Source organism: Musca autumnalis, unplaced genomic scaffold (genome assembly GCF_047663935.1).
Source record: "Musca autumnalis isolate F117 unplaced genomic scaffold, ASM4766393v1 scaffold_2, whole genome shotgun sequence".
Lineage (NCBI taxonomy): Eukaryota > Metazoa > Arthropoda > Insecta > Diptera > Muscidae > Musca > Musca autumnalis.
The window spans coordinates 35534059-35597983 of NW_027411755.1; the positions used below are offsets into that span (position 1 = coordinate 35534059).

Consider the following 63925-nt stretch of genomic DNA (forward strand, 5'->3'; position numbering starts at 1 on the left):
ACGCAACACGGGTGTTGTATGGCTCCGGGCCATCGCTAACATCGCTATCAGGATCATAACGCCAATTGCCTTGAGATGATAATCTACCGGGGAGAGAAAACCTTAGTTGGGAGTGCAGAATATTGGATTAAGACATGGTTACCCCCTTATCAAGGCAGATTGTTTGGATTTCATTGTAGTGTGCTGTGAAGAGTTAGAGATTATATTCCTTTTTCGCCCAATTAGCCCAAATATGCGAACGAATAGAGGACCCGTGATCGCCAGCAGGTCCCCTCTTATGCCGCCTAACAGTGAGTTGTAACATGAAGATGTTGACCTATGCCGACAAATTTCAAATGGACAGTTCCCCCATCGAAGACTAAATACCAAATTTCAGCCTTTTCGGGGCGATAGTAAGGTCACATGGGTGACGTAGGGGATGGAAGATACCAAGCAACGGTCCTGACCGGTTTTAACATGGCAAAGCCCAGGATTTATCTTGGTCCCTCTTTCATCTCAAGTGGACACTGACCTCCCCGTGGTGTCTCCTGGGGAACTGCCTTTAACACCCGTTAAAGGTAGTGAGCTAACATGTGCCGCGCGTTCTCCCATAAGAACGTTAAAAACTTGGGTTTGGGTGTCGGGTTAGTAACCCTCCCCTAGAAAAAACAGCCTTCTATGAAAAAAACGAAAGAAAAGAAAAACAAACCCCTCTAAAGTTGACGAACCGCGCAAACGTTTTAAGGACCATGATCTGCGAATCTGCACCTGGAATATTCGCACTCCTTATAGAGAAGGTGCAGTCTTCGCATTGGCAGACGTACATGAAAAGTACAAGGCCGATATTACTGCCATACAGGAAATACGATGGATTGGGAAAGGCGTCACAACAACACCTAAAGGTGACGCACTGTATTATAGCTGCCATGACGTAAAGCATGAGTTTGGTTGCGGATTTGTAGTTAGTCGGAGACTAAATCATCTGGTATCCAGCTTCACTCCAGTGAATGAAAGACTTGCTGCAATTCGAATAAAAGCTAAATTCTTCAACATCAGCTTTATTTGCGCTCATGCTCCCACTGAAGAAAAGGACGAACAGACCAAAGATATATTTTATGAGCGCTTAGAAGAAACATATGACAGTTGCCCTGCCCATGACATTAAAATTATTCTAGGCGATTTTAATGCCAAAATTGGAAAGGAGAATATCTTTGGCCCAACAGTCGGGAAATTCAGCCTCCACAGTGAAACATCTGACAATGGTATGAGGCTGATAGACTTTGCAGCTGCAAAAAACATGGTAGTTACCAGTACCAGATTTAATCATCTCGATATTCATAAGGGCACCTGGCTGTCTCCAGATCAGAAAACAAGAAATCAAATTGATCATGTTGTGATAGATGGAAGGCATTAATCGAGCGTGTTGGATGTACGATCGTTCCGAGGCGCAAACATTGATTCGGACCACTACCTTGTTGCAGCAAAGGTACACACCCGCTTAAACGTAGCAAACAAAGTACGAACAGACACAACACGAAAGTTAGACATCGATAAGCTGCAATCACAACAGATAGCCACAGCATATTCCATTCAACTAGCCCAATTGCTTAATCAAAGCACTCCTCATCCCGATAACATATCAGCGCAATGGCAAAGCATTGCCCACTCCATGGAAACAGCCGCAAAATCCATACTTGGATACCAGAGGCCTCCACCAAGGAATCCATGGTATGATCAGGAGTGTCGTGCTGCCACCGAAGAGAAAAATGCGGCATATAGGGCTTCTTTACAATCCGTAGCAACGCGTAGCGCACGAGAGAAATACAGGGAGAAAAGGAGAGAAGAGAAACGTCTTTTCCGCAGGAAAAAGAGAGAGATGGAAAAGCGGTGTGAAAAATCGAGATGTACAGGAGCCAGAATGAAGTCCGAAAATTCTACCAAAGAGTCAAGCATCAAACTGATGGCTTTGGTACAGGCACATCCTCCTGTAGAGACCAGCAAGGTAATATGGTAACTGATACAGATAGTGTACTCAGGATATGGAAAGAAATTTTTTCAAAACTGTTGGTATCCAATAGCAGCGAAGACGACGAAGATACCACAGTCCCAATCCCAGAGGATGGCATTGAATGTATACCGCCCAGCCAAGATGAGGTAAAGACAGCAATAAATCGGCTGAAGAATAATAAGGCAGCAGGAGCCGATGGCTTACCAGCCGAGCTGTTCAAAACCGGAGGCGACACGCTGATAAGGTGTATTCATCAGCTAGTTAGTACCATATGGCAGGAAGAACGAGTACCTGACGATTGGAACCTGAGTATCCTGTGCCCCGTTCACAAGAAGGGAGATAGTATGCTCTAACTATAGGGGCATAAGTATACTCCCTATTGCCTACAAGATGGTGTCAGGGATATTGTGCGAACGACTAAAGCCTATGGTCAACGAGATAATTGGACCATACCAATGCGGCTTTAGACCTGGCAAGTCCACCATTGACCAGATATTTAACCTTCGGCAAATCCTGGAGAAGACCCAAGAGATGCAGATCGACACCTACCACCTTTTTGTCGATTATAAAGCAGCCTTCGACAGCCCGCTGCGTTCAAAGGTATTCCAAGCCATGTCTGAATTTGGTAGCCCCGCAAAGCTCATTCGGCTTTGCAAAATGACCTTAACTGACACGAGGTCCTCAGTTAAAATAGGAAAGAACCTCTCCGAAGAGTTTGGTACCAAAAGAGGTTTCGGACAAGGAGACAGCCTTTCGTGTGATCTCTTTAACATCCTGATGGAAAAGGTTATACGGGAGGGAAACGTCAAAAGAAGTGGCAAAATCTACACCAATAGTCACATGTTACTGGCTTATGCTGATGATATAGACATCAAAGGCCGATCAGTAAAAGAAGTAACTGATACCTTTATGAAGGTCGAAGGAGAATCTGCTAAAGTGGGTTTGGCGGTAAACGGTGAGAAGACCAAGTTGATGGTGTCGACGCGCAATGCGTCCATTGAGCTCAGACCGACTGTGGAAGTTGGTTCCTATAATATTGAGGTAGTAAAAGACTTCGTCTACCTCGGCACCTCCGTTAACACAACCAACGACATCAGTTGTGAAATAAAAAGAAGAATTGTATTGGCCAACAGATGCTACTTTGGTTTAAGTAAGCAGTTTAAAAACAAAGCCACATCTCGTCGAACAAAAATAACGCTCTACAAAACACTGATACTACCCGTGCAGATGTATGGCTCCGAAGCCTGGGTACTTGCGCAAGCAGACATGGCAGTGCTTGGTGTGTTTGAGAGAAAAATTCTTCGAAAGATCTACGGACCAATCTGCGTTGACGGTGTACAACGACATCAATATTGTTAAACGTATCGAGATGCAGCGATTGCGTTGGCTAGGCCATATCATAAGATGAGCGATGATGACCCCGCTAAAAAGGTGTATAAACACGGACCGCTTGGCGGTGCACGCAGAATTGGCAGGCCAAGGAATAGATGGCACAAACAAGTGGATGATGAGATGAAAAGGCGCGGTATTCCAGAAAGCGAAGCAACAAATAGAGAGAATTGGAGATCTTTTCATAGTTCGGCCTATAAAACAAATGTTCTGTAATGGGCCAGCTATGTAAGTAAGTAAGTAGGATCACCACCTTAAAAATACCGAAAATCGGGAGCTACTGTTCTATGTGGGCTATATGAAGACGTGAACCTCTACCGATAAATTTCAGGTGGAAAGTTTTATACCGCCATCGAACACTAAAAACCAAATGTCAGCCATTTCGCTGCTATAGTAAGGTTACAATCTTAAAAATACCGAAAATCGGGAGGTACCGTTTTATGGTGGCTATATGAATACGTGAACCTATACCAACAAATTTTATGTGGGACATTTTATACCCCTAATGAAGACTAAATGATAAATTTCAGACATTTCGGTGGGATAATGAGACCACAACCTTCGAAATACCGAAAATCGGGAGTTACCGTTTTATGGGACCGTGGACCTATATAAATACATTTCTGGTGGAAAGTTCTATATCCCCAACGAAGACTAAATACCAATTTCAGTCATTTCGGCGGAGTAATGAGGCCACAACTTTCATAATACCGAAAATCTAGAGGTACCGTCCTATTTGGGCTATATGAAGACGTGGATCTATACTGGCAAGTTTTGAGTGGAAAGTTTTATAACCTCAATGAAGTTTAAGTACCAAATTTCAGCCATTTCGATGGGACAAACCTTTAAAATACCGGAAATCGAGAGGTACCGTCATTTCGGTGCGAAAGTGTGGTTCTATGGGGGCTATATGAAGGCGTTGATCGTTGATTTCAATAACAAACATCCTAGAAGTAATAGAAAGTTCTGTACCAAATTATAGAGCTCTATCTCAAAAACTGCGAACTGTATTTAGATTTCAACAGACGGACGGATATGGTTAAATCGATTTAGAAATGTATGCTGATTAAGAATATATGTACTTTATAGGGTCTCCGACAAATATTTCGATGTGTTACAAACGGAAGGACAAATTTAATTATACCCTCCATATTATGGTGGAGGATATAAAAATGCCTGCCTTGGTCTTTACATCCACTACTACTACCTGATAAGCTTTATCATCCATTCTGAACACATCATTTTACCCAAAGATGTTTTGGGAACGGTAATGACCCATCAACATTTAGTACTGAGGCGAATTGCTCAGCTAAAAGTTATTAATAGTTTTCCGAAAGCCTCCACATCTTACAAAACAAAGATAAATTGATTTTAGAAAGTGATTTTCAAACTATTATCACCCCATCCAAGAGGATGGAAACAAAAGAAAATCTATTTTTATTTAATCAAATAAATGTCGATAGCAATGTCAATTGTGATTTTCTTCTATTTCGCATCTGTAGTCCGCTCCAATATCAATCTTGATTCGCACAATTTCCTCTTTGAACGGTCAGTAATTTGTTTTAATTTAACAAAAAAATTGCAAAGGAAACTTCAATTCGCCGTTGTTTCGTTGGAAGGAAACCAGGGCAAGTAAAAACCAAGAAAACTGCCACTAAATGTCAATGTCTTTTCGTTTGGAGAGTTTGTGGGTAGTTAGGAATAAAGAAAAAGAGGAGCAAAAAAATAGCGCAGCAACCAGAAAATGATGCGTCATTTTCATCTGGCATTCGGGTTGTGATCGGCGGCTTGGCTCGATGTTTCTTTAGTTGTTACGACTAACCAGTCAGTCATTGCTCTTGGCCCACGAGAAAACGTAGTTAGGAATATGGCCAGCAGAAAATCGCCAACGCATTTCATGTCAATTTATTGCCATACCATGCAATTCCAGTTTAGGATGCATTGTTCGGAATGGATGTGTGAGTTAAAAAACTAAGGAAAATAAAACGTATTTTAAAACAATTCGATTCTCCTTTATTGGAAGTTGATTTAAATTCAATTTTTTAAAGGTTGGCATGTAGGCCTTTTTTCGAGATCAATAAACCGCATGAATAGCCACACTCCCCTCAAAAGTTATACCACCCCTTGAAAGTTTATATTTTAAAGACAATTTGAAATTCAATTTCTTACATCATTTCCTCCCATATAACAACCATTTAAGAATCTTTATGGACCACAATTGAAATGTTAACCCCCCTTCGCCTTGCCCCCAAATGACTTCATAATATTTTCAAACTCCCAAAAAGGCAGCTAAATGATTAATGTTTTTTGTTGTTGTTACGTTTGAATGAACAACAAAATTTATGAAAACATATACTGACTACTTTGGGAAGAGAAGGGGGAGTAATCATAGTAGACAGAAGCCCTATTCACTACTGCTGAATTATTAAAAATACAAAATCAGCACTCCACCACTTAAGAAATACACTAAAAAAACTGCAACACCACCACCGGCTTATACCCTTGGGAATATTTCCAGTGTAAAACTGAGTCATGACCTTGTTTCCTTAGGATATGTTTTTGTAAAAATATCAATCTTTATATGGGATTTCTTTGTTCGGCGTTGTTTGTAATAAACAACCCTCCCCCATATTTGGGAGGGATGTTTGTTCGTTCGTACATCAGTAAAATGTGTAATAATTTGTTATTATTGATTTAAATTTACATTATGTCGGAATAATTGTATTACAATCTTACTTAAGGGAATACCGAATAGGGTTCAGTTTGGTGGATTGTTGGCATTGGAATTATAAACCAAAAATATTGGAGAATATTCTTGAAGAAGAAGATATGTTTCAAGAATACATATCTTTAAACTATGACGCGGTTACAAAATTGCCAAAAAAATTAGGAAAAAGAAGAAATTATTTTTTTTTTCCAAATTATGTTGTTTCCTCAAACGGATTTCTTGGTCCACTCCTGCAATAGTTCAGGGGTTAAGCACCATCACCAATTAATAGACTACGTCTATTAGATTCCATAAGTTTAAATAAAGCAGCATACAGTTTAGAGCTCGATGTTGGCCTTCTCGCAGAAGTCCACCAATACTTTAAGACCGCCAAACCCATATCTTACCACAAAGTCCTCGACAGTGAGAACTTCATATAATTCTGGAAAAGACCTCCTCGCATCATTGTATTTTGCACAATTAAAAATTATGTGAGAAGCTGTATCCTCAATTGAGCAGACATCGCAAAGATTAGATGGTACTACGTTCATTCTAGCTAATGTTGCATTACAAAAGCAGTGTCCGCTTAGAATTCTATTCAGGGTTTTATAATGTGTTGGACTCATAGAATATTTACTAAACCATGACGTTCTGGATGCTTTCGGAAAAATTTTGTAAAAAATGGAGTTGCCATTCTGTGCCAAAGTAGTGTATTGCTGTGACCATTCAGACCAAAGTGACTCAGGAATCTTATTAATAGCATCATGCAGAGGGTATTTGATGTCCAGAAAGGTGCCAGTCAAGGAAGCTGTTTTTGCTGCATTGTCTGCGATATCGTTAAATTTTATGTCTGTATGACCCGGAATGAAGTGAATTTCCACCAGTGACGCAAAACTGTTTACCTTACGTATGAAGCTATCAATAAAATAGTTTTTATGTTTTTTGTTTAAAGTGGCTTGTAGCCCACTTAAACTGTCCGTGAGAATAGCTATTTTAGAAATGTCATTTTCTTGTGCGTAACATGCCACCTGATAGAAAGCCAACAATTCTGCTGACATTGAAGATAATTTCTTGTGTGTAAAGAAGGATTTAGTGCAATTTGTATTTACATGATGTAGAGCAGCGCCAGAAAACTCCTCGGTTACTGAGCCGTCTGTAAAGAAAATATCAAAGCCTTCTTGCTGTAATTTATCTATTTTTTCCGCTAAAATTTGGAAGATAACGTCGTGGCTAGCTTCTTTTTTACTCTTTGCGATACCATTGAAGAAATCCCCATATGTCTTGATTATCTGTGTAGACTCGCTGATTGTATTGGTTGGCCCAATATCGCTTAATATGTTTTTGAATTTTTCCCAGACGTTTGCATAGCTGGTGTTGATTTGAACGTTTTGTTTCATGAGGCATGCCCCCGGCAGATCGAAGGCCACACATTTCGCCAATTCTTTGGCGGTAGCCAGCTCGAATCTGAACCGGGATGGCAGTTCAGCCGCTAAGTGATAAATAATTGGAACTGGGGTGGACCTAATAAGACCTAAAGCTCTTCTTAGACAACTTTGCACACACACTTTAAGCTTCTGCTCAGATGTTTTTGTAAGGTTAGAAATTGTTGAGGCACCATATTCGATTTTTGGTCTCGCAAAGGCTTTATAGAAATGTAGGGCCTTTTCTGGTTTGACTCCAAATTTACAGCCACTTAATATTTTAAGGAAGGAACAGTTTTTACTGATTGAAGAAGTTGTTTCATCTATATGGATTTTGGCAGAACCACTTGAGGCTAGATGTACGCCTAAATATTTTATCGATTTTTCTTGAACTAAATTGATATTGTTGATAACAATGTCAAGGACCTGTGGCCTACGACTGAAATGGATAACACTTATTTTGTCCATATTGAAACTTAATTTAATCTGTTCGCATCTCTATTGCAATTCCTGAATTTTATTCGTTCAGATCTCTTTGGCTTTATTAAAATCCCTGTCATAGCAAAGCAGCAGAAAATCGTCCGCAAATTGAAATAACTCACAATTCTCGGAAGCGACCTCATGCAAACTTGCCGTGTACACGTTAAATAGGATAGGGCTGAGCCCGCTGCCTTGCGGCAATCCGTTATAGATGGTGACTTTTTTAGTGCCTAGAATTAACTCTCTACGTTTCATACCGTCATTTAACCATTTCACTATATGTGCATTGAGACCCATTTGAAAAAGCTGCAAAGTAAGCTCGCCTAAATCTGTATTGTCGAAAGCTTTCTCAACGTCTATAACGGCTGCAACTACTTTCTTGCCTTTTTTTAAGTATTTCTGTAGTGTTAATAATGTCATTAATACATAATGCTGTTGATTTGCCTTGCATGAAAGCATAGGACCTTCTTGGGATGCTGTTGTTTTCCTCTAAGAAATGTTGAATTATTGGCCAAGGCACTCTCTAAAATTTTATGACCAGTGCACATTAACGCTACAGGTCTATAATTTCTAACACTCCAAAGATCCTTTTTTCTTTTTGGCACTGGGGCCACCTTAATACTTCTCCACTGCTCTGGGAAGTCACCTTTTAGCCATACATCCGAAAGGGCTTGGAAATACTTAGATTTGCCAGCCGCGCTGAGACTGTCAATCATTTTATAAGAAACGGCATCTGCACCTGCTGCCGATATCGGGTTTCTAGTGTTTAGGAACTTTTCCATATCGTTTATATCTAAATTTGGTTTCTAGTCAGTAATGGTACCCATGACTGTTGAAATTGGTGGGCTGCCTATGGACGAGGAACCAACAATGAAATCTAAAAATTCTCCCTTCTGTTCTTCGCTCCAAGAATTATTGGGCGTCTTCTCTTTCTGGTATTTTTTAACATTTCTCAGCGCAGTCCACATTTCTTTTGAATTCCTCGTTTCCGAGAGTTCCTTAGTAAAATTGTTGAAATTCTTTTTTTTTCTTTTTTGCAATTAATTTATACAACTTTCTTTCTATCTCATCCACCTTCAGAGCGTCCTCCCAATACCTAGTGGTTTCGTAAATCCTTCTTAGTCTAGTTCTCTCATCATAAATTTCTTTAATGGTCTCGTCCCACCATGGTTTTGGAACATATTTGTTCCGGCTGTCTATTTTAATGGTATTTTTTTTAATACACCTTTGGAAATTATTGTGAATATCGTCTAAATTGTTACCCAGATCTGAATTGTTCAGTTCTTGATACAGTCTACTTTTGCAGATAATTGTTATGTTTTGTGGTGGTGCCGTGTTATGGAGCTCTATTAAAATGGGTCTATGATTGCTGTTGGTAATTTAAGAAATTATTTCAAAAATTTGCTAATGATGCAAATGTTAAGCGGGGTACACACGATCAGTTTTGACTGTCGATTTTTCCGAATTATCGATAACTGTCAAACAGTCCAGCAACCACAAAATATTTTGTGGTTGCCTGATGACTGACAAAAGTGAACGGCCACACTGGCAAGCAACCGATTATTAGAGCAAAACTGACAGTCAAAACTGATCGTGTGTACCCCACTTTATATTTGTTGGAACACAAATTGGCGCTTAAGGCAGCAATTTCCTTCGTCCGATATTATAGAACACTTCGAATTGTAATGATCTTATTTAACGATAAATCAATCAATGTGAACTACCTTAATATTGATCTTCTGATAGCAGTTTATGAAGTCCAGCTGATTAATAGCTTGTGTATTTTTAGGATTGTCATTGTTATGACTAAAGCTCTGTTCTTTTACGTTCAAGAATGTTCAAGTTTTGCCACTTTTTACCTTCAGACATATGGGAGCAGTTTACAACATTTGCTATTTTTGCCGGTTTTACCATTTTCAGTAGATTTGGGCAATCTAGTTACTGGTTACTAGTTATCGTATCGGGATGCAACGATTGCGTTGGCTAGGCCATATCATGAGAATGAGCGATGATGAACCCGCTAAAAAGGCGTATGAATACATGCCACAAGGCGGTGCACGCAGAATCGGCAGGCCTAAGCTTCGATGGAGCATACAAGTGGATGAAGAAATGAAAAGGCGCGGTATTCCAAAAAGTCAAGCGAAAAACAGAGAGGAATGGATATCTTTTCTTAGTTCGGTCTATAGAACAAATGTTCTGTAATGGGCCAACTAAGTAAGTAAGTTACTGGAGCGGATCGCTTATTCTAGTTCCTTTTCCCAAAAGGAACTAGTTCCTTAATATAGTTCCGAGAGCGATATAGTTCAATGAATCTTTCTCTTTCATCTTTCTCTCTATTTCCTTCGTTCCAAATAGTTCCGAGAGTGAAATATTTTTTTGTTTTCATCTCTGGTGGATGTGATTGACGTTTATTAAAGAATGTGGTCGCATCTGAATGATGAAGGAACCGAACGTGAAAGATTGAAGTAAGTGTGGAATTAAATTAAGAAAATAAATTATACAAATGAAATGAGTTATATGCACGGTTGGAACTATATGAACTAAAGGAACTATATAAATGCACGAGCCGGATATAGTTCCAATAGTTCCTTGTCCGGAATAGTTCCTTGGAACTAGTTCGTTCCGGAACTACACAACTCTAATTTTCAGAAGTAAAGGAACATACCATACGAATAAATTAAGTAAACAAATATAGGATTAAGTACCGTTATGTTTAATATATAAGACCATGATTATGAAAATAAAGTCAGAAGTTATACAGAGTCTAATGCCAAGTTTATACTTGCGCTCCAAAATCTACTGGATTTCACGAAATCCTGAAATACACCCCGGTGTTTACACTTATTTTTTTATTGATTTCGAACATATCACAATAATCAAGGTAGATGCATATGCGCAGCTGATCGAACATGAATTTTCAAAACAAGTTGTTGTAAATTGAATTAGTCATCAAAAATATACGACAATATAGAACTTTGCAACTTTATTTCGAAAATTATTGTACAATTATCTTTATATCGTATAAATTGTGTATAGTACTAACAAATGGAAAAATACAAAATGATTTTAACGTTGAGACATAATAATAAATTGTGATAGGTAAAATTTGTGTTCAGAACTTGCAAAATATTAATACTTGCAGCAGTTTTCCCGTTTAGTGCTAAAAATGTGTTCCCGTATTCCGAAATCTAGCATTTCTCTTTGCACTTCTCTTTGAACAATAATAGCGCCGAATAACACCCTATTCTCCTGTTTTTGGCAATACAATTTTGGCCTAGTATAAACTAGCAGCATGTTAATTGGTATCTAGATACGATAGCTGATACGTTGATGTTGACATTTCTGCAGCAGTTTTTGCAATTTCCGTCATTTTTTCGTTCCCGTATTTTTTAAGTAATTTGTATAGGGAAGCAATTTTTGACAATTCTCTTTTTTCTAGCACTACCATTAAAAAAGTACGATAACACAATGAAAAATAGCATTGTAACAAAGTAATTTAATATTTCTTTCACATTGTTTACAAATTTTGATACAATTTTTTTTTGTTGCAGGAATTGACCATCTACCTTGTTTATTGTGATACGCGAAAAGTGTTGCAACTTTTGGTACTTTTGTAGGCAAAAACAGGGTTGTATATCATGTGTACTGTGATTTCGATGTTGATTTCGCTGAAATCACGAAATGAGATGATTTCATTTTTGTATGCGAAATCATGATAAATTTTGCATGATTCCGCGCGAAATCACGAAACGCCTTCGAAATCACGAAAAGACGCCGAATGTAAACCAAACATAAACCAGCCTTAACACTTCTAGAAAAATCAAACAAAGCTTTTTAATTTTGAGCTGAGCAAAATTTGCATTGGCATGTGGCGTCTGCCCACATAGGTAGGTCCATTGATTTTGCATTTACATTTATGCCTACCCAACAACAATAGTTTGTTGGTAAACCCTACAGAATGAAGGAATTCGGAATCTTGAATAAAGTGTGACCGAACAAAAAGTTACCCAAGCAGTCGTGGGATTCTCTAACGCATTTTTTGTTTACCGACAAAAATCGGTAAAATTAAAATCCAAATTATGAATGAAAAGTAGGTATCAGTAAGCCTCATAGGAACCGATCTTAATTAACACTCAATTACACAAGAAGTTCCACAGTATTGGCGGACCGAATACAGAGGCATCGCTTATTCACACAGTCAAAGAACCCTCTTCATTAACGTAAAAAGAGTGGGGAAACTGATACTGCAGAACTTAAAGTAGTTAATAAGTTCGAGGTGGAACTTTTGTGTCAATGACTTTTTAGGTCAGGTCGAAGACGGAGGCATCACTCATACACACAGTTTGTAAGGCCTACCATGTGTTGGATGAATCCACGTCAAGGCCAACTCACAGCGAAGTCTGTAAGGTGTCCAGGGATTGTAGCGCAGCAGATAGAACTGTCAATATTTCAGCTAACAACTCGGTTGAACCCAAAACAGAGGAGACTGAGAGTATTCGACAACAGTAGGCAAGAGAGGGGGAATTGTTCAATTACCCAAAAAGTTCCACAGTATTGATGGATTCTCTCTCTCGATGTCTTATTTGGGCGAGAGATCGAAGACTGTTAAGACAAGTTTCCTTCAGTTGCTGGGATAGACTCGCGAACCGGGGGTCGTCACAGAAAATGTATGTATATTTGTAATAAATGACAGGGAAAAGATAGAGTGTTAGATACGAATTCTATCTCAACTTCTTTATTGGTGACATCTACACGTTTTCATAATATGTATTTCAAAATTACACTGATGCCTCGATTTGCGTTGTTTCGATTTGCGTTAACAAAAAAATAATAAATTTTGTTTCGATTTGCGTTGCAGATTCGATTGGCTTTGAATATCGTGAAGAGGACATGGGTCCTTAACATCACACAATAAAACAATCAGAAAAAATTGTATTTTACATTGCCTCGGAACATGCATTAATTAGAGGGACAATCACCATCGTCTTCGGGGATGTTGTGGGAACATATGTATGTATCAGAAGCATAGCAACTGATATCCAAAGCAATTGAAAGATTGTGGCCAAGGATTCAGAAAATAGCAGCGGAAATCCAAAATAGGCTAGGCTAAAACAGTTTTTTTCAGAGAAATAAAAGCTATAAATCATTGGCATAATGTGACGGGTTTTTATTATATTTTAGTTAGTTTTTTAGTAAAAAGACTGATTTTGATATTCTTGGCTTGACGATGTTCCGGTCAGGTGCTGCCGCCACAGTGTACATATGATTGTATTTGCATCGATTTTCTGTGTTGGGAGCAGAATATATCGGAATGCCTGCTTTGGATACATTGGGTCCGTGCCGGAACGGAGGAAAACCCAGGACCAATATGGATGTGCTCGGTTTGTCGCATACGCATCCACCACACTTAAACTTCTGTGAGATGCAATTGATGTCGGGAGTGAGTGCTTCAAAGGGGTCGTTCTGAAATTGTCCATGCGAGGGGTACGTCAGCGACTTTGTTGCTGCATGCTGTGTGAACACAGCCCCGAGTAAGTCATCGGAATACGAGAGTTGTGGCATTAGTGCTGGTTGAGCACATTGATCGCTTTACGTTTTGCCAGACATAACCATTGTGTCACCTGGTCCCATAAATGACGTTACCTGGCAAGCCGTCATATCTCTTGGATCAGACCACCACCCCATAACTAACTCCATTAGTAGATCGTACGATTTCATCACCTCTGAACTCCGCACTTTCATCAATTGTGGGAAAGCTAATTGTCCGAGTTTCAGATAGTTCATTAATCACCGCTTCAGAGATCTATCCATCACTTCTGATGTTATGGTGGCAGATAGGATGTTCCGAGACAGCATCAATGCTGCAGCCGCTCGCAATAGATGTACCTGCTAGTCGAATACCCGAAGTAAGACCAACTTTCCAAGCAGTGGCAACGGGATTAGCAAATGAGCGTGATAAGCTTCGTCAAGCCAACCGCAGTGGTCCCCAGAGTCAGGGAGGTTACACTGAAAGATAACAATGCAACAACATTGGAGCCCGAATAAGATTATTGTGGGCAAAGGTTAAGTCACTCTCGAACCCTGGGAAAAAATGCAGATAGGACCTCAGTCAAGTTTAACGCCGTTAAGCTGACTGATCCGAAGAAGGGCGCAAGTTATTTTAATAGACAGTTTGTCGAGCACCCCGAGAGTGACATGGCGAAGAGAAGAGTACTACGTCGTATGATGGATGATCTTGCGAACGTCACCAGGAACGCTAATTCATCCAAAGCGTTGGGCCCTGATGGAATCTCCATGGTAATGCTGAATGAGCCGGGGGAATCGAGTAGCTCACCAAAGCTCTCAACCTGTCGCTAGCCACCCTCACTGTTCTCGAAGTCTTGAAAATGGGAATGGCAGCAAAGACCTTTGAGTTCCTTGGAGTTCCTCAAGATGAGGGGATATCTCCGCAACTGTTTAAAATCTCCTGTATTCTGCCCCCATCCAGACGACTTTGAGATCGTAACCTATGCGGATGATTGAACAGTCTTGGCGTCAGATACCTTTCCAGATGTCATTGTGAAAGGCTGAACTAATTCGAAGAGAAGAATGTGCAATTATCCGCCACCAAATCTACGGCCACTCTGTTAACCACATGAACTGCAGAGTTGAGAATTGTCTTGAATATCATGGTCGATGGTAGGATGGAGTGACATCGAGGAGACCATAGCCCACCCGCTAAAAACATTTAAGCCCGTTAAATCTCACGGAAAATATGGCATTCAAAATCCTTCAGAAGTACTGATACTACGTCTGGAGCGTATTTTCAGAGGTTTTTTGGAGAGAAGTGACAGTGAAATTCATCCCCAAAGCGGGTAATGCTTGGTTTACATTTACTTAATCCACTCGATTTCAACTGTCAAATCCATAGGTTAAACGTCAAATGAAATCCAATGGATTTCAGATGAGGTTTCATTTGACGTTTGAGCTATGGAATTGAAATGTAAACTTAGCATAAGCCCAGTCACTCACTTCCAAAAGACTGTAGACAGATTAGCACGGAATGTTTAAATCAACTTCGTGCAAACAACTGTTCACATCCACCTTTAGAGGGTATAGAGATATATACCGATAGCTCTAATATGGGAAATGGAACGACTCTCATATAACGAACGAAAATTGTAGTGTCTTCCAATCCGAAATCGTTGTAATCAAAAAGTCTGAATAACTGATAAAATATAGGAAAAGGGACATCAATGGACCGGTATTTTATATAATCATAACTTTGGGTTTCGGGTTATTGGCACAATGCACCCAGTTGCAGGGTTTCCAAGGTAATTGATACAGCAGGTTTTCTGATACAGTGAAGATAAGGAGGAAACAGAAACAATCAAACAAATCAAACTATACCGCTGTCCACTGCTATCGAACAAAATACCAGGTGAGCTGGCTTCAAGTTTGTACCCATCTTTTTCACATTCTTCTTCTTCTTCACATAAAAAGCCCTTAGTAATGTTCAAGAAGTTGGAAGCAGTAGGCGAGTTGCAGTTCATCTGCCTCACATCCATGGAACTTGAGAGAATTGTCTCCAAGTCCATACCATGCGAAGCCCTTGGTCAATACGTCATATCCATTGTAATGTTCAAGAAGTTTGGGAGCAGTAGGTTTGAGCTACTTGAACAAAAGTCTTGGAATATAAATTTTCAATTGGTAATTATGGACATTCGGAAGGTAGATCTCATAACTGACATTCTAAAGCCAGACCCCATAACCAATGGAGAATCGTATCGCCCGAACTCCCTTCTTTCATCTGTAGCAAAGGTCTTAGAATCCGTGTTGCTTCCATCTCTGAAACAGCATTTCCACCTTGATCCTCATCAACATGATTACAGGGTAACTCATAAAAAGGTTGATTCTAAAATCCTTGGCTAACTCTCAATTTTAAGAGGTAGCGCTACTCTCCTTGATAAACCGTTAAGCTACCTAGCATTCAACTATACGCAACCAGAAGTCGTATCCGGCAATGCAATTTACACCGAAGGTCATTATTCTCAAGCTTTTCAATTATACTTGGCTTCTTCTTATGCGTCCATTACTCATCACAGCCGCAAACGAGACTCCCTATCAAGGAACAAAGACGAGACAAGACACAAAATCAAGAACAAAAATCAAAAACCAGAAGCGATTCTTAAAACAAAAACATTGCAGTGATCATACAGAAAACGGGCAATAGCCAGTGAACATACATAAATATGTAGGAGTATGTATGTTTGTCTGTTCATCTTGAGTCGGTGAACCAGTCAACCGCCAGACGAAAAAAAAACAAGAACGCGGCAGCAAACACCAAATATGGAGCAACAAGTCAGCAGAAACAATGAACTTTGTTTTGCTTGTAGCTGTCGAACAATTTATTCCGAAAACCCCCATCATATTTGCCAATCGTCGTCGTTGTCTTCTTGTTGTTTGTCGTTGATCTCTGTATCGCGCGTTTTATTGTGTTCGCATCTCGGCTTTTTATTTGGTATTGAACATTTCGATGACATTTTGACACGACATAAAAATCTTGAAGTCACTTTAAGAAATGATTTAAACTATGCAGCGATTTAAAGATGCAGCTATGGGGAATTTGTTATGGCTACTACATGGGGGTGAAGAGGATGAACTCTTCAGAGAACCAACAACCAGCTGGGAAAAAAATCAACGCTTTCATAGCCGGTCAACCCTGCTTCAGTGGTTAACAAAAGCAGTTCGAAGAATAGCGCCGGTGGAAGTAAAGCCTAACCAGTTGCTGTCTCTTCGACAAAAACCTTGTGAGCCAGTGGTGATCAATGGCAGTGTGAAGAACAACACTGGGAAGAATAAAACCTTCCCATTTATGTCCCTTCACAAAAAACTTGGGAGCCAGCGAAGAAGTGTAAGAGTAGTGAGAGGGCCTTGCCTGCAGAAACGGTAGTCTCCCCAGCAAGCAAGTCCTCTGCTAAAGCTTGCTCGTCTAAGCGGAAGCAAGATGAACGTGCTTCGCGACGGACAGTTCCGAATGACCAGAGAGTGGCCATCATTGACAAGGCCGACCCGCTGGGAGGATCAGTCTGAGTCACTGGTTACAAATCGAGGTCATCTTAGAGATGTCTTCATCTCAGATGAGGAGGATTCTATAGAATAGAAGACCTCCGTTGGAGGATTCTATAGAATAGAACACCTCCGTAGGATTCTTCTATAGAATAGGAGACCTCCGTAGGATGCTTCTATAGAATAGAAGACGTCCGTAGGAGGTTTATATAGAATAGAAGACCTCCGTAGGAGGTTCATATAGAATTGAAGACCTCTGTGGGAGGTTTCTATAGAATAGAAGACCTCCGTGGGAGGTTTCTATAGAATAGAAGACCTCCGTAGGAGGCTCCTATAGAATAGAAGACCTCCGTAGGATTCTTCTATATAATAGAAGACCTCCGTAGGATTCTTCTATAGAATAGGAGACCTCCGTAGGAGGCTTCTATAGAATAGAAGACCTCCGTAGGAGGTTTATATAGAAAAGAAGACCTCCGTAGGAGGTTCATATAGAATAGAAGACCTCTGTGGGAGGTTTCTATAGAAGACCTCCGTAGGAGGCTTCTATAGAATGGAAGACCACCGTAGGAGGCTTCTATAGAATAGACTCTTCCGTAGCAGACTTCTATAGAATAGAAGACCTCCGTAGAATTCTTCTATAGAATGGAAGACCTCCGTAGGAGTTTTCTATAGAATAGAAGACCTATGTGGTAGGATTCTATAGAATAGAAGACCTCTCTGGGAGGTTCATATAGAATAGAAGACCTCTGTGGGAGGTTTCTATAGAATAGAAGACCTCCGTTGAAGGCTTCTATAGAATAGAAGACCTCCGTAGTAGGCTTCTATAGAATAGAAGACCTCCGTAGGAGGCTTGTATAGAATAGAAGACCTCCGTAGGAGGCCTCTGTGGGAGGTTTCTACAGAATAGAAGACCTCCGTAGGAGGCTTCTATAGAATAGAAGACCTCCGTAGGAGGCTTCTATAGAATAGAAGACGTCAGTAAGAGGCTTTTATAGAATAGAAGACGTCCGTAAGAGGCTTCTATAGAATAGAAGACGTCCGTAGGAGGCTTCTATAGAATAGAAGACGTCCGTAGGAGGCTTCTATAGAATAGAAGACGTCCGTAGGAGGCTTCTGTAGAATAGAAGACGTCCGTAGGAGGCTTCTGTAGAATAGAAGACGTCCGTAAGAGGCTTTTATAGAATAGAAGACGTCCGTAAGAGGCTTCTATAGAATAGAAGACGTCCGTAGGAGGCTTCTATAGAATAGAAGACGTCCGTAGGAGGCTTCTATAGAATAGAAGACGTCCGTAGGAGGCTTCTATAGAATAGAAGACGTCCGTAGGAGGCTTCTATAGAATAGAAGACGTCCGTAGGAGGCTTCTATAGAATAGAAGACCTCCGTAGGAGGCTTCTATAATATAGAAGACCTCCGTAGGAGGTTTCTATGGAATAGAAGACCTCCGTAGGAGGTTTCTATGGAATAGAACACCTCCGTAGGAGGCTTCTATAGAATAGAAGACGTCCGTAGGAGGCTTCTATAGAATAGAAGACGTCCGTAGGAGGCTTCTATAGAATAGAAGACGTCCGTAGGAGGCTTCTATAGAATAGAAGACGTCCGTAGGAGGCTTCTATAGAATAGAAGACGTCCGTGGGAGGCTTCTATAGAATAGAAGACGTCCGTAGGAGGCTTCTATAGAATAGAAGACGTCCGTAGGAGGCTTCTATAGAATAGAAGACGTCCGTAGGAGGCTTCTATAGAATAGAAGACGTCCGTAGGAGGCTTCTATAGAATAGAAGACGTCCGTAGGAGGCTTCTATAGAATACAAGACGTCCGTAGGAGGCTTCTATAGAATAGAAAACGTCCGTAGGAGGCTTCTATAGAATAGAAGACGTCCGTAAGAGGCTTTTATAGAATAGAAGACGTCCGTAAGAGGCTTCTATAGAATAGAAGACGTCCGTAGGAGGCTTCTATAGAATAGAAGACGTCCGTAGGAGTTTTCTATAGAATAGAAGACCTATGTGGGAGGATTCTATAGAATAGAAGACCTCTCTGGGAGGTTCATATAGAATAGAAGACCTCTGTGGGAGGTTCATATAGAATAGAAGACCTCTGTGACCTCTATAGAATAGAAGACCTCCGTAGGAGGCTTCTATAGAATAGAAGACCTCCGTTGGAGGATTCTATAGAATAGAAGACCTCCGTAGGAGGCTTCTATAGAATAGAAGACCTCCGTTGGAGGATTCTATAGAATAGAAGACCTCCGTAGGATTCTTCTATAGAATAGAAGACCCCCGTAGGATTCTTCGATAGAATAGGAGACCTCCGTAGGATGCTTCTATAGAATAGAAGACGTCCGTAGGAGGTTTATATAGAATAGAAGACCTCCGTAGGAGGTTCATATAGAATTGAAGACCTCTGTGGGAGGTTTCTATAGAATAGAAGACCTCCGTAGGAGGCTTCTATAGAATAGAAGACGTCCGTAGGAGTTTTCTATAGAATAGAAGACCTATGTGGGAGGATTCTATAGAATAGAAGACCTCTCTGGGAGGTTCATATAGAATAGAAGACCTCTGTGGGAGGTTCATATAGAATAGAAGACCTCTGTGACCTCTATAGAATAGAAGACCTCCGTAGGAGGCTTCTATAGAATAGAAGACCTCCGTTGGAGGATTCTATAGAATAGAAGACCTCCGTAGGAGGCTTCTATAGAATAGAAGACCTCCGTTGGAGGATTCTATAGAATAGAAGACCTCCGTAGGATTCTTCTATAGAATAGAAGACCCCCGTAGGATTCTTCGATAGAATAGGAGACCTCCGTAGGTTGCTTCTATAGAATAGAAGACGTCCGTAGGAGGTTTATATAGAATAGAAGACCTCCGTAGGAGGTTCATATAGAATTGAAGACCTCTGTGGGAGGTTTCTATAGAATAGAAGAGCTCCGTAGGAGGCTTCTATAGAATGGAAGACCACCGTAGGAGGCTTCTATAGAATAGACTCTTCCGTAGCAGGCTTCTATAGAATAGAAGACCTCCGTGGGAGGCTTCTATAGAATTGAAGATCTCCGTAGGAAGCCTCTATAGAATAGAAGATCTCCGTAGGAGGCTTCTATAGAATAGAAGACCTCCCTAGGAGGCTTCTATAGAATAGAAGACCTCCGTAGGAGGCTTCTATAGAATAGAAGACCTCCGTTGGAGGCTTCTATAGAATAGAAGACCCCCGTTGGAGGATTCTATAGAATAGAAGACCTCCGTAGGAGGCTTCTATAGAATAGAAGACCTCCGTTGGAGGATTCTATAGAATAGAAGACCTCCGTTGGAGGATTCTATAGAATAGAAGACCTCCGTAGGATTCTTCTATAGAATAGAAGACCTCCGTAGGATTCTTCTATAGAATAGGAGACCTCCGTAGGATGCTTCTATAGAATAGAAGACCTCCGTTGGAGGATTCTATAGAATAGAAAACCTCCGTAGGAGGCTTCTATAGAATAGAAGACCTCCGTTGGAGGATTCTATAGAATAGAAGACCTCCGTTGGAGGATTCTATAGAATAGAAGACCTCCGTAGGAGGCTGCTATAGAATAGAAGACCTCCGTTGGAGGATTCTATAGAATAGAAGACCTCCGTAGGATTCTTCTATAGAATAGAAGACCTCCGTAGGATTCTTCTATAGAATAGGAGACCTCCGTAGGATGCTTCTATAGAATAGAAGACGTCCGTAGGAGGTTTATATAGAATAGAAGACCTCCGTAGTAGGTTCATATAGAATTGAAGACCTCTGTGGGAGGTTTCTATAGAATAGGAGACCTCCGTAGGAGGCTTCTATAGAATAGAAGACCTCCGTAGGAGGTTTATATAGAAAAGAAGACCTCCGTAGGAGGTTCATATAGAATAGAAGACCTCTGTGGGAGGTTTCTATAGAAGACCTCCGTAGGATTCTTCTATAGAATAGAAGACCTCCGTAGGATTTTTCTATAGAATAAAAGACCTCCGTAGGATTCTTCTATAGAATGGAAGACCTCCGTAGGAGTTTTCTATAGAATAGAAGACCTATGTGGGAGGATTCTATAGAATAGAAGACCTCTCTGGGAGGTTCATATAGAATAGAAGACCTCTGTGGGAGGTTCATATAGAATAGAAGACCTCTCTGGGAGGTTCATATAGAATAGAAGACCTCCGTAGGAGGCTTCTATAGCATAAAAGACTTCCGTAGGAGGCTTCTATAGAATAGAAGACCTTCGTAGGAGGATTCTATAGCATAAAAGACTTCCGTAGGAGGCTTCTATAGAATAGAGGACCTCCGTAGGATTCTTCTATAGAATAGAAGACCTCCGTAGGATTCTTCTATAGAATAGGAAACCTCCGTAGGAGGCTTCTATAGAATAGAAGACCTCCGTAGGAGGTTTATATAGAATAGAAGACCTCCGTAGGAGGTTTATATAGAATAGAAGACCTCCGTAGGAGGTTCATATAGAATAGAAGACCTCTGTGGGAGGTTTCTATAGAATAGAAGACCTCCGTAGGAGGCTTCTATAGAATGGAAGACCACCGTAGGAGGCTTCTATAGAATAGACTCTTCCGTAGCAGGCTTCTATAGAATAGAAGACCTCCGTAGGATTCTTCTATAGAATAGAAGACCTCCGTAGGAATCTTCTATAGAATGAAAGACCTCCGTAGGAGTTTTCTATAGAATAGAAGACCTATGTGGGAGGATTCTATAGAATAGAAGACCTCTCTGGGAGGTTCATATAGAATAGAAGACCTCTGTGGGAGGTTTCTATAGAATAGAAGACCTCCGTAGGAGGCTACTACAGGATAGAAGACCTCCGTAGGAGGCTTCTATAGAATAGAAGACCTCCGTAGGAAGCTACTATAGGATAGAAGACCTCCGTAGGATTCTTCTATAGAATAGAAGACCCCCGTAGGATTCTTCGATAGAATAGGAGACCTCCGTAGGTTGCTTCTATAGAATAGAAGACGTCCGTAGGAGGTTTATATAGAATAGAAGACCTCCGTAGGAGGTTCATATAGAATTGAAGACCTCTGTGGGAGGTTTCTATAGAATAGAAGAGCTCCGTAGGAGGCTTCTATAGAATGGAAGACCTATGTGGGAGGATTCTATAGAATAGAAGACCTCTCTGGGAGGTTCATATAGAATAGAAGACCTCTGTGGGAGGTTTCTACAGAATAGAAGACCTCCGTAGGAGGCTTCTATAGAATAGAAGACCTCCGTAGGAGGCTTCTATAGAATAGAAGACCTCCGTAGGAGGCTTCTATAGAATAGAAGACGTCAGTAAGAGGCTTTTATAGAATAGAAGACGTCCGTAAGAGGCTTCTATAGAATAGAAGACGTCCGTAGGAGGCTTCTATAGAATAGAAGACGTCCGTAGGAGGCTTCTATAGAATAGAAGACGTCCGTAGGAGGCTTCTGTAGAATAGAAGACGTCCGTAGGAGGCTTCTGTAGAATAGAAGACGTCCGTAAGAGGCTTTTATAGAATAGAAGACGTCCGTAAGAGGCTTCTATAGAATAGAAGACGTCCGTAGGAGGCTTCTATAGAATAGAAGACGTCCGTAGGAGGCTTCTATAGAATAGAAGACGTCCGTAGGAGGCTTCTATAGAATAGAAGACGTCCGTAGGAGGCTTCTATAGAATAGAAGACGTCCGTAGGAGGCTTCTATAGAATAGAAGACGTCCGTAGGAGGCTTCTATAGAATAGAAGACGTCCGTAGGAGGCTTCTATAGAATAGAAGACGTCCGTAGGAGGCTTCTATAGAATAGAAGACGTCCGTATAAGGCTTCTATAGAATAGAAGACGTCCGTAGGAGGCTTCTATAGAATAGAAGACGTCCGTATAAGGCTTCTATAGAATAGAAGACGTCCGTAGGAGGCTTCTATAGAATACAAGACGTCCGTAGGAGGCTTCTATAGAATAGAAAACGTCCGTAGGAGGCTTCTATAGAATAGAAGACGTCCGTAAGAGGCTTTTATAGAATAGAAGACGTCCGTAAGAGGCTTCTATAGAATAGAAGACGTCCGTAGGAGGCTTCTATAGAATAGAAGACGTCCGTAGGAGTTTTCTATAGAATAGAAGACCTATGTGGGAGGATTCTATAGAATAGAAGACCTCTCTGAGAGGTTCATATAGAATAGAAGACCTCTGTGGGAGGTTCATATAGAATAGAAGACCTCTGTGACCTCTATAGAATAGAAGACCTCCGTAGGAGGCTTCTATAGAATAGAAGACCTCCGTTGGAGGATTCTATAGAATAGAAGACCTCCGTAGGAGGCTTCTATAGAATAGAATTCCTCCGTTGGAGGATTCTATAGAATAGAAGACCTCCGTAGGATTCTTCTATAGAATAGAAGACCCCCGTAGGATTCTTCGATAGAATAGGAGACCTCCGTAGGATGCTTCTATAGAATAGAAGACGTCCGTAGGAGGTTTATATAGAATAGAAGACCTCCGTAGGAGGTTCATATAGAATTGAAGACCTCTGTGGGAGGTTTCTATAGAATAGAAGACCTCTGTAGGAGGCTTCTATAGAATAGAAGACGTCCGTAGGAGTTTTCTATAGAATAGAAGACCTATGTGGGAGGATTCTATAGAATAGAAGACCTCTCTGGGAGGTTCATATAGAATAGAAGACCTCTGTGGGAGGTTCATATAGAATAGAAGACCTCTGTGACCTCTATAGAATAGAAGACCTCCGTAGGAGGCTTCTATAGAATAGAAGACCTCCGTTGGAGGATTCTATAGAATAGAAGACCTCCGTAGGAGGCTTCTATAGAATAGAAGACCTCCGTTGGAGGATTCTATAGAATAGAAGACCTCCGTAGGATTCTTCTATAGAATAGAAGACCCCCGTAGGATTCTTCGATAGAATAGGAGACCTCCGTAGGTTGCTTCTATAGAATAGAAGACGTCCGTAGGAGGTTTATATAGAATAGAAGACCTCCGTAGGAGGTTCATATAGAATTGAAGACCTCTGTGGGAGGTTTCTATAGAATAGAAGAGCTCCGTAGGAGGCTTCTATAGAATGGAAGACCACCGTAGGAGGCTTCTATAGAATAGACTCTTCCGTAGCAGGCTTCTATAGAATAGAAGACCTCCGTGGGAGGCTTCTATAGAATTGAAGATCTCCGTAGGAAGCCTCTATGGAATAGAAGATCTCCGTAGGAGGCTTCTATAGAATAGAAGACCTCCCTAGGAGGCTTCTTTAGAATAGAAGACCTCCGTAGGAGGCTTCTATAGAATAGAAGACCTCCGTTGGAGGCTTCTATAGAATAGAAGACCCCCGTTGGAGGATTCTATAGAATAGAAGACCTCCGTAGGAGGCTTCTATAGAATAGAAGACCTCCGTTGGAGGATTCTATAGAATAGAAGACCTCCGTAGGATTCTTCTATAGAATAGAAGACCTCCGTAGGATTCTTCTATAGAATAGGAGACCTCCGTAGGATGCTTCTATAGAATAGAAGACCTCCGTTGGAGGATTCTATAGAATAGAAAACCTCCGTAGGAGGCTTCTATAGAATAGAAGACCTCCGTAGGATTCTTCTATAGAATAGAAGACCTCCGTAGGATTCTTCTATAGAATAGGAGACCTCCGTAGGAGGCTTCTATAGAATAGAAGACCTCCGTAGGAGGTTTCTATAGAATAGAAGACCTCCGTAGGAGGTTTCTATAGAATAGAAGACCTCCGTAGGAGGTTTCTATAGAATAGAAGACCTCCGTAGGAGGTTTCTATAGAATAGAAGACCTCCGTAGGAGGTTTCTATAGAATAGAAGACCTCCGTAGGAGGTTTCTATAGAATAGAAGACCTCCGTAGGAGGTTTCTATAGAATAGAAGACCTCCGTAGGAGGCTTCTATAGAATATAAGACCTCCGTAGGAGGCTTCTATAGAATATAAGACCTCCGTAGGAGGTTTCTATAGAATAGAAGACCTCTGTAGGAGGCTTCTATAGAATAGAAGACTTCCGTAGGAGGTTTCTATAGAATAGAAGACCTCCGTAGGAGTTTTCTATAGAATAGAAGACATCCATAGGAGGTCTCTACAGCTTAGAAGACCTCCGTAGGAGGTTTCTATAGAATAGAAGACCTCCGTAGGAGGTTTCTATAGAATAGAAGACCTCCGTAGGAGGTTTCTATAGAATAGAAGACCTCCGTAGGAGGTTTCTATAGAATAGAAGACCTCCGTAGGAGGTTTCTATAGAGTAGACTAGAAACCTCCGTAGGAGGTTTCTATAGAATAGAAGACCTCCGTAGGAGGTTTCTGTAGACTAGAAGACCTCCGTAGGAGGCTTCTATAGGATAGAAGACCTCCGTAGGGGGCTTCTATACCTCCGTAGAAGGCTTCTACAGAATAGAAGACCTCCGTAGGAGGTTTATATAGAATAGAAGACCTCCGTAGGGGGTTTATATAGAATAGAAGACCTCCGTAGGAGGTTCATATAGAATAGACGACCTCTGTGGGAGGTTTCTATAGAGTAGAAGACCTCCGTATCAGGCTTCTATAGAATAGAAGACCTCCGTAGGAGTTTTCTATAGAATAGAAAACCTCCGTACTAGGTTTCTATAGAATAGAAGACCTCCATAGGAGGCTTTATAGAATAGAAGACCTCCGTAGAAGGCTTCTATAGAATAAAAGACCTCCGTAGGAGGCTTCTTAGAATAGAAGACCTCCATAGGAGGCTTTATAGAATAGAAGACCTCCGTAGAAGGCTTCTATAGAATAAAAGACCTCCGTAGGAGGCTTCTATAGAATAGAAGACCTCCGTAGGAGGCTTCTATAGAATAGAAGACCTCCGTAGGAGGCTTCTATAGAATAGAAGACCTCAGTAGGAGGCTTCTATAGAACAGAAGACCTCCGTAAGAGGCTTTTATAGCATAGAAAACTTCTGTAGGAGGCTTCTATAGCATAGAAGACTTCCGTGGGAGGCTTCTGTATAAGCCTTCAGTCATAGGCTGAAGGTATATATTTAGCCGATGGACTCTTTTCACTTGTATAACTTATCAAAGTATATGAGGTTATAATACAGTGTTCCAAACATCTTGGGGTACCAATAATACCCCTTAGTTTTTGTGAAGCTCAAACATTTAGTTGATGACGAGAGTAGTGCAGAATTTATAATTAAATTGATCCAAGACATACATACATACTTGGATGAACAAACAAAGCCTGCACCGAATTGTCTACATCTCAGCTTCATTACAAAATCGTATGTCTCACAGCTTCTCCAAACAAATGAATAACAATAGCAATGCCGTTGAATGATTCCGATGAGTAAATGTTTATTTTTAAGTTGTCTCCATATTGGAATTAAGTGGAGGAGAAGAAGGATAAATCCAATACCAGTTATGCTGCCAAGCTTAACAGTGAGCTCATAAAACAAATTTGTTTCCGAATTTTCAAGGCTTTACCACAACAAAAAATATTTAATTTACAACAATTTCCGTGTAGGATAACTTGACTCTTTTCTGTAAATCGTTCGCTCCTTACCGGGATACATGTGAAAGCCATGTTTGACCCAATTACAAAAAGAACATGTCTTTTGTTTATTAAGGCTAGACAAAATATCATCAAAAATACCTTTAGATACCACCTTGGATGTGTGGCATCAAATTTATGAAAACGTGAGAGGACAACAATTTAAGCTCCTGTCTTAAACGTCAACGTCGCCATGACTGGTCTAGACAAACTAAGTACATACATGGTTGGCTGGCTATAAAAGGTCTACCTTTTTGCACTCCATCTACCGTCTTCGAAAGCCTTAAAATTCTAATAAACGGCCAGGAAAAACACGTATCAAACATTTCCTATAAAGCAACATGTGATGTTACATGAAACATACATGTTTATATACATATGTATGTATGTACATAGATATGTTAGGTTTGTATGTTGTTATTTTTAAGATATAATCTTCTGTTACAACATCATCTCCCACTCTTTTTTTGAACTGAAGAACATCATCCTGTTGCCAAATAAAAATGTTTTCACGTTAAACAAATATTGCCCCACCATCATACATTACAAATGTGTGGTTGCATGTACATATGTATGTTTGCGAGTGTGCAAAGAAAAACTAAAACACGTCTAGGCTACTAAATGGGATTACTTTTCCTAAGACATTGTTTTTTTCCGTCGTCGTTTATTTCCTGGAATATAAAGAAGGCATCTAATGTGCAATGAAATTGCCAACAAAAACACGAAAAATTCATTGTTTTTTGTTTGCGAGGAGTGTGGTATGGTAGTGAAGGAAAGATGAGAAAATATTTTTTAATAAATCGTGGATTTTTAAATAAATTTTTTTTAATAAATAGTGGATTTTTAAATAAATATTTTTTTAATAAATCGTGGATTTTTAAATAAATATTTTTTTAATAAATCATGGATTTTTAAATAAATATTTTTTTAATAAATCATGGATTTTTAAATAAATATTTTTTTAATAAATCATGGATTTTTAAATAAATATTTTTTTAATAAATCATGGATTTTTAAATAAATCGTGGATTTTTAAATAAATATTTTTTTAATAAATCGTGGATTTTTAAATAAATATTTTTTTAATAAATCGTGGATTTTTAAATAAATATTTTTTTAATAAATCGTGGATTTTTAAATAAATATTTTTTTAATAAATCGTGGATTTTTAAATAAATATTTTTTTAATAAATCGTGGATTTTTAAATAAATATTTTTTTAATAAATCGTGGATTTTTAAATAAATATTTTTTTAATAAATCGTGGATTTTTAAATAAATATTTTTTTAATAAATCGTGGATTTTTAAATAAATATTTTTTTAATAAATCGTGGATTTTTAAATAAATATTTTTTTAATAAATCGTGGATTTTTAAATAAATCGTGGATTTTTAAATAAATATTTTTTTAATAAATCGTGGATTTTTAAATAAATATTTTTTTAATAAATCGTGGATTTTTAAATAAATATTTTTTTAATAAATCGTGGATTTTTAAATAAATATTTTTTTAATAAATCGTGGATTTTTAAATAAATATTTTTTTAATAAATCGTGGATTTTTAAATAAATATTTTTTTAATAAATCGTGGATTTTTAAATAAATATTTTTTTAATAAATCGTGGATTTTTAAATAAATATTTTTTTAATAAATCGTGGATTTTTAAATAAATATTTTTTTAATAAATCGTGGATTTTTAAATAAATATTTTTTTAATAAATCGTGGATTTTTAAATAAATATTTTTTTAATAAATCGTGGATTTTTAAATAAATATTTTTTTAATAAATCGTGGATTTTTAAATAAATATTTTTTTAATAAATCGTGGATTTTTAAATAAATATTTTTTTAATAAATCGTGGATTTTTAAATAAATATTTTTTTAATAAATCGTGGATTTTTAAATAAATCGTGGATTTTTAAATAAATATTTTTTTAATAAATCGTGGATTTTTAAATAAATATTTTTTTAATAAATCGTGGATTTTTAAATAAATATTTTTTTAATAAATCGTGGATTTTTAAATAAATATTTTTTTAATAAATCGTGGATTTTTAAATAAATCGTGGATTTTTAAATAAATATTTTTTTAATAAATCGTGGATTTTTAAATAAATCGTGGATTTTTAAATAAATCGTGGATTTTTAAATAAATATTTTTTTAATAAATCGTGGATTTTTAAATAAATATTTTTTTAATAAATCGTGGATTTTTAAATAAATATTTTTTTAATAAATCGTGGATTTTTAAATAAATATTTTTTTAATAAATCGTGGATTTTTAAATAAATCGTGGATTTTTAAATAAATATTTTTTTAATAAATCGTGGATTTTTAAATAAATCGTGGATTTTTATATAAATCGTGGATTTTTAAATAAATATTTTTTTACTAAATCGTGGATTTTTAAATAAATATTTTTTTACTAAATCGTGGATTTTTAAATAAATATTTTTTTAATAAATCGTGGATTTTTAAATAAATATTTTTTTAATAAATCGTGGATTTTTAAATAAATATTTTTTTAATAAATCGTGGATTTTTAAATAAATATTTTTTTAATAAATCGTGGATTTTTAAATAAATATTTTTTTAATAAATCGTGGATTTTTAAATAAATCGTGGATTTTTAAATAAATATTTTTTTAATAAATCGTGGATTTTTAAATAAATATTTTTTTACTAAATCGTGGATTTTTAAATAAATATTTTTTTACTAAATCGTGGATTTTTAAATAAATCGTGGATTTTTAATTAAATATTTTTTTACTAAATCGTGGATTTTTAAATAAATATTTTTTTACTAAATCGTGGATTTTTAAATAAATATTTTTTTAATAAATCGTGGATTTTTAAATAAATATTTTTTTAATAAATCGTGGATTTTTAAATAAATATTTTTTTAATAAATCGTGGATTTTTAAATAAATATTTTTTTAATAAATCGTGGATTTTTAAATAAATATTTTTTTAATAAATCGTGGATTTTTAAATAAATATTTTTTTAATAAATCGTGGATTTTTAAATAAATATTTTTTTAATAAATCGTGGATTTTTAAATAAATATTTTTTTAATAAATCGTGGATTTTTAAATAAATATTTTTTAATAAATCGTGGATTTTTAAATAAATATTTTCTAATAAATCGTGGATTTTTAAATAAATATTTTTTTAATAAATCGTGGATTTTTAAATAAATATTTTTTAATAAATCGTGGATTTTTAAATAAATATTTTCTAATAAATCGTGGATTTTTAAATAAATATTTTCTAATATATCGTGGATTTTTAAATAAATATTTTTTAATAAATCGTGGATTTTTAAATAAATATTTTTTTAATAAATCGTGGATTTTAAAATAAATATTTTTTTAATAAATCGTGGATTTTTAAATAAATATTTTTTTAATAAATCGTGGATTTTTAAATAAATATTTTTTTAATAAATCGTGGATTTTTAAATAAATATTTTTTTAATAAATCGTGGATTTTTAAATAAATATTTTTTTAATAAATCGTGGATTTTTAAATAAATATTTTTTTAATAAATCGTGGATTTTTAAATAAATATTTTTTTAATAAATCGTGGATTTTTAAATAAATATTTTTTTAATAAATCGTGGATTTTTAAATAAATATTTTTTTAATAAATCGTGGATTTTTAAATAAATATTTTTTTAATAAATCGTGGATTTTTAAATAAATATTCTTTTAATAAATCGTGGATTTTTAAATAAATATTTTTTTAATAAATCGTGGATTTTTAAATAAATATTTTTTTAATAAATCGTGGATTTTTAAATAAATATTTTTTTAATAAATCGTGGATTTTTAAATAAATATTTTTTTAATAAATCGTGGATTTTTAAATAAATATTTTTTTAATAAATCGTGGATTTTTAAATAAATATTTTTTTAATAAATCGTGGATTTTTAAATAAATATTTTTTTAATAAATCGTGGATTTTTAAATAAATATTTTTTTAATAAATCGTGGATTTTTAAATAAATATTTTTTTAATAAATCGTGGATTTTTAAATAAATATTTTTTTAATAAATCGTGGATTTTTAAATAAATATTTTTTTAATAAATCGTGGATTTTTAAATAAATATTTTTTTAATAAATCGTGGATTTTTAAATAAATATTTTTTTAATAAATCGTGGATTTTTAAATAAATATTTTTTTAATAAATCGTGGATTTTTAAATAAATATTTTTTTAATAAATCGTGGATTTTTAAATAAATATTTTTTTAATAAATCGTGGATTTTTAAATAAATATTTTTTTAATAAATCGTGGATTTTTAAATAAATATTTTTTTAATAAATCGTGGATTTTTAAATAAATATTTTTTTAATAAATCGTGGATTTTTAAATAAATATTTTTTTAATAAATCGTGGATTTTTAAATAAATATTTTTTTAATAAATCGTGGATTTTTAAATAAATATTTTTTTAATAAATCGTGGATTTTTAAATAAATATTTTTTTAATAAATCGTGGATTTTTAAATAAATATTTTTTAATAAATCGTGGATTTTTAAATAAATATTTTTTTAATAAATCGTGGATTTTTAAATAAATATTTTTTTAATAAATCGTGGATTTTTAAATAAATATTTTTTTAATAAATCGTGGATTTTTAAATAAATATTTTTTTAATAAATCGTGGATTTTTAAATAAATATTTTTTTAATAAATCGTGGATTTTTAAATAAATATTTTTTTAATAAATCGTGGATTTTTAAATAAATATTTTTTTAATAAATCGTGGATTTTTAAATAAATATTTTTTTAATAAATCGTGGATTTTTAAATAAATATTTTTTTAATAAATCGTGGATTTTTAAATAAATATTTTTTTAATAAATCGTGGATTTTTAAATAAATATTTTTTTAATAAATCGTGGATTTTTAAATAAATATTTTTTTAATAAATCGTGGATTTTTAAATAAATATTTTTTAATAAATCGTGGATTTTTAAATAAATATTTTTTTAATAAATCGTGGATTTTTAAATAAATATTTTTTTAATAAATCGTGGATTTTTAAATAAATATTTTTTTAATAAATCGTGGATTTTTAAATAAATATTTTTTTAATAAATCGTGGATTTTTAAATAAATATTTTTTTAATAAATCGTGGATTTTTAAATAAATATTTTTTTAATAAATCGTGGATTTTTAAATAAATATTTTTTTAATAAATCGTGGATTTTTAAATAAATATTTTTTTAATAAATCGTGGATTTTTAAATAAATATTTTTTTAATAAATCGTGGATTTTTAAATAAATATTTTTTTAATAAATCGTGGATTTTTAAATAAATATTTTTTTAATAAATCGTGGATTTTTAAATAAATATTTTTTTAATAAATCGTGGATTTTTAAATAAATATTTTTTTTAATAAATCGTGGATTTTTAAATAAATATTTTTTTAATAAATCGTGGATTTTTAAATAAATATTTTTTTAATAAATCGTGGATTTTTAAATAAATATTTTTTTAATAAATCGTGGATTTTTAAATAAATATTTTTTTAATAAATCGTGGATTTTTAAATAAATATTTTTTTAATAAATCGTGGATTTTTAAATAAATATTTTTTTAATAAATCGTGGATTTTTAAATAAATATTTTTTTAATAAATCGTGGATTTTTAAATAAATATTTTTTTAATAAATCGTGGATTTTTAAATAAATATTTTTTTAATAAATCGTGGATTTTTAAATAAATATTTTTTTAATAAATCGTGGATTTTTAAATAAATATTTTTTTAATAAATCGTGGATTTTCAAATAAATATTTTTTTAATAAATCGTGGATTTTTAAATAAATATTTTTTTAATAAATCGTGGATTTTTAAATAAATATTTTTTTAATAAATCGTGGATTTTTAAATAAATATTTTTTTAATAAATCGTGGATTTTTAAATAAATATTTTTTTAATAAATCGTGGATTTTTAAATAAATATTTTTTTAATAAATCGTGGATTTTTAAATAAATATTTTTTTAATAAATCGTGGATTTTTAAATAAATATTTTTTTAATAAATCGTGGATTTTTAAATAAATATTTTTTTAATAAATCGTGGATTTTTAAATAAATATTTTTTTAATAAATCGTGGATTTTTAAATAAATATTTTTTTAATAAATCGTGGATTTTTAAATAAATATTTTTTTAATAAATCGTGGATTTTTAAATAAATATTTTTTTAGTAAATCGTGGATTTTTAAATAAATATTTTTTTAATAAATCGTGGATTTTTAAATAAATATTTTTTTAATAAATCGTGGATTTTTAAATAAATATTTTTTTAATAAATCGTGGATTTTTAAATAAATATTTTTTTAATAAATCGTGGATTTTTAAATAAATATTTTTTTAATAAATCGTGGATTTTTAAATAAATATTTTTTTAATAAATCGTGGATTTTTAAATAAATATTTTTTTAATAAATCGTGGATTTTTAAATAAATATTTTTTTAATAAATCGTGGATTTTTAAATAAATATTTTTTTAATAAATCGTGGATTTTTAAATAAATATTTTTTTAATAAATCGTGGATTTTTAAATAAATATTTTTTTAATAAATCGTGGATTTTTAAATAAATATTTTTTTAATAAATCGTGGATTTTTAAATAAATATTTTTTTAATAAATCGTGGATTTTTAAATAAATATTTTTTTAATAAATCGTGGATTTTTAAATAAATATTTTTTTAATAAATCGTGGATTTTTAAATAAATATTTTTTTAATAAATCGTGGATTTTTAAATAAATATTTTTTTAATAAATCGTGGATTTTTAAATAAATATTTTTTTAATAAATCGTGGATTTTTAAATAAATATTTTTTTAATAAATCGTGGATTTTTAAATAAATATTTTTTTAATAAATCGTGGATTTTTAAATAAATATTTTTTTAATAAATCGTGGATTTTTAAATAATCCCAAGGCAACGGGTTCTTTGTACCTGATCGACCCGCAACTAAAAGCGTTTCGGCCAGCGGCTGCCAACACATCATCAATATCCTCAACCCTGTTCTCGTTAATGTGCCAAGAAAACAGTAGCAATGTGGCAATTTCCCATCATTTCTTAACATCCCTCTTAAGGCATAAAATTTTTAAGAAAATAACTGTCTCCTGCTGCCTTTGCTGCTGCGGAGTACAACATGTCTTTGAATGTCAATGTTGTATTTAACCGCCTTATATGAAAAACCGCCTTTATATGCATCTAGCAAACGGGGGGAGTGAGAACATTACTATCACCCCCCCACAAACCAAGCAACTAGCACCCACGATATGTCTCACCACCCACCCCACATGAACACCCACAAAATGCATGCATAAGAGACATGCGACAGTTTTACGACTTTTCCGTTGCTACACAGTTATATGGGCCTCAATTGAAGAAATCATTTCGACCTATCCTCGTCCGTCCGTCGGACGGTGTTCCTGCCAACTTTTACGACTTTTAACAATGATGACGACATCATTTTGTTTTCTTATTCTTATGCATAATTGAAGGAACACATTAAAATCGGGTTATCAAACAAAAACCCAAAACCAACAAAACGCAGGAGGGAATCCATCTATCGCAGGCATTAAATTCCATCTCCACCATCAAATTCCATATCCACGCCACCACTATAGGGTCATAAAATGTGTCTGAAGTTCAATGTGTATGACTGACTGGCTAGCACATTCGACATGCAGGACATTGAAAGAACGAACATATGGTTGTATATTCCTGGTCGTGTGTAATCGGGAAGCAAGTTAAAGGTGTTGCTTCAGCACGTTTTCTTTTATTTTGCGTGAAATTTTTTCTTAAAATCGTCATAATTTTTGGCCAAAATGTCGTCTGCAAAAAAGACTCCCAACTGACATTTACGTAGCCATAAATTTAAGTACTTTAAGGATATTTGCTGTCACATTCCTGTTGGATGGATGGGTGCGCGAATTACCTTAAAGAAGAAGATAAAATTGTAAACTCTGGTCATCCATAAAAGCGGGATATTCATGACAAGGAATAAATTCAATCAAACGATTCTTAATGTCTTAATAAAAGGAAGCGTAAACCACTAAATGTGGTGGTCTTATAGTAAAAAGCTCCTGGAATTTTGTAATAACAAGTAACAAGGGGTTTTCTAATAAGACGACCAAATGACATGAAACTTTATAGGTTTCCTTATAAACCATAAAAGTCTCCCAATTCAACAACGGCCAGTTTTATACAACGGCTTGATTCAAGGAATCTCGTACCAGGGACTGCCACTTCAACCTTATACATTGTTGTTGGGTTATTTTATACACAATGGAGGCGGAAATATTTTCCAACGAGCTCCTTTGGTCTGTGGTAATAATAATAATATTTTTTTTTGTGCGGCTCAGATGGGAAAATGCCTTTTTGTGCATTCACGGCGAGTCGTCACTCATCGTGGTATGTCGGGCTCGATCTTTATACCGACTAAAAACACACCTGTAGTGGGATTCTGTAACTCATTTTTGCTGTTATCGATAATTGTCGGTAAAATTAAAATGCTTATAATTTCGATAATTAACGAAATTTTTCGGTAAGTTAACGATGAATAAAAAGTAGTCGCTAGCCTCTACCGACACAAACAGTGATACCAACTTTTCTTTATGTTTTTAGTCATAATTTTGCGATTTAATTTTACCGATTTTTGTCGGTAACAGCAAAAATGAGTTACAGAATCCCACTACTGATCACCTCTAGGAGCTGCGTCCACCTCGGCACCATATTCGTATTACTTCGAGGTGGCTCCCAGGCCCTTGTGGTCTTCTTCTCAGTGTTTGCTTGCGTCTAAGCGTTATCTAGGTCTGCCTTTTTCTTTCTCAACAGCTCTTCCATTACCATTTTCTCCACTATATTTTCGACAGATATATCGCCAATTTTTGCTCGGAGTTCGAGCCATCGATTGCACGAAAAGAACGTGTGCTCCGCGTCGTCTATTGTTTCTTCTTCCTCGTATAGGCAAAATGGGGAACTACACTTTCCTCGTTCAAACAAATATTTTCGGAAATACCCGTGACCGGAGAGCATCTGTGTGATGTAATAGTTTACATATCCGTGTCTTCTATTCACCCATTTTCTTATGCTCGGAATAAGCTTTGCAGTCCATCGTCCATAGGTTTCGTCATCCCAGCTCCTTTGCCATTTTGCATATGTCTCTTCTCGCACTTGTTCTGCGTTCGCAAATGCGTTATGGGAGAGTTTTTCCTCAAACAGTTTCGACCGTTCTTCTGCTACCAGATCGATGGGTATCATGCCCGCTATTATTTGAACAGCTGGTCCTGATACCGTGCAATATGCAGAAGCAACTCGCAATCCCGCTGTTCTTTGTACTGCTAGTAATTTCTTGGCCCATATTTCGCCTCCATCAGTAGTTTCCTTTTATTGGGTAGAGGTCCTCCGACATTTGTCATCAATTTGCTGAGTTGGGCTGTGATATGCGTACCTTCTTCAGCTGCATATTTCATCTGCGCAGAGAATGACATTTTATTGTCCAGTCGTATTCCCAAATATGTGACAGCTTCCTGTGTGCGAATGACTATGTCATTTACATTCATGTCGACAACTGCTGGAATATGCCTCCTTGACAGAAGTACCATCTCGGTTTTGTGCATGGCCAGCTTCAATCGCTGTGATTCCAGCCACGCTCTGGTTCGGATCATTACTTGGCTGACTTTACGTCTATCTTCATCTGTGCTGTGCTATGCCTATCTTCATCATACCTGATGTTTCAAATATCGGCGCCAGATGTTATTTGTACATTCTGTGTACCTTCGCTGGTTTTGTACATTAGTGCTCTTTCGCTTAAATAGCTCCTGATTATTTTCATGAGGTATACTGGGACATTAAAATTTGCCTCCATGGCGTGTAAAACGTCTCTCCATCTAAGACAGTTAAATACATTTTTAAAATCAAGGGTGGCTAATAAACCACGCCACTGCTGCGGCGAACACATCAACCACTTCCTTTATTGCCCCAATGGTTGATTTTCCAGGTCTGAAACCATGTTGCCTGGCTGAAAGCCCGCCTTTCAGGTTAATAGCATATTCTATTCGCTATTTAAGTAACCTCTAATAAAGTTTTTATACATGTCCAGTAGTATGTTTGGACGTGCATCAGCTATCTCATTGAGAACTTCCGTTGGGACTCCGTCAGGTCCAGGAGCTTTATTGTGTTTTAATTTACTAGCTGCCGTTTTCAGATCTTCTGTAGTAAAGATTGGTGGAGTTATTATGCGCTCATCAATTGGGTCTTCTGCTCAGTGTCTTCACGATATTTCCCATTGTTTCATCATCCATTTCTTCTATTTGGGATTGAGCACCTAGTTTTCTCATCAACAGTTTGCATCCCATTCCGAATGGATCTCGGTTTATATCGTTTCTCAATTCTTCCTATTTGCTCTTTTTACACTCTTGTATGGCGATTTGGAGCTCTTTCTTGGCGTATTTATACAGAGCGTATTCCGCCTCTGCATTTAGCTCCCGTATATTTCCGTCTTTTCTTAAGGCGGTTGCGTCGCAGCTGATCAACTTGGTCATTCCACCAATATACCGGATTTCTCCCAGGGCCCATATATTTTATTTTTGGCATTGACTTATTACATCCTTTGGTTATAATCTCCATGGTTCTGCTCACAATTTCCGCGGCACTTTCATTTGAATGCGATGTTTGGCTTCGCCTGTCTACTTCAGAAATAAGAGCGGTCTTATCTAAACGCTTAATGTTCCATTTTCGGGTACCTTCTCGTTGTTGTAGTGCTTGCTGCTTGTATAGAGTAGGAGATATATTGGTGGTCACATGCTGTGTATATCTCAAGGACCTTCCAATTGATGACTCTGTCTGCAAAGTTTTCGGATACCAAGGTAATGTCTGGTATAGTGCCAGTACAGCCCGGCCGTCTAAAAGTTGGCACGCCTCCCACGTTCACCCTTCTACCACGTGGGTTTGTCTCTTGTGAGCCCCATTCGACTGAGCGAGAATTGAAATCGCCTAATAATAACAAAATAAATTATAATTATAATAATAATAACGATAATGGTAATAATAATAACAATTACAATAATAATAACAATAATAATTATAATATTAATAATAATTGTTACACAAACATCCTAGAAGGGACAAGGGAAACTTATCTCATTTCAAGGAGTATTAGCTCAATGATATGGGACGTACTGTTCATCGCCGAGTCCGAACGGTGTGTCTTATGACACCACTTGTAGAAAAGTTTTACATGGCTGAGATAGGTTTTTTAAGGTTTTCCATATGGACTTCACTAGGAAGCTCTTGCACGGCCCAACTCACCACTTAACGGTCTTCTTAAGAACCCATTAATAAGGTCTTCTATAATCCCCTAGGGAAGCATGTAGCGGCCTGCTATGCGAAGCTCTTCGGCCTTAACTAAGAAGACATAACATCCATTAATAAGAATACCTTAACGGATTGTAATAAAAAGCCTTAACGGCATTCTAAATAAAATACCTTCTAAAAAATAGTAACTCAGTTCTAAAAGAAGGCGTCAACGGATTTCTAAAACCTTAAGGGCCTTCACCTAAACCTAAAATTCCCTTATTCGACATTTAAGTGGATATCTGTGAAAATCTCTTAACCGAACTATAATTGAGGACTTTTTAGAGCTATAAGAATAAATATAAATTAAGCGAACTTATTAAAGAATTCGATAAACGGCCTTGTATATCATTTAGGATTTTTAACGGTCTTTTAGAAACAGTGAACTGCTTTATCGACACATGCCAACAAACAACAAAGTGATGCCAAATCTATATTCATAAGTACGGCTGGTTATCAATTCTTGTTGAGTATCCAACACCCAGAGAAAATAATAAGAAGAAGACACCTAATTTTTGTTGTTATTTTTGTTAATTAAATTAAAATTAATTTAATTAAAAGTGTTGTGATTTTGAATGGGGTAAAAAACATGCAAGCGACAACAAAATGTTTTACGGTCCTCCATTTCCTCTCATTCATAGGAATGTCACAGTGTGCTTTTCTTCTTTTTCTAAACAAATAATTTGTATGTGCGCTACAATTGGCATTAGAAATTCTTGCTGTAAAGGCCCCGGCACATACGATCCGTTGTGTGACGCGTTGCGCGTTGAAGACAACAACCACATGAAAAATGTGTAAGTGATGCCAAGTTTGTTCTTGAAGGCCTTAAGGCCTCCGGCACATACGATCCGTTAAGCGTCGCGTTACAACAACCACATGACAGTGTAAGCGATGCCAAGTTTTTTCAAAACAACAATATTATTTATGAGACCATAAACGACCTTCAAATGTCAAATTATTGCTTCACCACACCGCTTTCTTGGTATCACACATCGAAGCGTGACATTTTTGGCGCCGGCGATCATTTGTTTTGGGTAAACAAAAATGTATTTTGCAATTTATTAATTTTTCCTCAAACATCGGAAAATTTTTGTTTTTATTTATCGCAAAAATGTAATTTAAAATGAAAATAAGCAAGTCACAGCCAATTATTGTTGTTACAATTGACTGTGTTGTGTCAAATGAACTATCAAAATGAAATGTCAAACATCAATGTTAAAGAATTTTTAACTTCGGCGTCTGAAATCTCGACTCGTTGTGGGCTGTTTTATTGAAAACCGTACAATTCAATGTCTCGCTTTCACGCCAAGCGAGGGCAGCAAGCAACAAAAATTAATTGTGTTTCTACCTTTAAAGCACATTTACATCTAATGGGTACTTTACACGATATGTTTTTTACATATGAGTTGTCACTTTGTATATACATTATATATTGGAGAAGTGACAACTCATATGTAAAAAACATACCGTGTAAAGTACCCATAATGTGTATTTTTTAACGGTCTACCTTAAAAACTGCTTTATCGACCCATAATAACAATAAGGTGATGCCAATTATTATCATACGGGCTATCAACTCTAGATGAGTCCCTAACCACAATGAGGAAATAGTAAGAAGATACATGTGAAATAAATAAAACAGTGAAATAAAAGAAAGAATTTCTATGTTTGTTTTGACATTGCTGCCGTATCCACCTTTTTTCCTTTACCCTGCGTTTACAAATGACAGGACAGTTGACTTTATGTATTGGTTGTCAAAATCCCAAAACTTGCCTTTGTGACGTAGGCGTCCAGACAACTGCAAAAACAGTTGTAAAATTATGAATGAAAATCATCGAATTCCTTTTGTTTTCCGTTCATATATTTTGTTTTTGTTCATGTTCTTTTGTTTTCAACACATTTCAATTATTATCTCATACATTTTTACAAAAAATGTCAAAATTTTGTTAACCCGCCTGTCTGTGAAAGAATGATGGACAGCCAGTAGCCAAACGACAAATGTATGTATGTGTTAGTAAATCAGAGTTGTGTTTGAAGACAAACTGTCTAGTGTAAACGCCTAGTAACTTTCCTGTAAAATTTGTTGTGAAAGAGCGATTTTGACAGTTCCCACACTTTTGTCACTATAAAATGGTAAAGGAACAAACCTCATATATCATTTTAGTGTTGTCAAATCCATTAAATATCTGTATAGCTGTCAAATAAATGACATATTTGCATAAATATTGTTTTAGTGGTTTTGTTAACATACGTGGAACTTTCTTTAAATATAAAAAATCTAAATTATTAAATAAACATGAAATATAAATAAATATGCAAACTACAACAAGTGTACAGTAAATTGAAAAACATTAGGAAACATTTATTTATGTTAAACATCGAAATTTGTATGCAGAAAATCACAAAAACAGGCAAGAGCAAACAAGTCATTCAACAAAAGAAAGCAAAATCAAACACAAAAATACACAATCCACCGTAATAGATGACTAGTGTTTTGTGGTGGAAACAAGAGCAGCTGATAAAAAGAACAACCTATAATTAATTTATAAAAATTGTTTGTAACAAAAACAGCAAAAGGGGTTAAGGTTAACAACATATAACAACAGCAACAACAACAGACAAGTGAATATACGCCAGATAAGCAAATAATGGCCCCGACAAGAAGACCCAGCGATGGGCTACTGGCCCGAGTAAATTTTCCTCTCTACGCGGTTGATATGCTGACCAGCCGTCATGTTTTGGTGGCTGGAGGTGGTGGCGCCAGTAAAACTGGGGTGGCCAATGGATTTGTAAGATGAATATAATAATCAAAAATGGATTGTACCAATTATCCTTTATTATCGTCTTTGTTTCAGGAAATCTATGAAATCTATCACAATGGTCAACATTTTTGTGCCCAAGAAGTTGTACGTCATGAAACCGGCTCAAATGTTGTCATGAATTTTGCCGTACGCAATGATGGTCGTCGTTCATATCTGTGTGCAGGCCAAGAGGCTCATTGTCAAATGTATTTTGTTAATCCACGGGTGGTTAGTGAAGATGGCAAAGAAGAAATCTCAGTAACACAAGAGACGACTAAAAATGCCGCCGATTCGCATATTAATGAAAATGGCATAAGACAAAGGAGGCCAGGCGGAACATCAGGAGTTGAAGATGTGGCGGCCAATGGTCATGTACCGGCCGGAGAAAAGACCTCCTCGCCTAAACAGGATCAAAATGCCAATATAAAAAGGTTATTGAAATTTGACATCAAAGCAGCAGATTCAGTACAAACAGATTTCTTGGGTAATGATCCACTGCAAAGGGTGGTGCGCATTTCTCCCAACGGACGTATTATGGCCACAGGTGGTACAGATGGCCATCTAAGGGTATGGTCCTTTCCACAAATGCTAAAAACTGCCGATATGGAGTAAGAAACAAACAAAAAATTAACTCTATTGGAAGACATTTCTAATCATTATTTCGTTTTTCTTCCAGAGCCCACTCGAAAGAAATTGATGACATTGACATAAGTCCAGACTCGAAATATATTATAACAATATCCAAAGATGGCCAGGGTTTAATGTGGGATATTGCAACATCGAAAAAAGTTTTCGAGTTAAAATGGGCCACACCCGAGGGTTCCAAATATCTGTTTAAACGTTGTCGTTATGGTACAATTGAAGCTCAACGTGACAAATATCGTCTATTCACCATAACCAATCCTTTGGGGAAGGTTGGTAAACAGCGTGGTTTTCTTCAACAATGGGATTGCACCAATGGTAAATTACGTCTGGCGGTTGGCATCGATGAAAGTCTCGCATCGTTGGCGGTACGTGATGATGGCCGTTTTGTGGCAGTTGGCACCATGTTTTCGGGAAGCATTTCAATGTATATTGCTTTTAGTTTACAGGTGAGTTAAAACCAATTTCAAATGATGTGTCAGTTGAATAAGAAAAAGATTAAAAGCTCCTAACGGCGGACCGAATTAGGATTGAAGCCATTAAGGGCTTCATATAAAAAAATCTTTAAGTTATTAAAGAAGGCCTTTAAGGGCTTCTTATAGAAGGCCGTTATGGATAGTGGATTTTTTAAAAAATATTTTTTTCATAAATCGTGAATTGAAAAATCCACGATTTATGAAATAATATTTTTTTTAAAAATCCACGATTTACAAAAAAATATTTTTTGAAAAATTCACGATAATTTTTAAAATATCCACGGTTTATGAAAAAAATATTTTTAAAAAATCTACGATTTATGAAAGAATATTTTTTTTAAAAAATCTACGATTTATAAAAATTTATTTTTTTAAAAAATCACGATAATTTTTAAAATATCCACGGTTTATGAAAAAAATATTTTTAAAAAATCTACGATTTATGAAAGAATATTTTTTTTAAAAAATCTACGATTTATAAAAGAATATTTTTTTAAAAAAATCCACGATTTATAAAAAAGTATTTTTTGGCATAAATAATATTAATTAAAAAATCCACGATCAATGAAAAAAATCCACGATTATTGAAAAATTGCGGATTAAAAAAAAAAATTTTTTTTAATGTATTTAAAAAATTCATTATATTTTTATATAAAAAATGTATTATTCAAATTTCTATATCGTTTTTATCTTTCTTATTTCAGCGTGTTCTCCACATACCCAATGCTCACTCAATGTTTGTGACTGGCTTACAATTCTTGCCTGTAACCAATGAGGAAGGACCACCCATATCCAGCGATACAGAAGCGGCTGTTCTCTCAATATCTGTCGACAATAAAGTTTGCATACATAGCTTACAACATAGACGTAAGTTTTTGCTGGTTTACAAAAAATAAGCTTCTAATCCTTCTCATTTGCTTTTTGTCTGCAGGTACAATGCCAGCTTGGTTAGCTGTAATACTTATTGTAGTGGTACTATTTGGCGCATTTACATTATGCTCATTTTTAGGACTGTAGAAAACAAGTATAGATTATAGATATCCAAACAATCTAATATAGAAAGACAGTAAAAAAAGAAAATTAGAATTTTAATAACGTCAGGTGAAATAAAGAGAAAAAGCGGTCTAAGTGATTGAAACTATGGAATACATTTCACTTGACACTCCACAAAAACATGATCTATACAAACTACTTATAATACAGGTGATCCTAACAAACAATATATGAAAGCCATTACACATAAAAAATCATATATAAATTAAGGCATTTATACTATAACAAAACAACAACAAACAAATTAACAACATTCTTATGTGGAAATGTTTTATTCGAAACAAAATGGAAACTACTAACGAAAGGTAAAAAATAATGTTATATTACAATTTATGTTTATTTTTGAAAATAAAAAGAAGAAGAGAATAACAAAACACTACATAACGACTATAATAACAATAAAAAACATAAATAGTTAAATTTTAATTATGTAAAACGAAATACGAACTCAAACCAACTAATATAATTTATTTAAAATAATTACTGCAAAATTTAAAAATATTACAAGTCAATTGTTTATAATACTACACATACACACACTTGTAATTGTATATGAAAATTGTGTTTTATTATTAAATCCTTTATTTTAATAGTTAATATTTAAATACAAATATTCCCCATATATTTTGTGCAAACATTATACAATCCAATCAATATTCGCAAAAACTTAAGTTTTAGTGCTTTAATAATATAAATCAAATTATATGAAATATTTTAAGTTAATTATATAATGTAATGTAATAATGGTTTCATTCTTCTATGTCTATTAATTTTATTTTGTGTTCTATATTCCTAAACAACCATGCAAAATATATAAATTTATTCTCTCTCTCCCTACCTTTCTCTATATATCTCCTAATAGACTTTTAAAAACAAATATAAGAATTTAAACAAAAACAACAATTAAGTAAAAAAATGTAATTGTTTAAAATTGAAATGAAAAATGGAAGTGTGGTTTAAATATATTTGGGTAGGGAAAATGCAACTTTCGATATACGCCAAAGCCCCAACAGGAAGGGAAGAGCAGGTGCAGTGAACTAAATCTACTCAACTAAGCCATATAAAGAGCATAGGTATTAGTACAGAAGGTAGAAAGGTCTGTGGCGGATCTAAAAAATGGCCACTAGCTTGGTGTTGAATATCTGTATTTTGCGCCAATCCCCTTTAAATTTAATAGCTGATATTAATACGAATGTATATGCCATAAGTTTGGTAAGTTGTTAAAGTTAAAAATGTATCACCATTTTAACCGTAAACATTTTCAGATAGATGTAGTTTCACATTACCAAATTGTGTGGAATCAATTAAATTATAATGGGCAAAAATGAACTTCAGGGACAATTTATGTATATGAATCGTAAAGGCAAACCTAAAATACAGCAAGGTGTCATAAAATATTCCCAAAGGACCCAAATCTTTCGGTAGTATAAGATAAGATTCATTTGTACAGGGTGAGATTCTTCTAAGATTGGTAAATCTATCCACAAACCTACATCCGTCCTATGTAATGGTCAGAGAGGGATAACGTGGCAATAAAAATAAATCACATACCTTCTACAGACCCTTTCTGAACTAAACCCTTTCTCAAAAAAAGGTTGTTTCGATACATCCTTTCTGAATGAAAGATCCTTTCTGAAAGAAGACCCTTTCTGAAAGAAAGAGTGATTCTATAGATCCTTTCTGAAAGAATGGGTGCTTCTACAGACCCTTTCTGAAAGAATGGGGGCTTCTACAGACCCTTTTTGAAAGAATGGGTGCTTCTACAGACCCTTTTTGAAAGAATGGGTGCTTCTTCAGACCCTTTCTGAAAGAATGGGTGCTTCTACAGACCCTTTCTGAAAGAATGGGTGCTTCTATAGACCCTTTCTGAAAGAATGGGTGCTTCTATAGACCCTTTCTGAAAGAATGGGTGCTTCTATAGACCCTTTCTGAAAGAATGGGTGCTTCTATAGACCCTTTCTGAAAGAATGGGTGCTTCTATAGACCCTTTCTGAAAGAATGGGTGCTTCTATAGACCCTTTCTGAAAGAATGGGTGCTTCTATAGACCCTTTCTGAAAACGATGGTTTGTCAGGTGACGTCGTAATTTGTTAGACCTTCTATAGAATGGCTGACTTCCGAAACGTCATTTGCTTTGTAATCGTGCATGAAACTAGGGGTTCTTAAATAGAGTTCCCCCACTACTGCAATTTCATAAAATTACTCTAGTATGGAACTCGATTTTAGAACCTCTAGTTTCATGCTCGAATACAAAGCAACTGACGTTTCGGAAGTCAGCCAATATGACCTCTCTGGTAGCTTCTTAATAAAACAACTATTATTATTTTCAATTATATTATTTAAAACATTTTATTTTGAAAAAAAAAAAACATTTATTTAATGGCAAATTTGGTATATCACATTCTGTTTTGAAATAATAAAAACAGATGGATTATTTAAGAAGGTTGTTCCGCTTTGTAAAAAATGGAAAATAATAAAGTCTAAACATACTATGGAGGAATAAGGAACATTAAATGAAAAAAATCCATTCAAGTAATTTGAAAAAATAAAACAAATACCTTAATACTATATCCTAAAAATAACTAAGAGTTACCTATACTTGGAGGGGGATGTGGGGAAGGTAGTAAAATTACAGCTTAGCAAGTGATTTGTTTACACTGCCTTAATTTTCGCCATGTACACCATTTTCTGCTTGTGAATATAAATCCAACAAAAACATTTCAAAGATACGTAACTTTCTTTCAGCCATGCGTAAATCTTTTAAAGCATCATCACGCTGCTGAGCCAATAGAGCATTTTCCAATTTTAATTGTTCCAATTTCTTTTTTGTAATATTTCGTAAAGGTGGTAATGTACGTTTATTTCGTGTTGTTGTCCTAACAGTTGGGGTAATATGTGCTGACGGTAGTGGTGGTATTGATGCTGATGTACAGGTGTCCATAGCTAGCAAAGAGCTTACACCACTTGCTATGGATTTGAGTGGTATGGAGGCTATCAAATGGCCGGCACTAGCATTGTTGAGATTTTGTCCATTTATTGCCTTGTTTTGTATGATGTTTCCACACTGTCGCACCGGCTGTTGAACTTTAAGAGGAACTATTTGCGGTTGTGGTTGGAATTTTGGTTCTGGTGGTTTAGGAAGTTTTTCCAATAGTTTGCGAATAATCTGAAATCAAGCAAAAAAAAAAAGAGTTTTTAGTTTTCACTTCAAGAAATAATACTGAGGGCAATTTAATGGTATTAAATGGAATGAATTCTAGGAAGAGTGCATATCTCTAAGGCCTTTTATGATAAGTAGGTCCAGGGTTTCTTTAAGGGTTGTCGTCTGTATCTATATCTATGTAACTATCATCTTACCAAAGTCTCATGCCACGGATCAAATTGTTTTATTTTAGGTGATTTTATGCAATGTATAAGGGGAAATAAACGCCATTCCGATTTTACGCCGGTTAATTTTTGGCTCTCCAATTCGGCTCTGGAAGAACAAAACAATATTATCCACATTACCATATATTATTCCTATTACATCACCGCAAAACATACTTGTATTTATTATTCAATGTATTCAGCTTCCTGCGACAGTCTTGTCCGGTAACTATCATTCCCTTTTGACGCATGCCGATCATGATCTTACGATGCACAGGTAGAGCTTTGTTAAATTCCGTAACCTCATCTTTATAGCGACGCCACAGCTCTATAATATGCATTTCTTCATATGAGTTCCAATAACGTTGTTTCTTATGATTGCTTATATTCTCGTCCTCGTCCATGTTATCTGCTGGTGGTGGTCGTCTTTTCGGTGGCGGAATTTGCACCCAATCTGTAGACGATTGTACTCTGCTATCCCTAGCTCTTGAAGTGGCCGGTTTCTCTTCGACCCTAGTCTCAGGAGGCGGTTTATTGAGGTAAATCTTTTTGAGCTCTCCATTCGGTTGCACTTCCATGTTTCCTCTGTTTTCCTTCGGCAAAATTGCTGTCACAGTTGTATGTAAACAAACTAGTTTGAATGAAAAATGCTGCAATGCGAATAGTTTGTAGATAATCTAATTTATCTAATTTAAAGCGACAATTTAATTCATTATGAATTCTTTGACGCTTTTATTTAGTGCATAATGTGAAATGATAGCACTCAGTGTGGCAAACGTAGCAATTTCTTGGGTAGTTTGATTGAATTTAGTTTTGCTCAAACAAACCGTTCATTTTTTTTTGGCTTTTAATCCTTCTTCAACCCTTACACTGCGTTTACAAAAGACAGGACAGTTGACTTCATGTATTGATTGTCAAAAACCCAAAACTTGCCTCTGTGACGTAGGCGTCCAGACAACTGCAAAAACAGTTTTAAAATTAGTCCCAATTTACATTAGGCGAGTTTACTTGCGGCAATTGTCAGTTTGATGGAGAGAGAGGTGAGGCATATGGTAACCCTTTGCCTCTCAGCCCTCTCTCTCACCTACAAACTGACAATTGCCGCAAGTAAACTCGCCTAATGTAAATTGGGACTTATGAATGAAAATCATAGATTTCTTTTTGTTTTCCGTTCACATATTTTGTTTTTGTACCTATTCTTTTGTTTTCAACACATTTAAATTATCATCTCACTTCTTTTTTCACAAAATGTCAAAAATTTGTTAACCCTACTGTCTATGAAAAAATGATGGACAGCCGGGAGACAAACGACAAATGTATGTATGTGTTAGTAAATCAGAGTTGTATTTGAAGACAAACTGTCTGGTGTAAACGCCTAGTTAGATCACACCGCTACCACCATAAGCCCAGAAAATGGTGCAAAATCGGTTAATATTTTACTGTCAGGTAAACACCGAACAAGTGGACTCATTAATATCTATGTTTAACGATTCCATTAAAAGAGCCATATCTTTTAGCGTTCCTCAAATACCAGTTAAACACACTGGAAAACAACTCCCTTTATACATAAAAAATTTAATAAAATCTAGAAACAGATCAAGACGTATCTGGCAACGTTACCGTCAGTACCAGGATTTTCATGATATGAAGTCACTGGATGTAATAATTCAAGCTGAAATCCAAAAATTTAGAAATAATTCATGGAATACCCTGTTATCTACATTGGAAAAAGGTTCGCCACCGTTCTGGAATATTACTAAAATTCTTAGGAAAAAAGTTGTCAATATACCTACTTTGAAATATAATAACAGCTCTTATAATACTAACACCGAAAAGTGTGAAATTCTTGCCAATACTTTCGCTAATAACTCTCTAACATCATACACTAGTGATCCATCAACAGTGTTAGAAGTCCAGAGCAGTTTGGAATCCCTTTGTTTATCCAATGCAATACCTGGAAACGATATATCTGTAAACTTTTCACAAGTCTCATTCATAATCAAAAATTTAAAAACTAAAAAGTCCCCTGGATGTGACGGTATAAATAACAGATGTCTTAAAGCCTTGCCAAGAAACGGTATACACTTCTTAACCACTATTATCAATGGTTGTTTAAAATTTAATTATTTTCCCAATGAATTCAAAGAGGCAAAAGTAATTCCTATTAGGAAGCCCCATAAACCTCCTGATTCGCCGTTATCATATCGGCCAATTAGCCTACTTTCGTCGATAGGCAAAATTTTAGAAAAAATCATAAAAAATAAACTTAATGATTTCATAGAAGAAAATAATATCCTTCCCCCACAACAATTTGGGTTTAGGAGACAGCACAATACGGTTCATCCTCTTGTTAGAATAAAAAATATTGTTCGCTCAAATTTTGAGCAAAATAAATCAACAGGCATGGTCCTCTTGGACATCAAAGCCGCTTTTGACACCGTGTGGCATGATGGTCTTATTCATAAAATGTTAAAATTTAATATACCAATAACATTAATTAAAATAATTAAAAATTTCCTAACTGGTCGAACATTTAAGGTATATATAGGCTCACACTGTTCTAACTCAATGTTTATGACTGCTGGTTGTCCACAGGGATCCTGTTTGTCTCCCGTCTTATATAATTTGTATACTGCAGATGTACCTAAATTCAATAATTGTCAAATGTCAATCTTTGCTGACGATACAGCTATTTTATGTTCGGACTTGCTAGCATCCGATATTATATTAAAATTGCAAACCATCACCAAAGACATAATATCATATTTCAAAAAATGGAAAATTATGATAAACTGCGATAAAATACAGGCTATATATTTTTCAAGAAAAAGGAAGCCTTGTTTTCTTCCTCAGTCGTCTATTATTATAAATAACACATCAATACCCTGGGAGCAGAATGTTAAATATTTGGGAGTCATGCTAGACCCCAAATTAACTTTCAAAAATCATATCCCTTATATTATAGATAAAATTAATAATACGATACGTATTCTGTACCCACTGATATGTAGGAAATCATTACTATCTATTACCAATAAAAAAATAATTTTTAAATGCATTTTTCACGCGATTATGTTCTATGCGGCACCTGTTTGGTCCAGCTGCGCAAATACACATATTAAAAAGTTGCAAGTAGCTCAAAATAAGCTACTAAAACTTATGTATAATTTACCTTGGAACTACTCCACCGCAAGATTACATGAACTAGCTAATATAGAGACAGTAGATACCAGATTATTAAGGTTAACAGAAAATTTTAAAACCAGATGCGTATATTCTGATTTTTCTCATATTAATGATATAATATCATACTAAATGTTCCTGTGTTATTAGTCTAGCCTTAGAATAAGTTAATTTTACAATTATTTTTAAGTCTTCAAATAGGTTTTTTCCAATTTTTTCCTTCCAAAAAGTCATGCTTAAATACGTATACATATTTTAAGTTTTTTATTAATATCATAGAAGAAAAAGATCTATTCTTGAACTCTAAATCCTTATGAATTGTATCCAAAAATTTGTAATATTATTTGAAATAAATGAAATGAAAAAAATTTACTGTCAGGCAACCAAGGCGAATTTAACCCCCTGTTTTTGTAACTTATTTTTGTTCGTTCGTCTATATTCGTAATAATTTAGACATTCATAGCTCAGCCCCCAGATGACATACACATCAAATTTTTCGTATACCCGTTCCATATATCGTCAAGGATTCCTCATTTAAAAGTCAGCGCTCTACATTTGCGCTTAAGCGGCCCATATACTATCAAATTTTGATGTCAATATTTGTAGTTGTAAGTGTAAATTTTTAAAAATTTGAGAATGTGTGTGTGAATTTTATGGATTGAAGAAAATCAAAATAGTTTAAGGCCCCCACTCATTAGCCAGTCTGACTGCCAGCATTTATGGTAGTATGTGTAAATTTTTGAAATTTTGAGAATGTATGTGTGAGGTTTCCAAGACTGATGAAAATCAAAATAGTTTTGATTTCAAAATGAACCCCCATCAGTCTGGGTGAATTGTGTTTATTTTCAAACGGTCAATAAACAATTTTGAAAAACAGAAAATAATGTTGACGTATTGGATGAATGATACCAAACAACGGTCTTGACCGGCTTTAACATGGCAAAGCCCAGGATTTATCTTGGTCCCTCTTTCATCTCAAGTGGACACTGACCTCCCCGTGGTGTCACCTGGAGAACTGCCTTTAACACCCGTTAAAGGTAGTGAGCTAACATGTGCCGCGCGTTCACCCATAACAACGTTAAAAACTTGGGTTTGGGCGTCGGGTTAGTAACCCTCCCCTAGAAAAAAATACTACTATGAAAAAACGAAAGAAAAGAAAAACAAACCCCTCTAAAGTTGACGAACCCCGCAAACGTTTTAAGGACCATGATCTGCGAATCTGCACCTGAAATGATCGCACTCTTTATAGAGAAGGTGCAGTCTTCGCATTGGCAGACGTACTTGAAAAGTACAAGGCCGATATTACTGCCATACAGGAAATACGATGGATTGGGAAAGGCGTCACAACAACACCTAAAGGTGACGCACTGTATTATAGCTGCCATGACGTAAAGCATGAGTTTGGTTGCGGATTCGTAGTTAGTCGGAGACTAAAACATCTGGTATCCAGCTTCACCCCAGTGAATGAAAGACTTGCTGCAATTCGAATAAAAGCTAAATTCTTCAACATCAGCTTTATTTGCGCTCATGCTCCCACTGAAGAAAAGGACGAACAAACCTAAGATATATTTTACGAGCGCTTAGAAGAAACATATGACCGTTGCCCTGCCCATGACATTAAAATCATTCTAGGCGATTTTAATGCCAACATTGGAAAGGAGAATATCTTTGGCCCAACAGTCGGGAAATTCAGTCTCCACAGTGAAACATCTGACAATGGTACGAGGCTGATAGACTTTGCAGCTGCAAAAAACATGGTAGTTAGCAGTACCAGATTTAATCATCTTGATATTCATAAGGGCACCTGGCTGTCTCCAGATCAAAGAACAATTGATCATGTTGTAATAGATGGAAGACATTCATCCAGCGTGTTGTGTTGGATGTACGATCGTTCCGAGGCGCAAACATTGATTCGGACCACTACCTTGTTGCAGCAAAGGTACGTACCCGTCTAAACGTTGCAAATAAAGCACGAACAGACACAACGCGGAAGTTGGAAATCGATAGGCTGCAAACACAACAGATAGCCACAGCATTTTCCACTCAACTAGCCCAATTGCTTAACGCGAGCACTCCTTGTCCCGATAACATAACAACACAATGGCAACATATTGCCCACTCCATGCAAACAGCCGCAAAATCTATACTTGGATTCCAGAGACCTCCACAAAGGAATTCATGGTATGACCAGGAGTGTCGTGCTGCTACCGAAGAGAAAAATGCGGCATATAGAGCTACTTTACAATCAGTAGCAACGCGTAGCGCACGAGAGGAATATCGGGAGAAAAGAGAAACGTCTTTTCCGCAAGAAAAAGAGAGAAATGGAAAAGCGGGAGTGTGAAAAAATCGAGATGTACAGGAGCCAGAATGAAGTCCGAAAATTCTACCAAAGAGTGAAACATCAAACAGATGGCTTTGGTACAGGCACATCCTCCTGTAGAGACCAGCAAGGTAATCTGGTAACAGATACAGATAGCGTGCTCAGGATATGGAAGGAACATTTCTCCAATCTGCTGGTATCCAATAGTAGCGAAGACGATGATACCACAGATCCAATCCCAGAAGATGGTATAGAATGTATACCGCCCGGCCAAGATGAGGTAAAAACAGCAATCAACCGGCTGAAGAATAATAAAGCAGCAGGAGCCGATGGCTTACCAGCCGAGCTGTTTAAAACCTGAGGCGACGCGCTGATAAGGTGTATGCATCAGCTAGTTAGCACCATCTGGCAGGAAGAACGCGTACCCGACGATTGGAACCTGAGCATCCTATGTCCCGTCCAAAAGAAAGGAGATAAGACTGTATGCTCCAACAATAGGGGCACAAGTCTTCTCCCTATTGCCTATAAGATAGTGTCAGGGATATTGTGCGAACGACTAAAGCCAATGGTCAACGAAATAATTTGACCATACCAATGTGGCTTTAGACTTGGCAAGTCCACCATTGACCAGATATTTACCCTGCGACAAATCCTAGAGAAGACCCAAGAGATGCAGATCGACACATTTCACCTTTTTGTCGATTATAAAGCAGCATTCGACAGTCCCCTCCGATCAAAGGTATTCCACGCAATGTCTGAATTTGGTATCCCCGCAAAGCTCATCCGGCTTTGTAAGATGACTTTAACTGATACTAGGTCCTTTGTTAAAATTGGAAAGAACCTCTCCGAAGAATTTTGTACCAAAAGAGGTTTCAGACAAGGAGACAGCCTTTCGTGTGACCTATTCAACATTTTGCTGGAAAAGGTAATACGAGATGCAAATGTCAAAAGAAATGGCACAATTTACACCAATAGCCACATGTTACTTGCCTATGCTGATGACATAGACATCATGGGACGATCAGTAAAGGAAGTAACTGATACCTTTAGGAAGGTCGAAGCAGAATCTGCGAAAGTGGGTCTGGCGGTAAACGGCGAAAAGACCAAATTGATGGTGTCGACGCGCAAAGCGTCCATAGAGCTCGGACCAACTGTGGAAGTTGGTACCTACAATTTTGAGGTAGTTAAAGACTTCGTCTACCTCGGCACTGCCATAAACACAACAAACAACATCAGTTGTGAAATAAGAAGAAGAATTGTATTGGCCAACAGATGCTACTATGGTCTAAGTAAGCAATTTAAAAACAAAGCCACATCTCGTCAAACAAAAATAACAATATACAAAACGCTGATACTACCCGTGCTAATGTATGGCTCCGAAGCATGGGTACTTGCGCAAGCAGATAAGTCAGTGCTTGGTGTGTTTGAGAGGAAAATTCTTCGAAAGATCTACGGGCCGATTTGCGGTGAATATCGACGTCGGATGAACCACGAGCTATATAAGCTATACAAAGACATGCATATAGTTAAACGTATCGAGATGCAACGATTGCGTTGGCTAGGCCATATCATGAGAATGAGCGATGATGAACCCGCTAAAAAGGCGTATGAATACATGCCACATGGCGGTGCACGCAGAATCGGCAGGCCTAAGCTTCGATGGAGCATACAAGTGGATGAAGAAATGAAAAGGCGCGGTATTCCAAAAAGTCAAGCGAAAAACAGAGAGGAATGGAGATCTTTTCTTAGTTCGGTCTATGGAACAAATGTTCTGTAATGGGCCAACTAAGTAAGTAAGTAAGGAACACAAAAAACGTAGAATTCATTCATTTTTGGAGGAGAAACTCAAGATTTTTAGACTTGACTGATGGTTCGTGCTACACACTTGTCAGTCACACATACAGAAAGGGTTCATCGGACTGACGGCACAGACTGATAAATGAGTGGGGGCCTTAAGATTTTCAAAATGAACCCCAATCAATCCGATGAATATGGTTTATTTTGAAAATTGTCAAAAAGCAATTTTGAAAAACAGAACATTGTGTTTGTAAAGAAATAAAAAAAAAATTAAGTCCCAATTTACATTAGGCGAGTTTACTTGCGGCAATTGTCAGTTTGTAGGTGAGAGAGGGGGCTGAGAGGCAAAGGGTTACCATATGCCTCACCTCTCTCTCCATCAAACTGACAATTGCCGCAAGTAAACTCGCCTAATGTAAATTGGGACTAAGTTCATTCATTTTTTGAGGAAAATTTGAAGATTTTGGTTGCACATTGAAGGCTGATTGAATGCTTTGCTACACACTTATCAAGCACACGCGTACAGAAGGAGTTCATCGGATGGAAAAGCCAATTTGATAGTGTATGGCCCGCTTTAAGCGAGTAAATCGATCTACAAAATTTGACAATTCGTGTGAGAAGAATAAAAATTTTTATAAAAACTGGGGGTAAGAAGGTGATAATTGGCCCGATTGCCTAAGGCCTCGTCGCATAAGAGAATTGCCAGCCGATGACGCTGACTTAACAAGCCATGCCGCTTATGTGACAAGGCCATTATAATTATTGTAAAGTTGATTAATAAATAGAATAAATAAATAATTGTAAAATGGATTCAATGGATTCAAGCAAACCAATAAATAATATGCATTTTTATAATATACTTACTCATTTAGCATTTTGATGTCGCATTCAAGAATTTGAAAACTTGATTCAGTCTTCATTTGCTGTCAATTTTTTTTTTTGCGCGAAATATCCACAAAATGTAGAAGAAAACTGTAAAATATTCTTCGCGGAGCTTAAATAAAGATGTTGTTCACAGATATTCGTTACAGAAGCTAAAAATATGTTTTGACAGCAAATGAAGACATCAGTTCGTTTACTCAAAATTTGTACAAAATGTTACGGGATGTTGTTCGTTTACTCTACAGTACAATGCAAAACACCTTGGTCGTTTAGTCCCGGTCCACACTAGAGGGATTTCATTGAAAAAATTGCATGAAATTATGCGTCTCTAGATCGACTTCCATAGTACAGTAAAATCATAAAATTGCTGTAGTGGGGAATTCGATTTAAGAACGCCTAATTTCATGAAATTTTTTAATGAAATTCACGCTAGTGTGGACCGGGACTTACAAGAAGTTACTTAACTCGTACAAATTTATACAAGTTATTGAGTAAACGAACACACCTATTATTGCATCACCTTCTCCATGTCATTTAACGTTTTAAGCAATGGCTACAAGGTTGTATTTCTCAGTGATTTTCATACCTGGCCTACCTCTACTTTATTGTACCGTGGCGCAAACGTTAATGTCATTTTTTTAATTAAAAAATGTATATGCAAAGTGACAGTACATATGTAAAATACATGTCGTGTAAAGTAGCCATAAATAAATCATCATGAAGTGGGTTAACCCGCCAAAAAACCCTAATGTAATGCTTGGTTTACATTTACGAAATCCACTCGATTTCAACTGCCAATTCCATTGTTTAAACGTGAAATGAAATCCAATGGATTTCAGATGAGATTTCATTTGACTTATATTCAAAGGTATTGACAGTTGAAATCCACTCGATTTCGTAAATGTGAAAGTGTTATAACCGTAGTATAAGACTATAATGTATTATCCATGGCACAATTAGTCCCGGTCCACACTAGCGTGAATTTCATTAAAAATTTCATGAAATTAGGTGTTCTTAAATCGAATTCCCCACTACAGCAATTTTTGAATTTACTCTACTAGGGACGTCGATCTAGAGACGCATAATTTCATATGAAAATAGCAGTGAAATTACTGTAGTGTGGCCCGGGACTTACCAAGGTAGTGGTATCACACCAGCTGTTCGAATATGAAGTGTCAAATCCCTTTATAAAAAATTATTTTTGTTGTAATTTTCCCAACAACAAAAAGAAATTTTTGAAATAACATATTAAAAATATGACGATGCCACTACCTGGTCGATATGCCTTGGTATTATCTTAAGGGTTGTTTACACCATCTATCAATGTCGTGTGAGATGTCAAATTTTCTACCTGCGAATGTTGTACACTATGTGTGACCACTATGAAAATTTTCATCTATCAAAATGATTTGGCAACTCATATGTAAATTTTTCATTTGGGGAGCGCTCTATTTGATACGGCATTCTTGTATGTAAACATAAATTTATCAGCTGTTTTCTGGCATTCTCAAAAAAAAAGAAAAACAAAATCTTTTAAAAAAGAAAATGGAAAGTTATGTATATTTAAATATTTAGAAAAGTAAACAAAGAGTGAGTGTTTATAATGTAATTTTCAGATCGATTGGTCGAAAGAAGCAGTCTTGGAAATGATTGCTTTGTGGCAAAAACATAAATGCCTCTATAACCCCAAAAACCTATTCTACCACAACAAACATGCTAGATATTCATTTTCCTTTAACCAAAATTAAAATTTGCGCAAATTTGCAACTCAACAATAAATGTAAACAATGACAAAAACAGCTGTTTTTATATTTATAGGTTATGTCATACGAAAATAACACTTGTAGGTATGAACGCACAAATTGAAAGTTGTATGGATGACGTCAATTTTGACAAACATAGAGAATGTCGAATGGGTGAAAGAAATGACAGCTCATATGACATTGATAGATGGTGTAAACAGCCCTTTAATAACATTGTGAGTTATAAAGCATCATGCGTTACATAATAAGATGACAATGTAGTGAAAATAACATAAAGCGTGTACGCCATTGCTCCCGGGACTTTTACCTAATAGTACGTTTATATATAACCGGATTTAACAAACCCACTGGATTTCAAATGTCAATTCCATAGCGTATTCGTCAAATAAATCCTCATTAAGAAGGTTAACCCTGCAAAAGGCTATAATATAAACATGGCCTAATGAGAAGATGTTAAATCTAGGGGTTAATATCCCGGTTGCACTTAAGCTGATTAACCCAGTGGATTTCGATTGTCAATTCCATATCACAAATGTCAAATAAATCCTGTCGAAGTGGGTTAACCCAGACAAGAACTCTAGTGTAATAAATGGACGCAGCTATCGTCATTTATTTTTGTATGATGAAGGACGCAAAATGTTGCCTGTTTTAGCAAATAAATGACGAAACAGCCCCAAAACCAGTTTTTCGTGCTAATGTAAAAAGCACATTACACCCATGCTTCGAAATCCGCTGGATTTCACGAAATTCTGAAATACACCCTAGTGTTTACACTATTTTTTTGTTGATTCCAAATACATCGCAATATTTTAGCGTTTTTCCAACAACTAAACAAACTGGCAACCCTGCTATCAATCTCCCGGACATTGTTACACGAAAAGAAGAAGAAGAGGTGTACGTGATTGGATTGGATTGCATACAAAATTGTCTGTCGGCGCTTTGAATTGCAAAATAAAAAAGGTTTTATATATACACAAACTTGCTAAAAAGCCAGGAAAAACATTAAATTTAACGTAAAATTATACAATGACTGAAGTAAAAGCCGAAGAAACTGAAGTTAGTGCAGATAATACACAGGAGAACACAGAAGAAGATGTAGCAAAAGAAGGAGAAACAGCCTGCCCGCCAGCAAATGAACAAGGTACACAAGAAGAAGAAGGAGGCGATAAGGATGAAGAGCGCCAGCAAACGCCGCCACCACCTCAACAAACTGGAACAGCAGGCAAAGATGCCAAAGATGATAGCCAGGGACTAAATCCTTTAAATGCCGACAATGATCATCAAGCGGAAAACGAAACTAAGGGTGGTGGTAAAAATCGTCGCTATTGGACACCTAAAGAAGAAGACCGCTTTTTTCTTATATGGGGTAGAGATAATTGGCGACTCACCAAACATGGCAAAAACACAGTGTTTTTTGCCAAATGGGCTGAGGAAATGAAGGAGAGATTTGATATTGATGTTAAGCCGGAGGAGGTACAGTGTAAAGTTAATCAAACAAGAGCAAAATTTCGGTAAGTAGGAGGTAGTCAGTAGTTTGAAAGAGAATTGCATGTTAATATTTTTTGTTTGACTTTCCATTAAAGACAGGTGAAACGTTTGATAGAGACCGATAGAAATGCTGTTAAATGGAAAAAATACGATTTGGTGGAAAAGATACTAAAGAATCAATATCGTTCCAAAGATGATGAACCTGTACCCCAAGAAGCCTTGGAAAATAATCGTGATTTATCACCAACAGAGCTGCTGAATAGTAATAATGATACCAGACCATCATCACCAAATATTTCCAATACGGAACAGAGTATTAACTTGAATCAAACACCAGGAGATAATCAACAATTGACTGAAGATGTAAGTAGATGTAGAAATTGGACCATTTACCTAGCATGGTTGCAAACCCAATAAACATGGAATTAAAGCTTTTTAAGAGGCCCCAAAGCAGACATTTGTCCACGCTACTTCATTAACAATTTTTTAGAAAGACTCTCGTTTATTTGGGAGCGCCCAAACAAAGCAAGCTCCATGTGTTTCAGTAAGAAGGATCTTTGGAAGGGCCAATCAAGACAAGAAACTTTGTTTTTAATTAACACTGAAATTATTGTTTTTTTTTTTCTTTTCCAGATATCCTTAACCGAACAAAATCTATCATCGAATGTCTTCAGTAATAATTCGAACAACAGTTTTAGCACCGAACTTTTTGGTCTGGATCAAATGGAAATTAAAAAAGAAATTGAAAATGATTTGAAGACAGAAGGTTACTCGGAATTTATGCCAATAGAACCACAAGAAACAACAACCACAACAAATCCTCCTGAAGGAGCTAAGACAACATCACAGAATGTAACAACAGCGACACCAATAGCCCAAAAACCAGTTGCTTCAGAATTGACAGTCACAAAGAATGGCACTGCAAATCTAGCAGCGGCATTAAGCGACAACAGTCGAAGTGGCGTAGGTGGAGGGGCTTTGCAAAATCACAACAGCTTACCAGTGGTGTTGCCTACAACTACTAATAATAATGCCGTTGGAGATGGCGCCAACATTACAAACCACAACAACAGCAATCATACAACTATGGAACCGCCACCAAAAAGGTCGACAACTACAACACCACGTAAACGTAATCGTTCTGGTTCATCTGCGGCAGCTGCCGCCGCAGCAGCAGCAGCCGCTGCTGCAAATACAACATCCACGGCTCTTACCACAACAGCTTCGGCAGCAGCTGCCTCGGTTCAAGATTCACTGGAACAGATGTATTTGGAAGAAATCAAGAAGAAGAATATCATACTCGTGGAGCAGGGTGAAATTAATCGTAAACGTTTGAAATTGGAAGAACGTAAAGTAAAACTAATGGAAGACTTCTTTCCCAAATATTTATCCTTACAACAGGATATATTAAAGAAATTGGATAATTTAAGCACCAGTACACCGGAATCAATTAATATACGAATAGAGGATTAGAATAGAGGCGAGTAAACAATGTCAATGGAGGAAATGTAATTCCTTGTTTCATCTTCAAATTCAAGTTTGTTATGTTTTATGATAGGATTTTAAGTATAGAAATTAACGTAAGAGACAAATGCAGATGAACAAAGGCTTGGACTGCAGCAAGGTGAATCAATTTTATAGAAAAAAGTTTCACAAAAGTAGTCATAATATTGACATCCATTCGAAATGGATTGATTAATTTGTGAAACTTATTCCTTGTGCTATCAAACCTTGAAAGTAGTTGGTTACGTATTTAGATAACCAAATTACTTCACAAACAAACTAACAGTTCAATTGCCATAGCTAAAGCTCGATCAATTCCCCCCAATATTTGACACAATAGGCCACCGATGTCTATTAATTTTCTTTTAATTTGTATTTGTCCTGAACATATTTCCCCACAAATGTCTGAGTTTATTTATTCGTAAAAATATTGTCGTACTTATTGCAAATGACATCTTTCCCCCGCGTCAATAATGAACAATTGAACAATTTGTATTATTTAAAATTTTATTTCTATCCTACTTATTATGGTAATTTATATTTTTTTATCATCTTGATGAGGTTAAGGTGGTATTCCCCTAAAACCAACTATATATTTTTTATAATTTTCAATTTTATAACATATTAGCAGTTCAAAAAATGCTGGACAAATTATTCAAAGTCATTTTTTGTTTTTCATTAAAAAACAAATGTACGTTTATGTACTATAATTACGTCAGTCCTAACAATTATATATTATTATGTATATGTTAATTAATTAAGAAATTATTTCAGTATGTCCCCGACTACACACCATAAATATAATAGTAAGTTTTAGTATTTAAATTTAAATAAAATAATGTTTCTTCTATGTAAAAAAATAATAAACACGAATATACATACAAATAAAAAAATAAAAATTTTACATTTTTTCATGACCACCTAACCAAATATTAAAGAATATTTTAACAAGTAAAAAAGTATCAGTCGGCTTTGTTGACAGAGATATACCCTCTACGTACAGATTTTTTTGGCTCTTTTTGGACATTTGAACTTGCCGACAAAAATGTGGATTAGGATTAAAGTTTAAAATGTTACGGAGGAGGTACTTGAAGGAATGGACCGAAATAGTCCATTATGAAAATTGATTTTCTTTTCGATTGATATAGCGCCCACTAGTCACTTTAGTGGGTCATGGACAGCATGGACTTGTCCACGGAAAACATAATTGGGGTTATTCTGAACAAAAATTCCTCGTGAATTTTTTCACTTTCTCCCTTAAGTAGAAACGGCGGAAATATAAAAACTCACGGGAAATTTTCGTTCAGAATAACCCCCAATGTCGCTGTAAACGGTACCACAAGTGAATACAAGTTGTTACAATAAAAACCAAAGCAATTCGAGAGCAGGTCCTAAACTGCACTTTTCCGAAATTTTGTGTGGGAGGTACCCGAAGTAGTGGAACGCTTGAGTCCATATTGGAACCTCATCTAAGTCGAGCGGAAATTTCAGGATGTGCAAATGGACCAAATCGGTTACTCCCTTCGAGAGCTATCGTTCGCACAAATTGTCCGAACATTTTCGAACTTTTGTGGGGAGGTACCGGAAGGAGTGGACCGATATAACCCATCTTCGAACTTAAACTAAGTTTGAAATAAATATTACGAAAGCCAAATTTTGGACCGAATCGGTTGATCCGTTCGAGAGTTATCGTGCGCTCCAGCCAGACAGACGGACGGACATGGCTAAATCAACTCCAAATTGTCTGAAACATATTTCGTCCAAACATACTTGGGGTCTAAAACCATTATTTCGATGAGGCACATTTTGCCCGTATGAAAGTGTATATACCCTCGTTAGCATAAATGCTGAGGGTATAAAAATTATTAGATTCTTGCAGTTCTGGAACAGACCATTAATACTTTATTAGCTGTGTTCCTTTACTTACCTGAGGAAACTGGCAGCAATTTTTAAGAGAGTGAGAGAGAGGGCACATATGCCTTTTTCTTCTACCACAGGCTACCAGACAAATTAATTCAGGTCAAAAATTGTAGAACTGATTTTTCGACTTTTGTTTGGCGATTATTTCACAATGAAGAAAAAAATGGACGAAACACAGAAGAAAAAGTCGAACGCTTACAAAACTAAAGCTCTGTTCCAGAACTAAAAAGTTTTTAAAATTTTTACCACTTTTACACATTTTGCGTTCCCGTACATAAAATTTATATGAAAATCGTTTACGACATTTACAACTTTTTCCACTTTATAAAGTACGGGAACAGGCCATAAATTAAAAACTGTGAAATAAAAGACGAAAATTGAGTTTGTATGTTTCTCTTTGACATTGCTACCAGATCTACCATTTTTCCGTTCCTTTACTTTTCTGGTAAAAATGTTCATGAGAGAGCAATATTGAGTAATTTTGACACTTTTCTCTTTTACCAATTTTACCATTAAAAAAGTAAAGGAACAAAGCTATTATTGACAATCCCCTTTGTAACAACAATCCAAAGGTTGCTGGCTGTGATAACTACCACAGCATTGCCATTCTTTGTGCAATGTTTCAACTAAGTGAAATTTGTGTTTGGCAATGCCCTTTGAGAAACAGTTTTTTACGTAATGTCATTAAACAATCGGAAAAAAGAAAAAAACAGAAAATTTAGTGAGAAAGCGGGAAGCTGTGTTTTACAGGGGCCAGAGTGTAGTCCGAAAATTCCATAAAAGAGTTAAATGTCAGGCTAATGGCTTTGGTACAAGCGGAGACGGGCAAAGAAATCTGACAGTTGGTATCAAACCAGACGAACTGTTCAAGACCGAGACCTTACGCTGGTAATACCCTAGACAGACAGCAGAGTTAATTTGCCTTAAAAATTCCTTAATTTGAATTAACTTTTTACCCTGACAGACGATAGTTTCTGCATTTATGAAACAGCTGTTTGTTTGTACCCAGCAGACCATTTCATAAAGTTTTACAAAAGTTCGCAAAAATATGCGAAACAAATATATGGTCTGTTCCAGAACTGCAAGAATCTACTAATTTTTACTATTTTTTCCGATAACATAAAGGAAAAAATGTTATCGCAGTAAAAAATAGTAGCTTCTTGCAGGTTCTGGAACAGAGCAATACATTCTACCATTGATTTTTCACCATTATAATGCAAAAATAAATTTAATTTATTCGCGATATTTTTGAGTCTTTGTAATATTAAAAAAATGACGCAAAACTCTAAAGGAACATTTGAAGAAGATATTTTCGATAGAATTGGTATGGTGGGTAATGAAATGCTTGTGAAAATACAAATTTTAAAAATAGATTTGATAGAAGGCGCGAAAAACGATTAGCTGCTATTCTATTCGAGAAAGACCACTACTTATTTGAAAGAAACGCGAAAATTTCTGATTTGTTTTCCTTTTTTATTTTCTTAAACATTGAAATTTGACAAAAGACAAAAAAATAAAAAATAGGCTGAGCCCGGCTGGGATTTGAACCCACGTCCTTGAAAACATATCAAAAAAATGTTGTCACGGCGTGTTAGCGTTCAAAGCCAAAACTCATAACTTCAAAGGCATCGCAAAAAGCGGTTGTCGTGAAGAAAATACATTTCAACGGCCAAATATCCGTTAATGTATAAAAACACATTTGCATTTGAAAAACGATAAGTTCTAGGACAGAGAAGCCATTACATAGTCGATACGTCCGAAGATTTGCTTTACCACCAATGAAACCAGGTAACGTAATTTGGTGACTATGTGGGTTCGAGTCCATGGCTTTCCTTTTTCACTTGCAAATAATTTCAGATCATTAAGCTTAACTCTAAACGAGAAAATTAATAAAAACAATTGATTTTCAATGCAAATTGTAGCTCTGTTCCTTTACGTGCAATAATCTTCAAGTTTTGCTACTTTTTACTCGAAAAGCGTTCTTTTACTTCTGACACCATACAATTCATATGTGAGCAGTTTACAACTTTTACTACTTTTGCCGGTTTTACCATTTTCAAAAGTAAAGGAACAGACCATGTGTCTCAGAGCTCTCTCTCCTACATGAATATGGGCTCTCTTTTACAGCATTGCCATATTGAAATACCTAAATTCAGTTTAAATTTCCTTTGATTTTGTGCATTAAGAATGTGGATAATACCCTAGACCAGGGACGAGCTTCTTTGCTTAGATCGTATAGTGAGGGCGCCCACTGAGTTGTTTTTGCATTTGCTTCTCTCTCTCACGTACAGTGTAAATAAATGAAAACAAACAAAAACATAATGTGGTTGTTGCTTTTTTCACTCATACGTTCATACATGTCTTCGCTTTGGTTGTATTTCTGTGGTCGTCGCCACGGTTGCCACCAGTTAAAAAAATTGTCTACCAAAATTGTCCGAAAATGTTACCAAAAAGTTACCAACAAATTAAATTTGCCATTTCGTTTGTTACACATCGAACTATGTCCGTGTTTAGACACACAAATTTTGCGGGAAAGTAAATTCAGTTTTTAGGCAATAGGGGGTAGGAAAGAGTATTGAGGAGCTCTTTCCTCTCCGCTCTCTCCCAAAAAACTCAATTTACTTTCCCGAGAAATTTGTGTGTCTAAACACAGACTATGCATCGGAAACCCTGTAAAATGTATGTATGTATGTATATTTTCTAGATCAAGACATATTTACAGTGTTTTATTTAACTTGCTTTGGTGTCCGTTTAATTCAAATCTGGTAACTCATTTTTAACACAGTTGACCAATCGAACTAAAACTTTGCACACTTTTCAGATTTGG

At 35.7% G+C, this 63925-nt stretch overlaps 3 protein-coding genes across 3 annotated transcripts; 2 read left to right on the forward strand and 1 right to left on the reverse strand.

The window, feature by feature from the left end:
- The first annotated feature begins 40085 nt into the window (after positions 1 to 40085).
- On the forward strand, positions 40086 to 43821 carry LOC141393913 (guanine nucleotide-exchange factor SEC12). Its single transcript, XM_073967541.1, has 5 exons — positions 40086 to 40694; positions 40761 to 41314; positions 41383 to 41797; positions 42529 to 42691; positions 42756 to 43821. Exons 1-5 carry the CDS (start codon positions 40554 to 40556, stop codon positions 42839 to 42841), a joined length of 1359 nt encoding a protein of 452 aa, XP_073823642.1. The 5' UTR covers positions 40086 to 40553; the 3' UTR covers positions 42842 to 43821.
- A 1378-nt stretch (positions 43822 to 45199) lies between these two features.
- Positions 45200 to 46938, reverse strand: LOC141392709 (uncharacterized). Its single transcript, XM_073965593.1, has 3 exons — positions 46420 to 46938; positions 46234 to 46351; positions 45200 to 46042 (listed from the first exon to the last, which is right to left on the reverse strand). The coding sequence occupies exons 1-3, from the start codon at positions 46818 to 46820 to the stop codon at positions 45539 to 45541; spliced, it is 1023 nt and encodes a 340-aa protein (XP_073821694.1). The 5' UTR covers positions 46821 to 46938; the 3' UTR covers positions 45200 to 45538.
- A 10110-nt stretch (positions 46939 to 57048) lies between these two features.
- Positions 57049 to 60077, forward strand: LOC141393915 (uncharacterized). The gene is made up of 3 exons (XM_073967542.1): positions 57049 to 57698; positions 57771 to 58038; positions 58309 to 60077. Exons 1-3 carry the CDS (start codon positions 57214 to 57216, stop codon positions 59146 to 59148), a joined length of 1593 nt encoding a protein of 530 aa, XP_073823643.1. The 5' UTR covers positions 57049 to 57213; the 3' UTR covers positions 59149 to 60077.
- The last annotated feature ends 3848 nt before the right edge of the window (positions 60078 to 63925 follow it).

Excerpts from the sequence above, each read along its gene's own strand:
- LOC141393913 (XM_073967541.1), top strand. The coding sequence starts at position 40,554 with ATGGCCCCGACAAGAAGACCCAGCGATGGGCTACTGGCCCGAGTAAAT. Across the intron at positions 40,695-40,760 it reads CTGGGGTGGCCAATGGATTT|GAAATCTATGAAATCTATCA; the intron begins GTAAGATGAATA and ends TCTTTGTTTCAG. Across the intron at positions 42,692-42,755 it reads ACATAGCTTACAACATAGAC|GTACAATGCCAGCTTGGTTA; the intron begins GTAAGTTTTTGC and ends TTTTGTCTGCAG.
- LOC141392709 (XM_073965593.1), bottom strand. The coding sequence starts at position 46,820 with ATGGAAGTGCAACCGAATGGAGAGCTCAAAAAGATTTACCTCAATAAA. Across the intron at positions 46,352-46,419 it reads ACATTGAATAATAAATACAA|AGCCGAATTGGAGAGCCAAA; the intron begins GTATGTTTTGCG and ends TTGTTCTTCCAG. Across the intron at positions 46,043-46,233 it reads ATCCGTGGCATGAGACTTTG|ATTATTCGCAAACTATTGGA; the intron begins GTAAGATGATAG and ends GCTTGATTTCAG.
- LOC141393915 (XM_073967542.1), top strand. The coding sequence starts at position 57,214 with ATGACTGAAGTAAAAGCCGAAGAAACTGAAGTTAGTGCAGATAATACA. Across the intron at positions 57,699-57,770 it reads CAAACAAGAGCAAAATTTCG|ACAGGTGAAACGTTTGATAG; the intron begins GTAAGTAGGAGG and ends TTTCCATTAAAG. Across the intron at positions 58,039-58,308 it reads ATCAACAATTGACTGAAGAT|ATATCCTTAACCGAACAAAA; the intron begins GTAAGTAGATGT and ends TTTCTTTTCCAG.